A 62,682-nucleotide genomic window follows, 5' to 3' on the forward strand; every position below is an offset into this window, starting at 1 on the left:
TTACCAGGTTCTCAGGGTAAGTCTTTTAGATAGTGCATCCCCACGCAGATTTGTCTATGGCTCTCATGTAGGGTAGACAACCAGACAAGAATTCTGGGCCAAAGCCTGCTGTAGTGCATCCTTGCCTTTCAAAAGTGTGCCACAAATTACTGAAGAGGAAAGAAGGATGTTTATTTTGACAGTTAAAAAATAATAAATTTTATACCAAATTTTGTTTTTGGTTTTGTTTTTTAATACAAGCATCACTGAGAGAGTGGGATAACATCTATGAGCTGGCCTAGAAGTCTCGTTCTGAGTGCTGCCCAAGTCTTTGGTTGGTTTTATGTCAACCAACCACCAACCTTTGAGTGTTTGCTGCCACTTGGTGGCTACAGCAAATAGTGCCCGATGTTTCCTCACTGTTTGCTCTTTGGGTCTGTTGGTGCCCTGAGTTTTGCAGTATTCAGGCAGTCCTGATAAGCCCCAGTTAGGCACCTGCAGCACACCTCCTCCCAGGGTGGCACTGGCAGCTGTTCGGTGAGACTGTCGATGTTCAGTCATGGGATAAACAGATCTTGCTATCTGTAACGAAGCAGTGAACTTTATTTATTTATTTATTTTGGCATCTCGTGGTGCGAAACATCGAGCTTTCTGGATTTATTGTTACTTGTGATCCTGTAGCAACAAAAAGGTACTTGGCATGGCAAAAAACGAAGAGAGTGTCTCCCCTGAAGACTTTTCTGTAAGTCTAGCGAGGGTGCAGATGATGCATGGGGTTGGAAAAATAGGGGATGAGGTTGAAGCGGCAGCAGTGCTGAGCACTAGTTTTGAGTTGCACAGTTCACTTCGCTGTGTTGTATTTGACTTGTGTGGTAACTGAACTGTTAAGGTTAATTGGGCCTGGCTGGGATAGAGTTAGCTTTCTTTGTGAAGTCCATGTAGTGCCATTTTGGGGGTTCGTGACTGAAGCTGTTGGAAACACACCGATATTTTGGCCGTCGCCAAGCAGTGCTTACACAGCATCAAGACTCTGCCCCTCTGCCATTGTGGGTGAGCAGCTCTGAGGGGACACAGCCAGGACAAGGGGCATTCCCTACCCATTAATACCACGTTGAACAATAAAAACTGAGGTACATAAAGAAGAAACGGGTGGCTTTGGGGCTCCCCGTGCATCACTTGAGAGAGAGCGCTCTGCCTGAGGGGGCCATTTCGCTTCTTTATTTCCATTTCTACCCTTTCCTTACCCCCCTCACCCTACCCCCCGACTCCTCCCTTAGTCGTGCTCCCCTTCCCAGCCCCCTGAGGAGCACGGAGGGGCTGCCATGAGGGCTGAGGGCAGCACCGCGCCGGGCTGCGGCCACCCCTAAGATGGCGGCGCGGCGCTGCCGCCCCGCCCCCGCGGCGCCATGCCCTCCATGGGCCGGCCGCCGCCGCCGCCTCCGGTGCCTGCTGCCTGCCGCCGCCTGTCGCCGTGTGATGAGAGCATCAGCCCTCACTCCCTGCCACGTCTCCCCGGGCAGCTGCGGGGCCGAGCCGAGCCGAGCCGAGCCGGGCCGCCCAGCCTCCCTTCTTCCCTTCCTTCCCTCCTTCTTCCCTTCCTTCCCTTCCCTTCCCTTCCCCGCGAGGTGGGGCCGCACGGCGGCAGGAGGGGCGAGCCCGCGGGGTGCCCCCCGCTGCCGCCTCCTCCTCGTCCTCCTCCTCCTCCTCCTTCTCCTCTTCCTCTTCTTCTTCTTCATCCCCCCTCGGCGGCCCGGGGCGCCGCGGGTGAGGGGGCAGCGCCGCCGGGCCGCCGCTGCCGGCCGATGTCCGAGCCGTGCTTGGATGTGTGAGTACCCCGCAGGTGAAGCCCCTCCGTGGGGTGGGGGTGTGATGAAGGGTTTTTATGTCTGTTTTGCCTCTCTCTGATGAAAAGTTGAGGTGGTTGGAGCCGGGGTGTGCCTTTTTAGACGTTTCCCGAGGCCTCGGCGGTGTGTCTGGGCTCCCAAGCGGGGTCTTGGGTGTGTTGTGGGGACAGGGGTCTCCTGTGGGGTTGCTGTGGGGTTTTAGAGGGTTGCTGTGAAGCGAGCAGCCCCGAGAGGGCTGTGTGACACAGCAGCGCCCCGTGGGAGGCCAGGCACCGAGGCCAAGCACCGAGGCCATCCCCTCTGAGGTCTGAGGAAGCGTAAGCGGCCGCAGGAGAGCCGTCGTGCCCAGGGCGACCATCTGTGCCTGCTTCTGTCGCCGGTCCTGCTTGCACGGTGAAGAAAACACATCCTCCACTTCGTAGGGTGGGAGCTAGGCCTTGTTACGTGAGATAGCTCTTTCACCATTCCCTTTAATACATCAGTATCTAGCTGAAACGCAGGTAGTTCTGTTTGCGGTGTATGATCACTCCTGTGTGTGCTTTTTGGCGGCGATTAACAGGTACCCAGCATCACTGGCATCTGTCACAGCTGTAAGTGAAAGATTAAGATGTCTGGACTCCACAGCGGTGAGTTGTAAAGCTTTCGGAGGCAAGGCATCCTCTCCGTAACCAGCTCGAGTCTGTTAACTAGCTGTGAGCAGGAAGGATTTTCTCTGAGAGGGACAAAGTGGTATGGGACTGGAATGGCTCGGCTCTGGTTTCGCCAGATGTTGAGGGCAGAGCAGGACACCAGCCCTTTAACCCATAGTCTGCCCCTTTGCTTACCTTGTGGCACTTCTGGTTCTGGCATGACTTTGTTTCTGATGCTTCTTTCTCCTTCCAGCCGCCTCCCTGGAGTGCAGACTCCTTCAGCTGGGGCGCGTGGCATCGCACTTGAGGATGCTCTGCTGGTAAAACCTGGGCCCAGTGACGCCGAAGTGGTGGTCAGGCAGCGCCAACCTCTCTGTGAGCTGTGCTGAACCTCCTTGTTGCACCTTCTCAGACAGGGACTTCAGGCGGGGATGCAGCCACTCTTTGTTTCTGTTCTCAACCATCTTTGACTCTGGTTTTGCGGTGCAAACCAGCGCGTAGGGCAGGAATGCTATCCAGGTCTGACTTATTTGGAGGGACGGAGGTGCTCAGGTAATGTAACTTGGCCAGTTAGCTGCGTCCACTGTAATGTGTACTCCACATTTTAAGACCACAGAGTGTCTGTGTACCTCCTGTACACAGACTCATTCTGGCTGTCTCTTGGCAGACCTACTCACACTCATTGGAGACCCGATTATCAGAAGGTCTGGGAATTTAGGTGTTAGAGCTCCTGAAGATGGATATGGGGCAAAGCAACAAGATAGTACTGAGTCTGAGACCATACAACTCCTCAGTCTCAGTGCTTTCTGTGTGCCTCAGTATAATTAAATCCTGGGAAAAGGGGTTTTGTTTGTTTGTTTTCTTTATTTTCTTTCCTCCTGACAGTTAACATTACAAGTATGTGGTTCAGTTTTAGTTTTCAGTTTTTGTCAATACAAAGAGGAATGTGTTTTCAGCACTTGTGAAAACCATTTCATCTCTGTTTAGAGAGTTAATTGAATTTGTTTGCTATTAGAAAACTAAGTTTTACAAATTTTACTGACTTCCAACTGTTCTTTTGTTTGTTCGTTATGAAATTTAGGTCCTGGTGTGTTTATAGACAGAGAAATACAGAGGAGGACTGAATGTGGTTTGCAGAATCTACTGAAATGCTTGGGATCGTTAGACTTTGTATTACTTGATCTGTCCTACTTAGCTATATTCTGCTATTTAATATATGTTTTCCTTTTTGAGGCCCAACTTTTGTTCTCCTGGCACTGCCATTCAGTTGGAGAGCTGATACAGTTTAGCAACAACACTGTGGTGCTGTTTTATGCATAAGAAACTGTAAGTAAGATACAAAATTATGACAGTGAGCCTTCCTTTTCATTCAGCGATCCCTTTTCTTTGCTATCTCAGTATTCTGAATGCTGGCGCATTCCTGGCTGCAGAGTTTGGCTTTTCATGGTAAGCGGTGGTGTCATGAAGTTAGCACTCTTCTCTTCGTTGTTACCTAACCACAGTGGGTCTCTTGTGGTGACGGAAACTTTATTTCATTTTTTTCTAGCCATATCACAATCAGATAAGCAGGAGAATTTCTAGCAGGTGCTGTTTTAAAACCAGAGGTAAACCTCTAGTTGCTGTGTGACTTGGCCAAATCATTCATGAGCTGTCACGAACTTGCCTGAAAGTTTTCCTGCCGTTCTTTTTGGGGTGTGTTCGTATGAGGGTCATTTCCAACATTATTTTTTTTTTTTTGACTTTTTGGACTGAGCATGTTGCAAGCGGAAAACGAGACTTCTGGTGGGAAGTGAATATTATGCAACCTGGTCAGAAAAGCTCTGCTGGCTAACGTGGTGCAGCAGCATCCACGTGTGCTGACTGGTTTGAAACGTCTGGTTTAAGGCAAAATTATCAATAGACTTCTGCAGCCCAGTAATGCTTCGAAGGGGGTGTGCATGCAAATTCAGACTGCTATATGGGTCTTGGCGTAATTAATTATATCAGGGGTTAATGTATCCTATTTTATTTTCCTGGTTTGCTAGATGAGTTGCTCTGCAAATGGTCATATGATGTTCTGAGTGCTGCCTACCACTCTAATGGAAATTGAATTGAATATCCAAATATCCTTACTGTTCTGTGGGGAAATTGCATGACCGGGCCGTCTGAAACGGCTCAAATATTCCCTGTACGTGTTATTTCAGATGGAAGCAGAGGGGAGTTGATGTGTCGTACGTTTTATTTGCAGAATTATGATTTGTGCGAATTATGGTTTATGCAGAATTCCGCTTCTCCACGGTGTCAGGGACGTATTAAGGCCTTTTTGTCCGCTGATACTTTCCAGTAGGAATTCCAGTCTGACGACTTGGGGTAAGGCTCAAGAAATGCCCAGCTGATTTGAATGCAGAGAGGAGCCCCTGGGCCTCCGTGGGATCTGCTAGCTGAATGTTGATGGGGTATAGGGAGGCACGCCTGTACATAGTACCAGTAAAAGTAACGTTAGATGCTGTTAGGAAAAAAAAAAAAAACGTGAAATGAGTTTGCAGAGTGTTTCTTTCTTGTGTTCTACTCCATATCTTCAAACTCCTTGCTACGGGTGGCAGATGCCTGCCTTATTTTTAGCTGTGTGAGGACAAAATAGAAAAATCCTAGTGACTCCCCGTGGCTCGTCATCGTGGCTGATCTCCATTAAATTAAACATAGGGGCTGGCAGCGAAGCAAAACCAGCAGGAAAGCTGCTTCTGTTTGTTTAAAAAAAAGCTTGTCAAAAGTTCTAAAATAATACTATAAAAATATATTCACTACTACATACAGAGACCCCCTGGGAGGAGAAATACTTGCCCGAGTGTTTATCCCTTTCGGGATAAGGAAATGAGGCCTGAACCAGTAAAAACAACTTCCCTGCAAGTCAGTTGAAGAGAAGAGATTAAAAAGCAGAGTTCCCGGCTTGAAACCCTGTGCTTGTGCCATTAGACCATGTGTACACATTGAGGATTTGGAAGAAAATGCAGATTTTTGATGGCTTGCTTGGCTGAACATTAAAAAGTGGGTTCTTAAGGCAAAAGTTGGTTCACCCACCCACCCTCCTCCCCCAGGGTTGTCTGTTTGGCTGGGTGTTTGTCCAGATCAGCTAGAAAAGAAAATCTCCATGCCCAAAAGCCAAAATCGCCAAAATTTTCCCAGTTGCTTTGTGTGGCACTGCATAACAGAGGGCAGTGTCTTGGTAGTGCTGCGCCGGCGTGTGGTGCTTGGCGAAGGAATTTGGTGCAAGAAGTGCCTAAGAGTGGGTGCTGATGGGTTGTATTACCAGACAGCCTTCGTGGCGTTGCCTGGGGTGTCTCCAAAACCTCATCCTCGCTGTTTGGTGATTCCCAGGCTTTGAAATCACCAAAGCAGCATCCCTTGTCCTGCAGTGGTAATCGGGCTCAAAGCTGGCCGTATATTAATCTGCCTCCCCACCAGTGATGCACGAAGTGCCTAAATACCTGGTAAGCCCATTGATCTTCCAGTAGTTGGTTTGTTATGGGGGAAAAAATACAGGAAACGGGTTTCTAAAGTGAGCTTTAGTTTCTATCTGTGCTAGGCATGTGGAACTGGAGCTTAAACATGTGGTGTTACATGCTCAAACCCTGTTTTGGATCTGAAGCTTAAACTCTCTGGAGCTTTCAGATGACAATGCAAAGTTGCCTTTGAGAACCATATGTCTAGCTTAGCAACTCCTGCCAGCTCTGTATGAGATGGGAATCGCTGTCCTTTTCCCCATACAATTGAGAAGCATGGGAACTGTGAGACCGAAATAGACCATGATCCAACTCGTCAGGACTGCATTTCCAGCTGGCGCTGGAAAATATCAACTTTGAAATTCTGCCGTGCTTTCGTATAAGAAGCAAATGCTTTCTTTATTCCAAAATCCAGTGTTGGGCTGGGATTATTGCCGCATACATCAAAGGAGGCCAAAGAAAAGATCTCGCTAACTGTGCGATACAGTTGTCCTGCTGAGAAGTGTATTATTTGCCACTTGTTTGATCAGCCCTGAGGACCACGGTGGTTTTTTGTTGTTGTTGTTGGTTGTTTTGAATGTTACTCCACTTGTCTTCATTCATAAAATTATTGTAGTCTTTCATTAAGGTCTTAGTAAGCTGTTTGCTTTGACATCCTGCAGCACTTAATTGCACGGGGTAATTACATGGTTATGAGGTATTATTTTATTACTGCATGAATCGCAGCTTTGTTCTTGCTCCCTTGTAGCCAGCGGTTCATTGAGGGCGCTTAGCGTGTGTGTCTTCTTTCGTCCAATTTGCAAGGATTTCGAGTTCATCTATATTTGGAGTAGGACTTGTCTCCTGCATGCCTCTGGAAATCTCCCTCCCGCCCCATGAAGTAAGGTATTTGAGGGGATTTCTAAGGAATGTAGCGTTTGGGTTGGAGATCCCTGGCCATTTTTTAAAATTGCCTTTTCAATCTCTAGGGTAATTCTCTTGGTCTAGACTACTAAGGGCTTAAATCCACCTTCCATTCTTGAAGAGTAGGTCCACAAAGCGATCTAAACTGAGCATGCTGCACAAACTCCCTGGAAAACTTTTCTTTCCCGCTCCTGTTTTTCTCAGTGAGTATTTGAAGCACTGTGACTGCTGCAAGAGGCGAGTGCTACCTTCACCTTGTCTTTCTGCCTAGCTGTAGCCTGCGTCGCTGAGGATGCCTGAAGCCAGTCACTGCAGTACACGTGCAGATTGCGAAATCATTCCTTTTTCTTGCTGCTTCTACCCGTCATTTTTGGCGTGCGTGTGGAGGACTGATGGATGGATCTTCTTCATCCTTTCCAGCCAGAGCTCTGCTGCATCAAAAAAGCCCACGCTCACTCGATCGCGCCGGTCGGTTTTGTTATTACAAGGGCGGCTCTTGGTTCTTAGTCACTGAGCAAAAATGAGCCTCGCTCCTGCATCACCTGACGGCGCTGATTCACAGCTCTGCTCACTGCTTCCGGGGCCTGACCCTTGCCTCTGCTTTAGGGGCTTTCTGTGTCCGTCTGTCCCGAGTCTCCTCCTTAATCTGCTGCTCCCAGGTGCTGGCTGCAGCGTGAGGGCACGGAAAATGTGCTGACTTGGGAGACCTTGCTCCTAACCGGTTTGGCCTCCCTGCTCCGGGCCAGCTGGCAGGTGTGCGCCTCCCCAGCCAGCCCCGGTTGAAAGGTTCTGTTTGCCTAGCGCTGGGGGGCCTCGGCACAAGCCAAATATTTGGCTTTCCATCTGATAACTTATCGGTTATTTCCTCCTGAAATCGTCACGACAACCAAATGCTTTTTCATGCCTGAACCTGGCCGGTGCTGCCACAGAAGTTTTGCAGCATCTCCCCTTCAGCCGCGTCACATCTGCCACACCGACAAGGTGGCCTCGTGATCAAAGCGTGGGCATCACCGTTCCCGTTCTTGATTTTTATTTATTTATTGACTGATTTATTGATCGATTGCGGTGCATTGGGCGAATAGGCTGCCAGCTCTAAGTTTTTCCATCTGTCGCGACGGTTTTATTTAAAAACTAGAAGGAAATAAAATTGTCGCACCAAGAAGGTGTAAACTTGAGCCATAATAACTAGGACTCGTGGCAATTCCAAAGAAAACTTGAATGTAGTGTGAATTCAGTAATAATTTGCGAAGGCATTAGGATTGTTGGACGAATGCAAGTTTGGGATTAGGTTAACCAGGCCCAGCTACTTGAAGAAGGGGGATCTCTGTAACCCAAGAGACCTTTTTACATGTGTTGTTTCAGCTTTGGAGACTGGCTGGAGAGGAGAAAGAGCTATTTGTCTGCTAACTAAGAGTCACGATTGTTACGGTATGCATTCAGCCCTAGTGCTTAGAGAATCCTGTCCCCTTTTCCTCCTCCCATCCTTTCACAAATGGTTTCACCAGGGGCTAGCAACTGTCTCTGCAGCCTCGCGGGCAAGCTTTTATAAATAACTCCCTGTGTCCCAGACAGTGGCTTGTTGTTACCTGTGGGTGGCTTATGGCCACCGGTAGCCTCCAAAGTTTACAGTGCTGGCCGTGCTGCTCTGCAGCAGTGCAGGGACAAAGGCTTTCAAGCAGATCGTGGTGAGCCAGGAGCCTAAATGATCCTGTGCCTTCGTAGGCTAGAAGCGAGCCCTGCAGCTCGTTCAGGCCGTCCTTTGGTTTCGTTTTCAGGACAGGCGCCTCTGAAGAGGAACGAGGCAGAAGTCGGTGCTCCCAGTGGTGCCGTTTGCCATGGGGAGGGAGCTCCAGCAGCGATGCTGAAAGCCTTCCTCCCTCACAGCCGCAGGGGCGATGGGGTGCCTCACCCCACGGTGTAACCTGCTTCTTTAGGCAGGGTGCAGGCCGCTTGGATCAAGGTGGAGAGTTGCAACGAGAGACCCGTGGTGGTCTCAGGCTGCATCACTTCGAGCGAGGGTGGCCACGTTTCCCTTCCTGCTCATGAGAGCATCTGGTTGTAGGACTTCTGGAGCCAAGGAAAGCTTCTTGAGTGTGGTGGTTTTTATTTTTTGTTTTTTTTGAAGCTCTGACAGTTCTCAGGCCTCGGTACAGCAAGCTTCCCGAGAGGATTGGAGGCTGGGAGTTCTCTCCAATTAAAAAGCATTAACGCCATCGAAATAACCGGCTACGTGTCGCAGCGTTTCCAGCAGAGAGACGGGGAGCAAGGCAGATTTTTCGTTCTGATGAGTCACTGGCTCTCTTCTGGTTTGTCCCTTGGAAGTAGTGTTTAGACAGCTGCTGATGGAGGAATGCGACCGAGTGATGGGCCCTGGGGAGCGGGGAGGGCTGCGTGCTCTTTCACCTCCAAACTGCTGGATAACTCGTCTGCCTGGCTCTTCGTTAGTATGGCTTGAAGGGAGCAGTCCCTCTAGGACTCCAAGCCTCCCATACCCGTTTTCTTTCCACCTACGTGGACAGGCCTGCTAGCTTCTGCCAAATTTTCCCCCAAATCTTTCATGTGCCCTTTCATGATGCCCATATCTGCCCTAGAGAGATCTCGGGAGCAGGGCAGTTCCTGTCCTGGTGATGCTGAGGATGAAGGCACTGCAAATACATGAGATCATTCGAAGGGAAATTAAGGTGAACTGGGAAGAACCACGCGGAATCAAATCGATGGACTAAAGAGTCTTGACAGGAAAAGCTTTTATCTACTGCCACTCACTCTCTGTGCCTGAAACTGTGCATAAAGTGAGTGCAGATGGGTAGCTGCAGGATGGGGACCCTACAAGCAGAGAAAGGAGTCTTGTAGGTGCGTGGGTCTTTATGAGAACTTGTAATGACTTCGGTGCACGCAGGAATCTGATCTAATGGAGTAAAAGGTCACGGACGCTTCATGCATAAATTTTACAATCGAATCATGCCTTGATTTAATAATTGAGAACTATAAAAACTTCTTTTCCCCGTGTCTTCCCTCCTCGAAAAGGATTGGTTCAAAGCCACAAACACAGGCTTGGAGGCAAACCCATCTCTAATCTTAACTTGTTGTTTAACTTGGTCTAGGGAGCTTTGGTTTTGTGTGCCTAGTTTTACAAAACAAAAACGAAAAAAGAAAGGTTCCTTGGGCAGGTTTTGCTCTAACAGACACCCTCCTAAATTGATCAGACCCTAGCAAAGTCAAGCTTTTTGAAGCGTGGCTCGAGTAACTGCACTCAGGCATTAGCCCAGTCCATATGGTAATGGATCAATGCGAAAGGAAGTATTCAAGGGCATTTAAGATGCGGTGCACTGACATTAAGGAGGGCCCTTTCCTACAGGCACTCATTTTTGCTGGTAGAAACTAGCATTTTACTGGTTTGCCAAACCAGCGGGTGGGAGTTCGATCCCTCGGTGTCCGAGTGTTTACGTTGGTAAGCATGTGAGGCATACTAATGGGGATGGTGTGAATGAGAGCTCTTGAATTATTTACGTGAATCGTTGAGCGTGGCATAAAATACCTTCCGCTAACTCTAATACCTCTGGTTCGAACACCGACTTCGGGCTATTGCATCCGTTATCATAAATATCCCGTAGGTTGGATTAGATCAATTGTTTCAGCTTCCTGTAATAGTTTTAATTTGCCTTCATATGGCTTTGAAAGTGGCTCCTTTTTTTTTTTTTTTTTCTTTCTTCTCCTTAGCCACTTACATAAAGTATCTGGATGCCCTAAATGAGTTCTTCGTTGTCTCTTGCTGCCCCTGCTCATCTTGTGCATGCAGGAGAATTTTCTTCTGTTTATATTTAATGCCTGAAATTAAAACTCTCTAACATCCTAGCGAAGGTCCTCTGTAAGCTTCAAATTATTGACTAGAAAGGTAAAGCAGTACTCAGTTCTCTGTTGTGTCTTCTTCGGAATTACAGCGAGAGTTTCAAAGCCTGGCAAAATACATTTTATCTTCCTTCAAACCTAAACCATCCAGTGTTTACCCTCCCCTTTCATGCAATTTCACAATGCCATTTTTTTTTCTCCAAAATCTCTGTTTTACTTTTTTTTTTCTTTGCAAGTGACCTTCACGTGGGTATGTGCAAAGCATTCATCTTTAGTAACGCCTTATCTGTTTTTTGATGCAACTTTGAGAATTGGCTGTTGGAGTAGAGATGAAGCCGGGGAAACTTGAAAACAAAAGCAAATTCTTTGGGGGGGAGGTGGGATTTTTTTGGATTGTTTGCTTTTTTTTTCCTTTCGGATAGTTCTGCACAGTGTTCATGGTGACAGTGATATGACTCAGTCCGCAAGCTTTCTGGCATTTCTGCCTGCCATGATTTCTCAAGATTTGAAAGGAGGTGATAACTGAATTTTAAGCAGAGGTTAGGTCCCACCTGTACATTTCAAAGCTGGATCCAGGGTTTCCCAGAAGGTGGGAATAGATCCTGGGTTGGCTCTGGCTACGATGTTTTGCCAAAAGGGCACCTGAGTAGTCTCCAGAAATGCAGACACAATGACGTCCTTGTCATGAGGTGCCCTCTCGGTCTTGATTCTGTGTGTCCAGCATGCTCACCAGGAATTACTTCCAGGATTTGTGCTCAAATTTAACTTGTCAGTCCCTTACCAGCCTGGTAGCCATCAGAAACTTAGGTAACTGCTGAAATCCCTGTAGTGCCATGTGTGAGATCAATGAAATAAATGCAAAAGTACATGGGAATTGGTTAAGTCTTTGTCAGACAATCCATCCTACTGATATTCTGAGTTGCCCAGTCTCTCTCATACAGTTCATTTTAAAGAACTGATGGATTTAAATGCTTCATTCAAAAGAAACAAATATTTACAGGCTTACTTTCTAATTAAAAAAATTTTAAAAGGCTGGGATATGTGGTTGCCTATCCATGTGTTTTAAGTGTACACATACAAACAAGTTTTGCTGCACTACTGCTAGCTGGAACTGCTTTTAAATGGCCCTCCTACTATCATGTCAGTCAGGCTTTCTTAGCACAAAAGGGAACCGAACCGTGCAATGAAATGCTTTGCAAAGCCTTCGTGGAGACCTATTAATGCTGGCTGTTTTGTGCTCCAGCAGAGAGGGTCCAAATTGCCTACCGGCATCACACCCTATCAAATGATCCGTTGGGTGGTCAGAACGACCTGCAAAGCTCCAGCAGCTCCTTAGAGCAGAGCAGAGAGAGGGTTCTTCCCATACTTGCTGCTGCGTGCCCTGGAGATGCTCGGTAGAGCTTCCCAGCCAACAGGAATTGCTACAGGGGGTTGATTTAAGCAGAAACTCTTTAACGACACGGTGTCAGTGGAGCCTGTTCTGAGCATGCAGGCACCGATCTGGTGCTGTAGAAATGCCAGAGTGCTTCGGAGTGGTGATGGGCGTCCCAGCTTTACAACAAGGTCCTGCCTCTGTGTGTGGCTTCCTTTTGCGTGAACTCGTTTGGCCGGGGTGTGAACCATGTCACCAGTAGCTTGCAGCTTTAGTGATGTTTCTGCTTCCTTTGCAGACCTGGGAAGGCGTCAGGATTGTCTGGGTCACGGGGCACAGCCTGCTGGAGGCACTGGAAGCGGACTGGTTCCTGGTCATGCCCGGTGGAAGGAGGGGACCCAGCCGGCAGCAGCTAAGCCGTTCAGCTTTGCCTTCTCTCCAGACTCTGGTCGGTGGGAGCTGTGGAAACGGTACCGGTTTGAGAAACAGGTGAGGACAGAGGTAGGATTGCCGAGACACCCGTGGCTGGGATGTTAAAAGCTGGGACCATCCCCTCTGAGCTCTGCTCGATGGTTAAAATCTGCCCTATGGGGAAGCTCGTGGAAGTGAGGCTGCGGTCGCACAGACCTTGTTTTGTCCTTCCTTGCAGCAGTTTGCAGAGCAGCGAATCCTAGCAGATTACGAGCCTTTTACTCATTTACTCTATTACTCGGTTGCCTGCAATACCACAGGAAATAACTGCGACATGTCAGAGCTCAGCTGTGAGTCCTCCTCTGCATGATAGAAAGAAAGGGCAGGAGGATGTCTTATACTCTGTTTTAGCACTGTTGCATCCACATGAAACGGTTGACAAAACTAATCTCCATGTGCTGGGGAAGTTGGGGCTTGAAAAAGGAACATGCAGCGACATTTATAGCTCTGCATTTAGCATAAGGTTAAAGGGCCCAGTGTTATTTCCTCTCCTACAGAAGTCAGCAGGCTAGAGAAACCACTTGCTGCATATTGAGGCCCTGATCTACGTGAGACAGGGTCATTCTTGCAGAGTAGAGAGATCGAAGCCATTTAGCTTTGGCATTTAGGACTTCTCAGTCAGTATGTGGACGGATGGCAGTCCGAGATATTTGAGGAAGAGGTGACTGTTGAGACCACGGCGTAAGTGCTGTAAGGTCCTAGGGGAGTGTTGCTTATCTCAGTTGCAGACAGCACAGTTTACATTTGATTTTTCTCCACCAGCATAGTCTGCAAGAGCTTTTAATTGTCCTAGCCTCCATCGAAGAATAGTTTAGAAGTGTGAAGGCACTTGAGAGGTCAGCCTCGAGGCAGTGGCTGAACTCCTCCATTCTGGTTTTAGTTACCTCTCTTTAAGAGAGGAGCTGTGCACAGAAAGGTGATGGGCACTTTGCAGTACTGGAGAAAGAGGCTGTGTGCTTCTGTCCTGGGGTGAACTGGATGCTGCTGCAGCATCTCATGGTTTTGCTTGAAGTTTTCTTCCTCATTGTACCTCTGGTCTTCCCTCTGCAACTCGCCTGAAATAGAGCTGGGCACCTCTGGTAGACCAATCTATCGGTTGTGTGCAGAAAACACTGGATAAGGGTTTTGTTTGTGTTAAGAGGAAGACAAAGCTCACCACCAGTCTTGCGCCAGTAGCATGAGTGCAAGACTGATACCGTCTGCGCTCCAGCAATGCCCAGTCCCCAAATCACAACCCTAAGCACTCCCTGTCCTGGAAAACAGTGGAGACAACGTAGAATGTTTACCGAGTGAGTGGTGTCTGTCTGCTCTAGGAATGGTAGTGCCATCAGCCTCTCCGCGCCTCCGATCACAGCGCTGATTACTCCAGAGCCTGTACGTCACTGCCGGATCCCTGAGCTACCTTTAGACGGGAGCCTGCTCTTTGAATTCCTGTTCTTCATCTACCTGCTGGTAGCCCTCTTCATTCAGTACATCAACATCTACAAGACTGTCTGGTGGTACCCGTACAATCACCCTGCGTCCTGCACCTCCCTGGTGAGTTCCCCAGCAAATGCCATCCTTCCCTTGTGCTTTGTCATTACACAGCTGTTTTTCATGCTTCTTCAGCTCAGGAGTCACCCAGCCTTTGATAGAAGGGGGTGAAAGGGACTTTGTACATGCTCAGATCAACCAGGCCCATGTCATCCCTCATTTTATAGGGGAAAAAATAGGTAGAAGGTGAGAGAAAGAGAGAGAGGTGTCAGCAGGGCTTCTTCAGTGGAAATTTCTTGCGGACACTTGCATGGCCAAGCTAGCTGCTAGGTTTTGAAATGGAGCTGAACCTACAGGAGTCTACGTGCTGCTGTGGGTGCCTCCTACCAGAGGAAACAACAGAGCTTAAGAGAAAGGATGAGGGAAGTTTGCATGAGTTATCTCCCAACGGGTCAACAGCAGAGGAGTTGGGGAGGGGGTCAGATCCTCACCTTACGTAGGCCATCCAGACTCCTTAGCTGCAGTCTTCCTGGCCCAATAAGCTGTGCAACCTGACAGTGAGCTGTACCCGAGTCAGCAAACCTTGTCTGCATGTTCTGAAACCTGTATGGTGTCCTTGAAGCATGAGGCAGTTCCTTGGGTAACTATACCAACAGGTGGTGCTGGTGTTCTAGTTATCCAGCTGTTAGCTGCAAATTCGGCTACCCAGTGCTGGGCACAGCTTTCTTTGAAGAAAAACCTTTCTGTTTTAGACTCCCCACCTGAAAACATATCAACTTATGCTTGTTCCTATAAGGTGAACATTCTCGTATACCCAAAATGTCCTTCAGGTTCCAGACAATATTCACTCTGCTGACCGTTCTAGCCAGAACACAGCTTCACTGAAAAAAAGAAATTAAGGGTTCCAGGAGCTGCATCTAACTTCATGCAGCCAGAGCCAACAATAACTTCCAGTACAGATCTATGGCCTGTGAAGACAGCATTTCCCCCATCAACTTGATCATCAGGAAGCACTGGTGGTCACTACAGCCTGTTTCAGAGACCAAAGGCTAAAGTGAGCTGGTATGCAGCACTCCAGACTTATGTTTGGTTGCCTTTTTGTGGCTGGTGACTTTTCCCTTGAGAACATGGAGATTGTTCTTCACAGTAGGATCCTGGTCCTAGAGTGCTCTTTGACCCCAGAAATACCTGCCTTGAAGGGTGGCTTTTTTTTTTTTTCCTTTTTTTTTTTTTTTTTAGTAGAAATTCCTCCATGGGAAGTGACCTACAACATGGGGGGAAGACCTTGATTGTGGAGATGTTTCTGTGTTACTCAGTTTTCTCCCTTCTCTCTCACCCCTGATAGAGAGATTTAGGGAAATGTGACCCTAATGCTCTCAGCAGCCAGCTTTCCAGTCCCACCCCAGCTGGGTGGTTTTGGGCTCCGTTCCCCTGGTGAAGACCTTTTCTCTTTCCTCCTTCAGAATTTCCACCTCATTGACTACCACCTGGCGGCGTTCATCACAGTGATGCTGGCGCGGAGGCTGGTGTGGGCCCTCATCTCTGAGGTAACCTTTCAGTGTTCCCTCCCCTGCCCATAGGGCTGATTGCAGAGCGTGACCATCCACAGTCCTAGGAAGTTCTGAGAGTTGGCTAGCTGGAGCTTTTCTCCCTCCAGAACAAGTCTGGGTGTGAAAGACTAAGATTTTGGGGGACTGGGGTCTTTTTTTTTGAGCCCATTCATGTCCTTCAGTATTGGGTAGCTCTGTCCTCTTTGCAGCTAGGAGATGAAATGATCCTGCTTGCTTCTCTATCCCTGCAAGTCAGGTAGGAGAAAGGCAACTAGGGAGGTTAGCCAAGCCTAGAAAAGTGAACAAGGAGATTAGAGGGGAAATGTCAGAAGGAGGATGTGTGCGTATACTAAAGTGAAATAGAAATAGCTGGTAGAACTGCTTTTCCTTGTCCTGGTTACCCAATAACTCTGCGTGAGCTTAGATTTTGAGACGCGCTCTATATTTGTGGGAGCAGAACCACACCAAGGATATGTTTGGGAAAAGTTCTTTGGAGGAAAAGGGAAGCTCCACTGAAACAGTTAATACTACTCCAGATCAAGCAACAAGTTTTAAGAACAAAAACTCCTAACAGTTAAGTACTGTTGAACGGGTGAATAAAGATGGATTCCCAGTTCGTTCATCTCTGATTCCTGCCATTTTCATTTTTGATTCCTACCATTTTCATTTTTACTCCATAAAACCTTCCACAGACTGAAACTGCTGCTTTGAAACCTTCCACGCGGGTTCTTGCACATCCCATCTATTGGCTATAATCACTGAGAATCTTTCCATAGTTCAGTTTGCCTTCTCCCCTTTGAAGACTGGACCAAGCTTCCTCGCTGTCCTTTTGAAGGTGGTGCCTCCTCACTAAACTGTAGCCTGTACATGCAGAAGAGGGAACGGTGGAAATCCTGGTTTGAGGATTGCCAAAGTGCACCGTCTCTTTGCTCAGCTGAGAATTGTGATAACCAGTTCTTTAGGAAAATGAATGCCGAGATCTGATCTTTGTAAAGGAAATAGCAGGAGGAAATGTGTTGCAGGCTATCTTGGAATATCATCAGAGCATTAAAGAACCTGAGTAAAAATATCTTTTACTTTACAGCTCTGGTTTTTAAAGGGCCCTGTTTTAACCATGCCCTAGAACTTGTGGTGTGTTTTTTTTTTGATCTTGTGGATTCTCCCAAACATGACATCAAGCAGTTTCACCTTTGTAAGAGTCAGTCTTCCTCTTCTAGGAGGAAGAGAGCAGTCCCCTCTTCCAGTGCTTCATGGCACTTTCTTCCTGCTCCCCTCCACAGGCACCCCGTGTGCTCACGTCCTAGCACTCGTGCCACGTGGCTGCTGAACGTTTCTTCTCTATTTGCAGGCCTCTCAGGTGGGTGCGACGTCAGTGATTCACTACATGGTGCGCCTGGTGCTGCTCACCCTCTGTGGATGGGTGCTCTGCTGGACTCTGGTCAACCTCTTCCGCAGCCATTCTGTGCTCAATCTTCTCTTCCTGGGCTACCCGTGAGTAGCAATACCTCTTATTTGTAGGGCAGGGGGGAGCATAGCTGCCTCGGGGTGGCACGAGCTGCTGTGGGAACCAGAGATGCTGGCTATAATCTGCCCCGAAGACACAGGCAGACAGAAAAAGCCGCCTTAAGAATAAAGGGGAAATGGGAACGGTTAGGGGAGGTGGTCCTGACCCTATGAAGCAAATTGCCTGCAGTGTGCTATTTGCTGTTTCCACTGGGATGACAAGTTCCACGGCTAGGATATCAAGAAACATCTCCGCAGCTTTCAAGGCTGCAGCGTCGAGCTGCTTAAGCGAAGAAGAGTTGCCCACTTCTTCTGGAGTGAAGGTTCCTGTGTGGTGTCCCTCTCATAAGGGCTAACACTTGTGGAGAAGGTGGACGCTGCTTCATGTCGGGTTGGCTGTCATTTTATCCCGTCTTTCTTCCTTTTTTCTCCTTGCAGGTTTGGCGTCTACGTTCCTCTGTGCTGCTTCCACCAGGACAGCAGAGCACAGCCCCTACCTGCGGACTGTGGTTACTTGGTACAGGATCAGATGGTGGACGATGGGGCTTCAGCTGTCAGCAGCCTGGTCAAACCCAAAGATTTCCTCTCGCTTCTGTGGGAATCCTTGAGAGAACAGTTCAATAATCCTACGTCTATCCCTACCCACAGCTGCCCCCTTTCCCCAGATCTCATCCGCAATGAGGTGGAGTGCCTAAAAGCAGACTTCAACCGCAGGATCAAGGAAGTTCTCTTCAACTCTCTCTTCAGTGCCTACTACGTGGCCTTCCTGCCACTGTGTTTTGTCAAGGTAGCTCTTGGCTGGTTCTCTCCGCGCCCCTGCCCGCCGCCTCCTTCTGAATGTTGTGTGAATTGCTGCCAGGCCGGATTCCTGGTTAATTCCCCTTTTCTCTGTCTCCCCTTTGGCAGCCCGGATAGCGGAGCATGGCTGCATCCGGAGGGCACTAGTACTGCTCCTGGTTGGCGGATAGGTATTGCCATAAATGTGATGCACCTCCAGTCCCATCACCCCACTTACTAACCCCCCTTCTCCCACCCCCTGTCCTAGGCAGATGAGTAGCTGTCGTCTTCCTAGAAAAAGGGCACGCGTTGTTGCTTGTCTCAGATCCAACGTCCTGGGTTTCGAGCGCTTGGATCAGAGGCTTTGGTGTTTAGCCTGTTAGAAAGCAGCCAACTAGGAATCTAAATCTGAGAACCCCGTGTCGGTGTGGGGGTCGTATTTTTTTGTCATATTCTAATGCGAACGAGCTCTAGTTGGTGTAGTGAACCGGGTAGGGCTCCACAATCCACGTAGCAGTCCTGGTGCTCCTGAGGCAGCTCTGTGGAAAGCAGCCCCTCCTGTTCCCTGCTGCCGGAGGAGGAGAGGCACCAAGCTGCAACATCATCAAACCCCCACCCTTTCTCCTTCGGGTCGAGGAGAAGGGAGCCTCGAGCATTTCCTAAGCTGTAACCCTCTGAAATCACCGGTCCAAAAGCGCATGCCTGTAATGTGTGGTGTGGGTCTGCTGGATGCACACGCAGTACGTCCCCTTGTCATCCCCTCCTCTGCCTAGTGACAGCAGCGTGCCAAGCTCTCGTCCGCTCTCTTTGCAGAGCACCCAGTACTACGACATGCGGTGGTCTTGTGAGCACCTCATCATGGTGTGGATCAACGCCTTCGTCATGCTCACCACTCAGCTGCTGCCTCCCAAGTATTGCGACCTGCTCCACAGATCGGCTGCCCACCTCGGCAAGTGGCAGAAGCTAGAACACGGCTCCTACAGCAACGCTCCACAGCACATGTAAGTGTGGGGATGGGAAGCGAGGGGATGAGACGTTCCAGTAGATACAGCACTGCTGATATTTATCTACTTAGCAAGCTTTTCCACTCCCCATAGTGCCAGGGATTGCAGACACAGCTCTGCCGATCTTTCTGTTCCCAAGAAACAGAAATGTCTGCTCTAGAAAGCTGTCCAAGCTCCTGGTCAAGTGCTGGTTCCTTCCCAGAAACTAATGCTGTAATAATTCCTCTGGGGCACCGCAGCAGTAGCTTTAACAGAGGCAGAGGTGTTCCCCTCCAATGTAGTAGGCCAGGTTCTTGCATGGGGAGCCATTTCTTCACTGCTCAGTCTGAGTTCTGGTGAGCTTGTGATACCCTCACCTCCGTGTTGTTCCGACGGAAGCTGGGGCACACCCCTATAGCAGAAATTTGGGCATTTTTCAAGATGCTCACCCTTCCTTTGAACCCCTCTTCAGTGAGCTGAGCATTTCCTCCTTGGTGCTGTCCCTCTGATGCTAACGCTCTGGCACTCTTTCCCCGCAGCTGGTCAGAGAACACAATATGGCCACAAGGAGTACTGGTGCGACGTAGCCGATGCCTGTATAAAGCAGTTGGGCCTTACAATGTAGCAGTGCCTTCAGACGTGTCCCATGCCCGCTTTTATGCAAGTATCTCTCCTCTCGGCGTGTCGTGGCGGTGGGAGGGAGGAGAGGCTTAAACCTAGCTGCAGCAGAACAGAGTTTGAGGCCGGGCTGCCTGTTTGAGCTGCCTGTTGCCTGTTCTCAGCAGAAGTTTTCCCATTGCAGCATCAGAAGGGAAGTAATGGCTGCCTCGTCAGTGCTTTTCTCAGTGTGGTGATGCAGCTCTCTCATCAGGCATAAGCATATTTTTAAGAGGTTCTACTTAACAGAGCATCCTCTGGGGAAATGGGAAAGCATCTCAGCTGGTTATTTCACCAGTCCTCTCCTTCTCAAGGAAAAGGACACTTTACATTCCTCCTGTCTTATGCTGCTTTCCCTAAGTAGCAGCTAGTGGTGCTTGGAGTACAAACATCCCTTCTGTCTAGCTCAGCGGCACCAGACAGTATTACACACGCACCCCTCCCCACTAACATCGCAAAAAACTTACAGAAATCCGTGCTTTTTTTACCTGTTTCCCCGCAGTTCCTTTTTCACCGTCCATTACGGCTGCTCAACCTGCTGATCCTCATCGAAGGCAGCGTGGTCTGCTACCAGCTCTACTCACTGCTGCGCTCCGAGAAGTGGAACCATACCCTCTCCATGGCCCTCATCCTTTTCTGCAATTATTATGTCTTATTTAAGCTCCTCCGGGACCGGATAGTATTAGGCAGGGCATATTCCTATCCACTTAACAACTATGGACTGAAGGCACACTAGGCCTGCCCAACGTGTACCCTTTCCCCTTCCCGTGCCCCTGGGCGGGGAGGGAACCTCAGAAAAAAATATTTTCGTACAGTTCTATTTTTTTCTTGCGGCGTTTATAAATATTTAAAATATTTTATATTTTGTATACTGTTGTTTTTGTGGGGTGGGAAGGGAACTGGTGGCAATTAAATGTCGCTTTATAAACAAGGTGTTATTTTATATATATATATATATATAAAAAAAATCAGTGTGTATATACCGTATATCTATACCCATACATATATCTATGTGAAGCAACAGGACTGTTTGTGTGTGTGGTCACTGTGTCTGCTTTGCTCACACGATTTCCTTGCTATTGCACACCGTGGGGACAGAGCTGCTGTTAATTAGGAACTGGTCTCCTCTAAAACTTCAGTAAGTGAAGAGCTAGGGGAAAAAGGAAACGGGCCTTTCACCAGTATGAGCAGTTTACCTAGAAACCTCACTACCAGGGAAGACTTGCACCAGTTAAACCAATTTAGAGAAAGGGAAGAAGCAATGTGCTGAAAAAACAGACTAAATTATTGACAGTCAGCAAAAGCTTTCACTTCCCTTTTCTTCACAGAGCTAGCAGGATACAGGTTTTTTGTTGTTTGTATTTTTAAATAAACCCTTTGCTTTAGCTCCTGTCCCTCTATCTAGCAACTTAAGCTTCCTCATTCCTCCCAGAAAATGAACTAATTCTTGGAATTTTAATTTTGAGGTAGTGTATAAGTTAGAAAGGGATTTGAAATAGCTTAATTTAGCAGGATTATAATTTAATATATATTTTTGTTACCACTATCTCTTTGCCCTTGAGTAACTGCATTAAATTAGGGAAGATTCAGACACTTCCTTCAATGTTCCTGGAAGAAATTTCTTCTTGTCAGACACTTACCAAGTCCCCTATTGCCACACGATGCATTGCAGCAGTGTTTCACTCTCAGGTTTTTAGAGCATTTAATAAGTTATTAATAGTAGAGGAAATATTTTTCTTTTAAACACCGTTCTTCATAAAGTTGAACTACAGTAGGCTCTAATAACAGTTGTGGTAATATCACAAAGGACTTGAAGATAAAATTATCAACCATGTCATTAATTTAACTGTGGACGCTGCTAACAGCTGATCTTGCTGCTTTGACTCAAGTATTTAAGGTTATGCAACATTCCTCCACTCAGGTGTTATCTGACTGGACCCTTTAGCCATTAGTAAAGTGCTAGCTCTGTTTAAAGAGTGGATATGTATATTAACTAAAAAAAACAACTGTAATGAGGTTGGGAGAAACTGCAACTACTTTCTGGTTCCTTCTTTCCTTCCAAGCTAAGAATCTACTGCTTTTCTGTTCCTGTCTGTAAGAACTCCCAGAACCTGATCACAAGCAAAGGTGTTTTTCTTCTCTGATAGTCAATGAGGTTGACAACAGGAGATGCCTCGGAGTATTAACCTGGAGGTATTCCAAAACTAACCTAAATGTTTAGCTTTAGTTACTTATAGGTCTTCTCTTTGATGTGGCCATGGTGGTGCAAGCAGGACATGGGTACTTGGGCCTGTCAGTGAAACTACTGTGGCTTTTGGGACAACTCTTGAATAAGTAGAGCCTTCTCCAGCTTTTCCTGCTGTGGTGTCATGCAATCTCATCTTTTTTCTATCTTATTTCTGGAAGTACAGTTTGGGATGAGTTGGCTTCTTACCTAGAGCAGGCTCTGTGCTGCATGTGGCTTTGTGCAACACCTTTCCTGTGCCCTGAGTACTGAATAGCGAGCTACTCTCACCATAGCTCAGTAGCACTTCTGCTCTTAGTGCCACTTACATTTCACCCTCTCAGCACCTCTCTCAGCTGTTTCACAGCATTCCTGGGTTGCTTTTTGCAGTGGGACACCTGAATGGCAGTAGGCTTACACTTAAGTAACCAGCGGGAGAGAAAAGGCTCTCCAAGTCGTAGCTTGGGGAACAGACACGTTTGTCAGCGGTGCAACAGGATGCCAGAATCCTGAACCAGGGCTTCAGGGCAGAGATAATGAGTTTCCATGCTCTGCTTTTTCCTCCCCTTGCACTTAAGGGTTGAAGGTAGGTGGGATTGCAGTGAGCTCTGCAGAACAGGCTGACCTTACACTAAAGGTTCACAGTGCCTTCTTTTCTGCTCTAAGGGGCTAGCTTAAGTAAGGGGCTTACCCCACTCTTCCTAACTGCAGCTGTGTTAATATCTTCCTCATTCCAAAGGAGCTTAGCTGTTAAGGGAAGCTGCCTCTCCTTCTTAAAACAGTGCTTTTGTTATATCCTGGAGCAGGAGGCGTTCTGTGAGGCCTAGAGGCTGTGGCTTTCCCCACTATCACTATCACCTGCTCACTCAGTGCCATAGCCACAGCTGTCTTCCATCTTTACGTAGGACCCTGACATGGAAAGAAGTTGCAGAAGATATTTGTAACTTCCCCCGTTGGCAAAAACACAGCGAGGAACTAGCGAGCACAGTTTGTCTCCCCAGTACGAACTGGGCAATCCAGTGCTGAACAGGGAGCAGAACTGATGTCTACTCAGCATCAGCGCCTGCTCCAGTCAGTGCTTCTCCCCATTCCTCAGCTGAGCCTGCCACTAAACCTCATTCAGATGAGCACTGAAAACAAGTCCACGTAGTACTTGGCCAGGTCAAAACTACAGGGGTGGGAAGGGGTTGGGGGGGGTAAAGACTTATTCCCCATCTCGGTCACTCCATCATGCGAGGATGTCATAATAAATGGATGGTTTCTTGGTCTGGTTACGAAATTGCTCTAGCTTCAGGCCAATCCTCAGAAGAACAGCTTCATCCCACCATTTTCCCATGACCTGGAAGATGAGAGAGACAGAAAGAAGAGCAGCACCGTCACACACAGTGATTGAAAGCCCAGGAAAACACAGCTAAAACTATTTCCCAACAGCACCAAAAGGATATGTTTCTCACTTTTACCCCAGCAAATAGGGCATCACTGTATTTGGGAAAAAGGCAGCTCAGTGACTTAATTAAGATGTAAAGAACTTTCTTTTACACGGGACCCGTTTTAAAAGAAGAGCAAGAAAGGACTTAAACTATAGAACTGAGAGGGAAAGAGAGGAAAGAAACGATAAATAATGGGTACAGATGCAAGTGGACAGGGAAAAAGATAAATCTTTGTCCACAACCCTGAAGAGTCCATCTGGCATTCAGAAGTGAGTTACAGAAGTTAAAAATTCCTCCCTAGTACCTGGCAACTCCTCAATTGTGCTGTGTGGAACAGGATGAACCTGGTTGTAGTGGCTCGGGACAGAGCCACCTGGGGATTTTGTGACCCAGCATTCACAAAGAGCCAATGCTTACCTGGAGGCTGATAGGAAGCCCAGCAGTGGAATAACCAACGGGGACCACGAGGCCTGGAATCCCAGTCAAGTTAGCAAGCTGCATGAACCTGGGAGAAAAGCTGTCATTAACATTCCTGCCTTGGGGCAGCAGTAAAGTTGCCCTTTGCGGTGGGAGCAGAGAGAATTGATCCGTCCTGACCTCTGAGAGTTAGTGCACCCAGTGCCCATCTGTTCACAAGTTTCCATTTTCACAGTGCAAACAGCAACTCTTCTTACCTCATGGACTGAACTATGAATGAAGTGTCGTTGCTGCCAGTCAGGAGGTCAGATTCGTGGATTCTCGGGGCAGTGGAAGCAACAGCTGTGGAGGAATCACAGAATGGTTGAGGTTGGATCTCTGGAGGGCATCTTGTCCGACTCCAGCTCAGCTAGAGCAAGCTGCCCAGGATCACATCGGAGGGTGGAGATTCCACAGCCTTTCTAGGCAACCTGATCCAGTGCTCAAATTGCAAAGGAAGAGTCAGGCTGTGGGCAATCTCCAAGGAGCAGCTCAGTTCCTTAATGCCATGTTTGATCTAGATTAGTAATGCAAACTCCCTCCCCCAGAACACAATGAGGTTGTTGGGATTTATGAACTGAGCAGTCAGTTTTCTAGTTCTCCATACACAAGTATGATGTCTAAGTCCCTCCTGTGCAACTCTGCTGGTTCTGCACCTCATGATCCAACTACCAAAAGGGAGTTTTCTGACTGCCTTGGATACAGGCAGCAAGAACAGAAACGCACAGCAGTCATTCCAACCAGGCCCCGCGTTCTTCTGGAGGCCTGAGGCAGAGTCAAGTCTCTGCACAAAAATCTCGCTCTTAAAACTGGGGAGGAAGAGTTAACGGAGTGGCTGTTCTCAAAACGCACCACAACGGGCAGGGAGCAGCTCTTTGGCCAAGGCTGTCAATACCTGGTGTAAGGATGCAGTTCACGGTGGCGAAGATCTCTCGCAAAAACCTCATGCTGCGAGTTCTCTGTCGGTTTGCCTGCAAGCAGAGAGACCACTGTCTGACCAGGCCCTCTTGGTTCACGAGGCCAAAGTTTGATGATGACTGCCTCTGCCCATCAGAGCCCACGGCTTTGCAAAAGAGAACATCCTTCCCTCATTTTGGAATCAACCTGCAGCATGCCAGTCCAGGTGCCCCACTATTTTGCATGTTTTCCCTGCAGAGGAGTACAGCTGGCTGGTATCTTTCCACTTGTATGGGGAGGCTAAGAGAACTACCTACCCCACCTTTGCAATTTCACTAGATGCCTCCCCTTCATGCCTGCACCACAGTTTGTTCCTCACCGTAATGTAATCCAGAGCTGTAAACTGGGAAGCCAAGGCTAGGGTAGCCCGCGTCTCCAAGTTCTGAAAGAGAAAACATCAGTCATTGGCTCTCCTTGCAACAGGATTGCTAATCACATCTTCTTGCCTTAGGCAAGTATGAAGAAAGACAGAATCTTCCAGACTTCCTCTTTTCTCCCCACCTTTCCCACCTTAGTCAGTCTGCTGTCAAGCTTAAGTGTCTTCCTAGGAACTGCAGTTCAGATGTCTGTGTGCTTTAATACTCTTCCATGTTGACAGGAAGAGTTTTACCATGGCCATAACAGTTTGAGGGGATGCGGATGTGTTTAATCAACAACAGCAAGAAACTGAGTGTGATACCCAGGAGTTTTCTTCCAGGTCTACTCTCCTGTATCAGCAGTCATCTCACAGGTGGATTGTTGTAGAAAAAGCAGGAGAGCCCCAAGTTTCTCACTGCCATGAGACCCTTGTTCTGCATCAGCCATGGTAACTCCTGCCATTGATCCAAGCTGCTGCTACGTACCATTTCCTGGAAATGTTTGTTGAAGTCAGGCTGCAGCATGTCCCTCATCTCACTCAGAATGCAGATCACATGCGCTATTTTCACTTCCTCCATCTCTGGAAGAGACACTTCCACCACGCTGGCTCCCAAACTCTTCAGGTACTCCACAGCTGAGCACAGAACAGGTGAAGCACAAACAACATTCATTAGACTTCACAGAAGGAACGAGAATCTCCTTGAGAAGTCAGAGACCCTACTGGCCATTACAAGGCAAGCATCTTCAGAGCATCACGCTGCACACAGATTGCTGTGCCAGGTAAGTCTTAGCCCTAATCAGATCTCACTGCTCCAACAGGGCAGAGGTAGGGGTTTGTAGATTGGTTCCTAACTTACCAACTACATTTTTGGCAAGTTCCTCTCCTCCCTTTAGCCCGCAATTAACCCAGACAGTAAAGAGGGACTGATAACACTTCTGTGACCTATCTCAGCCCCACTGCACAGGAGGCTTGCTGTTATGACGGACATTGTCATTTGTTCCCCCCACATCACCCAGTTCAGTTTTCCTCAGTCTGCAATCTAACAAAGCCACGCTGAAGGCACCATTTGGCTGATTTCAGAGGACTGGATACATCATAAAATCCCAGCCCTGTCTTTCCCACTGAATATAACTTTGTGAAACAAGTCCCTCCCTTAAGTCTTTTACCACGAAAGCTCGCAGAGTAACTATTACTGAGCACAGGATCTGCTTTTATACAGAGACAGAGGCTTAGCACACTGAACTGCATTCTTCCATTGTAACCTGACAAGCCTACAACTGTTGAGCTTTTTAACCCTCAGCAGTCAGGGGGGCTTCCCCAATACAAAGCTACCACTGTCTGTACAGCCAGACCTCTTCAAACATCTGCCTTCAAGGACTTTAGGACAGATCTCTTTAATGCCTCACACAGAGGGAACACACAACTTCATGCAGATTAAGAGATTTTTTGCTCTTTACCTTTCTCACAGATGGTCAGGACTTCTGCATCACATGCCTAGAGAACAAGAGGAAAGAACTGAGCAGACTTTAGTCACCTCCCTCCTCTCCTTGGTGGGCACCCTCACGGGACTTTGGTTCTCGTGGAGCTTTCCAGGACCACCTTTGGCTACATGCTCCAAGAGGACAGCTTGCAAGGCGTGCCCTAAGGAGAAGGAAAGGTCTCCTTTTCTAAAGGAGAAGATGTTCCTCCTCAACACTGGGGCAAAGCCATCCTTGTTTTCCTCTAGGGAAGAAATCTTGGGCATATTTATGAAGCTGCATTATGATTGCCAAGCGGTATTAGCTTGCAAGCCCAGTTTCTACATTGGGATGACAAAACACTACTCAACGGCTACACCACTGTCACCAAATGGATATGCTGATTTTCCTCGTTTGGTTTTAAACCAATTGCCTTTTGGAAACAATTCAGAAGCATCCCTTTCAATAGAAACAGCAGCATGAGGAAGCATATGGCGGCCATGAACTATACCTCCAACAGACTTTTACTCAAAAGGCTGCCTTAGGAAAAAGTTATTCCAGAGGGTGTTTTTACCTAAACCATATTCCCCTCAAACTACAGAGCTAAATACAAGAAGTTCATGTGAGGAAAGGTAAGAGAACATTGAATGCACTGAATCCCTTCCAAATTCCATTTTGCAAAGCATCAGGAAGAAAGAGACAGAAAAGGCACCTTAAAAAACGTCCAGTCCACTCCCAGTTTTAAGCCTTTCAGGTCGGGAGCACACATATCTGACAGGGTTGCTTTGGGTTGCTTTAGTCCTGCAGGGAGCAAGCGAGAGTTCCTCCTTTTAGCTAGGATGCCTGCAGGAAGGCAGAGCACCTGGGTTCAGGGAGGAGAGCGCTCACGTACCGTACGGATAGAGTGGATCTGGTTCAGCAAGGATACTGTAAACAATGGCTGCATCTGCCACTGAGGTACAGATGGGGCCTTTAAAAGAGAAATCGGTTAAGAAAACGTGACAGGGAGTAAATAGGACCCTCCTCCCGAGGTCCTACGTAGGTCCAGACTGCCTCCCCAGCGACAACACCACACAGCGAGGTCCCTGGAGGGGGGCATGAGTCCTCTTACCTGCACTGACTGTGGAGTAGGAGAGTGGGTAGCTGCCGTGACAGCTGATCCGCCCAAACGTACCTGGAGAAAAAAGAAAAGGGCAGGTAGTTAGACACGAGCAGTCACTGGGAATATCTGAATCTGAGAGCTCTGCCCCACCCCACCGAGTCAGTCAGCAACACGCCCCTGCCAGATGCTTTTCTGCCAGCGGTTTCACAGCCTAGTCACCAATCTTTCACTACCCTGTTCTTCAGGAGCAAGGTTACCAAGAGAATGGCTACGTGCTGGTTTGACACAAGCCCATTACCGGGTCTAACTTACCAGATACAAATCAGAGCAGCGTCAACCCCTCCATATAATCAAGGTAACGGGAATCCATCTTGGGTGAAGCTGCTTTCTCTAGCTCACTACAGATACCCAGCTACGCCACGAGCACCTCCCAGCAGAGGAGGGAGACAGAAGAGGGATAAGTGGGTAGGAAGAGAAGCAGTGCACGGGTTTTGTCTAGCATTTGAGTCACACACACAAGCTATTTTTTTTCTGAACATCTCTTCAATGGTCAGCACTGAGAACACTTTCACTCTGCCACTCCAGCCTGCGTGGCTCTCAGGGTGTTACAGTCCAGAGCTTCTCCAGTTGGGTTTTATACGGCAGGAATTGATGGATTGTGCCCGACTTGTTTGTGGCATCCTACCTGACGCAGTAAAGACATGCACGCACAGATTAAAGGGCACTACCTTTCAGCCCCACCACGCCACAGAACGAAGCAGGAATCCTCACAGAGCCGCCTCCATCTGTGCCAATACCCACGGGGCAGAGACCTACAAAATACACACATGGGGCCACGATCAGAGACACGTTGTGCTGCCCCGTCCATTCTACCAGCAGCTGTAGCCAAGACAGCACAGAGAGCTCTCTGTTCAGCCACAAATTCCCTCCAGCCTCTAAACCCTTCGTGAAATCTGAATGCCTGAGGCTCAGGACTTGCCTCCCACCATCCCCAAGCTCAAGTTAGAGCCACCTACCTGCTGCTACAGCTGCTGCTGACCCACTGGAGCTCCCACCTGTGAAGTGGTTGGGCTTGTAGGGATTCCTGGGGATCTTGTGGTACCTGAGGTAGACAAATAGTATTGAATCTTTTCCTAGGAAGGATTAAGTGTGTTACAGGGCGGGAAGAGATCTAGAAACAGCGCAGGGATTCAGATCTCTTACTAAAGAGACACCAGTCCACCTCAGATAGTGCTACGCTTGCTATAGCTGGAAAATTCGCAGAAGTAAGTAACAGTGGGCTTGTTTTAGCTAGGAAATAAAAACGCTATGTTCTCCTGAGCTGATTGTACCTTTTCTCATTGTTCTTGGCCATTAGCCATTTTTGTGACTGCTCATTAGATTGCTGGTTACTTGTTTTATGTCACTGCTTTTGTCTGCTGCTCATCCTGTAAACATTTACACCTCCATGCACACAAGGCTTTGGAAAGACAACTCTTTACTCAGCAGACGTGACTTGAATCCTCTCTTACCTTTGGTTTCCTCTTACCTTTCTACAGGTAGATGAAAACATCTACTCTGTTTTCATACCCCCACGGTTCTCCCTGCACGGGGTGTTTCAGTCAGTTTTATTCTTACATGTCTGCCCTGTTTTTGTACCCTTCCCTGGCAGTTCTGGACAAACTTTTAGGTCTGAGGAGAGAGGGAGAGAGAGAAGGAAGGGAATTTTACCTATTAGGGTTGCATCCAGTCGTTCCAGTCCCTAGTTCATGCATGTTTGAAACCCCAATAATGATAGCTCCAGCCTCTCGCAGCTTCTTGGCCACAGTAGCATCTTCTGTTTCAGGCTCAGTCCCGAGATACACTGTTCCCACTCGGTGATGGTACGGTACCTTAGCAAGAAGACACCTTATTATTCATCCTAAAACCTTGGTATGGCAGGCAGGAATGCATGCATGCTTCACATGCACACTTCACCCCCACAACAGATCTCAGACATCACTGAAGTAAGTCAGAGCTAGGAAGTCTCAATCTTCATCTTTTCCTGTGTTGGTTCCTGTTGCAAGGGACTCTTAACCCTTCAATATTGGCTTCCTCTCACATTCTATGGAAGGAGCTGCAGCGTTTCAACCCTGCAGTGCTTTGAAGCAAGGAACCGACATTACATGGATGCCAAAAGACCAGATGAACTCATTTTCAGGGTGTGCTAAGTACTCTTCAACACTTATGTGCTGAGTCCAGGACAGCTTGACGGCATCTCCAGGAGTTATTTAGTAGTAACTGCTGCTAAGCTGCAAGCACAACCCTGCTGTGGGTGAGGACTTTCAGAGTAACTTTCATATTTCTGATACAAGTGTGTCCTTGAAGGTAAGGAGAGAGGGTTGCTTTGCCAACGGAGCAGAGGGAGTGACTGAGAAATCCGGCCAGTTACGCCCACTGCTACAGGTGTTTTTGAATATTCTCATCTTGTCAGCAGAGGGACTGTTTCCCACCCTCTGCTCCTTGTGGATTGAAGAGATCAGTCCATGATATGGAAAACATCTGCCATGCCTGAGATCTGTCATCAAATGGCAAAACTCGTTAATCCTACTCATTACAAACCCATATACTGACCCTTATTACAAAAGCATTCACGGGCTTATGCTGAGGAGTTGGCCTTAAAACCTCCTTGCAGCAAGCTGTCCAGGTTGACCACTCGCTGCATCACCTGACAGCTAGACAAGGAAACTCACCACTTTGAACTCTTCTTTCAAGCACACTGGGATGCCGTCTAGGTGAGACAGGGTACATTTATTCCTGTAACGAGCAGTGGAGGCCTCAGCCATCTGCACAGCGGGGAAAAAAAATGAAAAAAAGTTGTATGTTAGATCAGTAGGCAGAGAGAGTTGAACTGAAAGTCATTACCCATATCAGAACAGATACCACAAATGGCTTTGTCAGGCTGCTCGCAAGCCAAATGATAAAGGTTTCTTTTTTCTTCCACGGCATGCAGATGGGGGAAGCATTTACTGCTTGGAAGCGACAAGGCCGCAGAAGCACACAAATCCTGGTTTAAAAATAGGAGCCCAGTAGCAAACAGATTGCCTTAATGCTAACTCGCTTTGCAGGAAGGGAAGCAAACTTTTTTTTTAGTCCCCAACACAAGAAAGAAGCAAAAAAACATGTGTTTTTTTTTCTGTGCAACGTATCAGAAGAAGAGCCTCTGTCCTTTCTAATGGGTGCTACCACTCTTGGGGTGGCAGAGGCCCCTTTGCTACCCGAGGAGGACGTTACCAGCATTATCTGTTCCCGGTCCCATTGCACTATCGCTCTGAGTGGGGGCGTGGATTTGTCGCAATCCTCCAGCGTGGCAATGATGTTCTTTGCCACCTGAGACGGGGTCAGCTTCCCGCTCCTACAGGACAGAAGTTGGGATCTTCGTTACCAGGCCCCCCACACCACACCCACGCGCAGGGTTTGTCTGTCAGGCAGCAAGGCAGCACCTGTCCCGGCCTTAACCAGCAACTAGATAAGAATCTGCGTGCGGTGATGATTTCTACACAGTTGACACCATCACGAGAGGAGACACCCTTCCCTCGGAGGAGAGCTTCCTCCACAACACCCTTCCCACCCTCAGAGTAGGGGCAGGAGCTGGGAGACTTGCTCGGATGTTCTTGAAACACAAGATGAGCAGGAAAGGACTTTATGGAGAGCCTTCAAGCTCTTCAAAGCCCAACGTTATGAAACTGCCAGTACCATGAGCTTAAACATGAACAGATGGGTCTCTGGCTGGCACTGAAGCCTCCCAGTCAGGATTCAGCTTTAACACCAGGCTGCAGCGTCAGCCCTTTGCTCCAAGGCCACAGCCGACTGGCAGGGCTGGCCCCTGAGGAACACGTGGCAGGAGCGCAGCAGGATTTATCTGAGCACTTCAGATCTGGCGCACGTCCCAAAGGCAACCAGGAGGTACTGAGCAGCCAACAAGCTCACGGAACCTCAGAGTCAAGGATGGGCTTCCAGCTGCTCCCGAGCTGGACACAAGGACTGGGAGAACGCAGCCAAACTGCTCACAGGAACACAAGCAGTTGGGGAGTCAAGGGGTTCTTCAGAGACCCACAGTATGTGCAGCTTGCATCATCCATACAAACCTTCCTCACCGTGTCACTCACTTGTTTAGGCAAACAAGGTATGGAGAAATCTCTCCCAGAGGAGACCAGCGATAAGCCAAGACAAACAGTACTTAAATATCCTTGCAGCGCTTGTAAGAGCTGTGCCAGCTCTCCCAGTTGGCTTTCCTTTGTTATTCTAGTAGAGGGAAAGGACTGGAAAGGATGATGCCAAACAGCAGTACCTTAAGGACAATTTTAACAGGGAGATGGCTGCGAGCTTGTGGTGCAGTAGCAGCCCACGGCAGAGGAACAAGTGAGACAGTTGTTCCTTCACCTACCGGTAGCAGTCCAGGTAGTCTTTGATCTCTTTGAAGCTGAACCCGCTGCTGGCAGAATCGGGCCTGCAAAAAAAAAAAGGATTGAAAAAGCAACTGTGAACTATCAGAGCCACCTCTGTTTACACCTGCAGAATCCAGCAGAAGTTGGGAATTGCCAGCTTCCAGGTCATCATTGGGACTGGTTTTCTAAGGATTTTAGCTCGCACTGTCAGACTCCTTGGAACTGAGCATTTTTCCGTGCTCTAGCTTAAGAACTCAAGCGGGAAGCAAGCTCAGTGTTACTAAAAGCTCAAATATATCCAGAGAATCTACTCTGAGATGCTGATGAAGCACAGCTCATAGACATCTTCAGTAACTCCTAGACAGGCCCACAGCTAAGAACAAAACCAGATGGGGAGAGCATTCATAGCAGTCCAGCTGCCCCCATCTCAGCATCAGACCTCAGTGTGACACGTGAGCCTCAGTAACATTTCATCCCTAATCTGGTGAGATTTAATCAAGCACAGGCCACAGTGAAGAAGCTAAACAGGCTTTCCCTAGGTAACAAAGAGTAATTTCTTGTGGGTTGTTTGCTTTGTACCCTGTGTTTCTTTTCTCCTCCCAGCAACTGCTGTTTTCTGTTTGAGATTCCTTGCAGGCAAGAAGCAGCACACCTGCAAATTCACTTAAGGGATGTATGCACTGACTGGCCAACCACTAAATATATCCACTCTCATAGTGCAAGCAGAGCCAAGCAGGCTTCCTGAAGCTAGCAGAAGCTTCACATTGCATGCAACTATTGGTGATTTGTAAGTTACAAACGAAGAGGTGGCTGGCAGCGCTATTTGTTTTGTAAAGTACCGTGACATGGAAAGAATTTTTAATCCAGATTACTGACACTTTCTGACTAATATTATGACAACACATGTGTTCTTCCACTCCACTCTTAAACATCACGTACTCACCTTGCGTCTATCAGCTGTTTCACAATATCCGAAGTGCTCTTAGCCTCAGATTTGTCTTCTGTAACCTCCGCAGCAACCTCCGGGATAAACGTGGGATCTTCACAAATGTCAAGAGAACGCATTAGAGACAAGTTGTGCATCCTGAAAGAGAGAGAGAGCTGCTGCTAGAGTTTGCAAGCTCCACCATGACTAATTTCTCCAGACTGTTCAAAGTGAACTTTACCCAAGAACATTTTGTTGTAGCAGTCTGCTCCCACAGCAGGGAGTTGCAACAGTTAGAAGATAATCTTTCACACCTTTCTAAACCCTTGCTGAAGACAGCTCCCAATCTATTCTGCTTGCTTAATAGAGCCTCCTACCTCTTGACGTAAGGCCAGCCAGCCTCCATAAACCCAAGCTGGGAAAGAAACAGTGAAAGTTTTCCCATTTGCTCTAATTAGATGCATCACCCACAGACCAAAAAAGACAGAAACGGAGAGAAAAAGATATAAAATAAGGTAGTCTGCATCATACATTCAAACATTACCCTGTTAAAACCAGTGCCTCTTCAGAGTTTTCCGTGACCTGCATCAACATAGCTTGTTTGCAACCAAATGTGACAGGGGTTGAATCTGCATGAGTTCAGGGCTTGGAGTACACGTGAGTGAAGCATAGAAACCCAGACCATGTCACAGATACCAAGGAATGATCTACTGCATAACAGCAGTGACACTTGTCTGGGTTTGCTTTACTTAAAAGGCTCAGACCCAAAGTAAAAATTCAGGGAGTACCAAGTGCATTCAACACATTTCTCAAAGCCCTGGGATCTGCACAGATGACCTAGCAAATTATATATGTAAGCCAAGGGAGGGCGTGAGATTCCTGACTACTGGCTTGTAGTGCAAAGTACACTTGCAAGCACAGTTTCTAAATAAAAACATACGTGAGAGGAAAGAATAAAAGGTTACTCAGGAACAATGAATGTCTTTAAAAAGAACATATTAAAAACTCTGAACTTCATGTTCGACTTCATTTTCTCACTACTATTATTTTCCCACTGCTGCTGGTACACACTACAGATTTGCAAAACCACAAGCTTTGAAAGACAGACTGCTCTTTAGCAAGAGCTTAGAAAGGCAAAGAGACAATCTGGTGAATTCAGTTCCCATGCACCTGCCTGAATGTGAAAAGGGGATAATTTCTTCACGTAGAGGGTCACCCAAATCAGAGCAGTTAAAAAAAATAATAAAAATCTAGCAAACCAGATCTGTGAAACAATCTTACTCATTCTTCACTCAAATTATGCTGCTTCTCTCTTTGAAAAGGTAATCTCAGGTAACCTATAATATGTATGCAATGAAAGTGCCTTAAAAAAATAAATAAATAAATAAAGAAGCACAGTAGGAGATAAAACCCCCCACTTACCTTATTAATAACGGCAATAACAAGAACTGTCCAAAAGCCTAGAAGAAATGTAAGCAGAAACATTGGTTGGCCACAGCTTTGACCTGAGCATCCTCCCCACGAGACAATGAACGCTGAATATGCTCACAATTGCTGCAGAACACCCTAGAGCATGCACTCGTATTTCAGGCCATAAACTCGGTCCGAAATGCTTTCCATCCTCCTCTGACACTTACAGGATTGTAAGGACTGTATTCTCCTGGCTCTCCTGCATCTCTGCAGGGACATGCATTTGTCCTTCCCCAACTCAGCCCCAGAAAGCCTGCACCTGCAGGCTGCAGCACTGTTAAAAGGCACCTATATAGCTCCCAACAGTTACTTTCTTCATGCTCTGGGCATACAAACGTTGGATAGGGAAGAAGCTTATCATTATTTCATTTATTCCCCTTGTCAGCATCTTTCCTGTCACCATACGTACTCAGCTGCCCTGTAGAAGACACTTGGTCAGCTCCTGCAGTAAACAAACTGGAAAAGCATGAGAAATGTAGAGGCTCCATGGTAGCAGGCAGCTGGAAACACTCTCTGAATACCTCACTTCCCAATATAGCCATGCCAGCAGCCCCAGGGTTATCAGCCTTGTTCTAGAGTGCCTTAATAGCTGAAGAATGGACTTCCAAAACACTCGAAAGGAGAGTGGCTCTGGTACTCAGTGCAAGTCTGAAGCAAGGTACACATTCCTACATCCACGAAGTGACATATTGCTTCACAAATTGTGTAGAAATTACAGCCTCTTTTTGGAAAGGCATCGCTCCTAAACCTACATCTGCTGTAATCCGCAACAGTAAGCACCTGTATGAGGAGGTGGGGAACGTATGTTTCTCCCCCCTCCAAGGGGTGTATGTCAGGAAAGGAAACCAGCCCAGGGTCACACAGCAGATACGGCCACAAAGCAAAAGATCGGAAGATATTCTGGTTAGCGTATCCTGGAACAAATTGCCCATGAGATAAGCCTGATATATTCTCAGCAATGAGGGCACAGCCTGCTGCTAGCGTTCAGTCCAGGCCCAACCTGCTGCCACGCTCTGGGACAAGTCACGCTACAGACACAGGACTTCTGCCTGTAACCCCGACACCGTCACGAAATTAAAAGCTGAGGAGCATCAGGGACAGCCAAACCCGGCCGTCCCAGAGAGGACAACGCCACCGGTCACTGCAGAAGCAAGGAGATATTTCTCTTCAGAGAAAAAGAATTTCTCTTCAGAGAGCAGCTCCGCGCACACAGGACCCCACCACCCCTAGGGGCCACGAGGCACCCCAAAACGCGCAGAGATAAGCGTCCCTGTAAGGAATCCCTTACAAAACGCGTTTCTATCCTTACACCCAGCCCTCCCCGTGCTGTCACAGCCCCGCTACCCCAGCCGGGCGGCGGCGGACATTTTGTGCCCCGGCGGCCGTGCCCGCGCCCCGACTCACCGTGTTGACCGCATGGCTGAAGAGGCGCAGCCAGAAGCCGCACAGCCGGGGAGCCCACTGCGGAGAGGAGGCGAGAAATCAGCTCCGGGACCCGCTTCCCCCACCGCTCACCCGCCCAGCCCCGGCTCTCCCCACACCCCCTCAGCTCACGGTGTCCCGCGGAGGGCTGCGGGCTGCCGGCCGCCCCGGCTCCCGGCGCTGCAGCACGGCGGCAGCGCTGCCCGTGTGCCGCCTCCCGCAGCATAGATACAGGGCAGCGGGCAGCACCGTGAGGGGAACCAAGATCAGCGGTAGCAGCGCCATCGCTGCCCTTCCCCGGCAGCCGGCTCCTTGCTGAAGCCGTGGGGCGGTGCTCGGGGCTCGTCCCGCCCGCAGCCGGCCCCCCGGGGCTCGCCCCGCCTGTGGGGTGCCGCCATGTCGCGGCTCTGCCCGGCGCCTCAGCGCCCTGACGGGGAGAGGGATGCGGGGCTCGGTGTGGAGGAGGAAAAGGAGGAGAAGAAAGAGGAGGAGGTTTATCGGTGGGGGCTCACAGGTCAGTGCGAGGGGCTCGGTGCCGGCATTCTTCTGCCGGATGGGTTTTCTGGTCCCCGAGGGCTGGTGAGTTATTCCTGCCCCTGCGCGCTCACCCTGCTCTTACATTTCCTCAGGGTAAAGCTGTGGTGCAGCATCGTTAACTTCAGTACTTAAGTCCATGTGTAAGAAAAAGGTCGTGAAGATTCCAATTTGACTCATTTTGTGTTTGTTTTGATACACCGTGCCCGGTAATAAGGCTTGCTCTGCAGTGGTGCTCGCCGCAGCCATCTGTGCTTGGGATCTGCCCTAGCTCAAGCTGGAAAGCACCGTGTTGAAATGGGATTATTATACTATTACTAGTTTGTTAACAAATATTTCCAAACTAGTAGCTTAAAGAGTGTCCCTGGAAGTAGCACTTGCATATTTAAAAAAAGTGGCCAGAGCTGAAAGTGAAGCTGCCTTCCAGGCATGCAGAGTGGCAGCTTAATTATCAGATTAGGTTCCTTGTGCAGGCCTGTCCAATGACTTTGGGGCATTTTTATGCGTACAAGTTCCTGAATATGGTTGAAATGAATGAATTTACTGTAACATCAGTGTTTCTGCTACGCTGCAGGAGAAAACAGCACCTGCCGAAAACTTGCATGCCTTTTTTATAAGGCAGTTAGTTGGCAGAAGGTCCAGTCTGTGCAGGACCTGTTTGTGGTGGCTTCAAGCTGTGACAGTGTATTGGATGGCTATGTAACCTTAACACGTTTCTTTTATTTCCAGGCATTAAGCTTCGTCCATATCAAATAGAAGGTGTAAATTGGCTGGTGCGATGCTACAAGGTCCAGCATGGCTGTATCCTTGGCGATGAGATGGGTCTTGGGAAGACTTGTCAGGTGTGTCACCTTCTTCTTCTGAAAAATGAGTTCTGCCCAACTTTTTAGCCGAGTGTTTCTGCACGATGAAGAAAAGCACCTAATGATTGGTCAGTTAAGCAGCCACATCCTGAAGTCCTTACACAAAAGTCAGAGCTCTTTCTTTTGTTCCCGAATCACTTAAAACCCCTATTAGGACCTGAGTAACACTCCAAAAAAGAACTTTGGGGAGGGTTGTAGAAAGATGAGTGGTCATTTTACACGGACATGTGTATGTATAATTCATAGTGTGTGCGGAATTAACAGGTAATACAGTCAGTATGGAGGCAATGATACAGTTTTGATGCACCTGCAGCAAGGTGATTTTTGAGTTTCTCAACAGGTGGATTAAAGTTGAGTACAGATAATTTTTTCAGAGTTTTTTTTTTTTTTTAATAAGTTTTTAAATGGGATTCAGTTTCATTGGAGAATGAGTGTGCTTTAGTTCAGCTGACGGTGTTCAACGAGTCTTTAGTAACAAACTGGTAGTTTCAGAAAGTGATATATAATAGATCTTCTCTGTGACTGTGGGAGAAAGGTCTTTGGAAAAAGGGTTCCAAATACTGAGGTCATGTTTTAGGCCCTAAGCTTTTATGGCATTGATGCTGGGTCTTGTTTGGTATTATCTTAGTTCCTTGCTAGTGACCCTGTAGGAATCGGCTACACAATTCAAGGAGGAGACAGTTTATGCATGTTCAGACATTTTCTTGTTAGTAAAAAAAAATGTGTTCCCTTGCCTTCTAGACTATTTCTCTACTTCTTTATTTGACAAAAAAAGTAACAAACAAAGAGAGATTTCTGATACTGTGTCCTCTGTCCGTTCTGAGCAACTGGAAGGAGGAACTGGAGAGGTAAGTTTCAGCAGTTGACCCACTCATATTCTTGCATGAAAAATTATAAAGACTCTTCAAATATGTTCAGTCTAAGAATTTCTTTTCTTTCAAAAGGAATAAAAGTAGAAAGGGAAGCTACCAAAACAATAAATCAATGCAAACACCGCTTGTATTTGATGCATTGCCCTTATGATGCTGTGATGTACATGAATTCATCCATCCTAAAGCATTGGATGACTTGCAGTACAAATGCCACCACTAGCTGCTTGTTTTTTGTTTTCTAACCCAATCCCCCCATGCTCAGCCTCTCTTAGGCAAAATCTGCTGAAGACAGCCAGGATTCTGTATGATGAAAGGTAAGACCCCTGCTGAATAGTGTTTCTTGGCATGCTCACATGCATCTAAAATACATTACATCTGTGCATGTAACCCATCTTCGCTGAGGTACAGTGTCTGGGCTGATGGCACATTTGCTGTGCCCAGAATCTGTATGTTTTAAGCTGGAGCCTTAACATTGCTTTTAAGAAGAGGTGCTGAAAGTTAAATATCAGAACACATGCATTTCTGCATGGTTGTTGAGAAATGCTGTGTCAGAATCTGAACTCATTGAGGTTAAATTTTGAACTGAGCTCGCCTCATTTGGGTAGACTTGCAGCTGGAACAGTTGGGGAAAAACGTATCACTTAATGTGATGTACATCAACGGTGAACAGCTATCCAGGAAAAACACTAGGCAGGTATTAGTGGTGTGATTAAGTGAGGAAGAATTTTACGGACCCAACTCATCTTCCATAGGATTGGTTTTATCTTCTTTTTCACTACGAGGGATAGATTTTTTTGAGGTCCTGACTTGGGATTACTTGCTGCAGACACTGTTTGCCTTTCTTTTAACTGCCCTTGGGTCAATTATGTGGTTCCAGCTGGAGAAACTGTTCGTTCACCTGCTTTTCACAAGGTTTTTCAGTTCAGAATAGCAGATATACCATGAGACTGGTTTTCCATCATCTGTGCTGAACATTGAGAGCTAGGAGAAAGCAGTTTATATGGGACTTGTCCAAACCAAACCAGCAGCTGAGGTTCCAAGCTGAGATTCAAGTTAATCAGGAAGGGGGGAGGTTCAAGAGCTGAGATCCGGCCATGTATCACAGGAGGGTAAGGTGTTTGAATAGCAGGTTCTCATTATCTCTGCGCTATCCAAGTTTGATAATGGGGTCCAGGATCTTAAACATGAAATAATTAGTTTGTCTCACTTTTTTTTTTTGCTATCTTTCTCTTGACAACAGGTTTGCTCCAGGTCTCTCCTTCGTGACGTATGTAGGCAACAAGGAGGAACGACCCAAGCTGCAGCAGAATCTGAAAGAGCAATCTCACTTCCATGCGCTCTTAACAACATACGAGGTACACGGTGTCTTTGTCACTTGAAAGGAGGGCTCAGGCTTTTCCTTGCCTTTTCCATTCCATTGTACAGCTCAGCTCTTGTTCTCTATACTCATCTCTGATCTTCCTCAGTGATTCTCTACTCTGTAACCCACTTCCTCCACTTAGATAAGTTGCTGCAGTTTTCATGTCCCTAAGATAACCTAATTTAACCCCAGCTGTATCACAGCTTGAGTAAAGAAAACAGAAACACCCTTAACTATTGCTATGTGGCAGTTGCGTTGCCTTCCTATGTTTCCTTACAGACCTTCAGTATTTAATGGAAATGTACACATGTGATATTTATTAAGATTCTATTAATCAGGCAACACAGGAACACTTTGAAAGAGCTTGCCTGTGTTCGTACCCTCTTCAGCATGCCCTCCTCAGATAAAATTCATTCTTGGACTGTAAAATGATAAGGTTTCTATTATAATTGACAGAGCTTTGGGCTGAATCTGGTCAGGACTCTGGTGAAGGCCCTGTCCTGATCTAGACTGACCCAGTAGGGTTGCTTCCTTGTTCACTGCTTTAGACTCTGCATGGCCTGGTGCTCCGTTGTGTGAAGTGGGGAAAAAAGCTTAACTTTTCTCTGATGGATCAGTCCCATTCAGGTGTTACTTCATATCAGTACTTTGATTTTGCTTTAGAAGTCTCTTAACAAACACACCAACCAACTAGAAATTAAATGAAAAAGCATCTTACAGATTCTTCTTCCCCTCTGATCTCCTTTTCCCTTTGACTTCTCACTTACCCTCTCCAAGTATTTTACCATTTTCTTTCTCTGGGAGCTGTGACCTGTGCTGATCGCTCTCAGCCTGCCTCTGTTTTCACGCTGCACAAGCAGGACTGCAGTGATAAAGTCCTGAATGTGATAAGTGGAGGTGCTCGTACTCAACCAAGCCTGACAAAATGATCAACTATATGGCGATATTCATTAGCTAGTGTTTTTCTCATCTCTGTTGTTCTGATGATAAAATTCTGTGCTTTTAAAAGGTTTTACTTAATTGACGCGATTTCTCTTCCTCTTTGAATCTGAAGTTGGGCAAACAATTTGAGCATTTAAGGATATTAGCAGGTCAGATTAATCCTCTGAAGCATGTGTTTGCTTAGAGTTAGAAAGATTGTAATGCTGAAGGTGCACAGTGTTTTCTTAGAGTGAGAAGGACATGAACAAACTTTACAGACTTGAAGAATGTTTATGAAGTCTGTAAATTTCCATTAATTCTCTGAGGTTTTACTGCTGATACTTTGCCAGAGAAGCTTTAAAATGTAGGGTCACAACAGCTTGCGGTTACAAAAGCTGTCATGTTACTTTCCTTAGGTAGTAACTGACTTCATTCCACTCTGCTGTATTTCGCCATAGTTCACAAGTAGACATAAAAGATGATCTGTTGTAACTGATGTGTTAACTTAAGTCATAAGTAACAATTCATTTCCTTTTGTTGCAGATTTGTCTGAAAGATGCAGCATTTCTCAAACTGTGAGTCTGGTTTTAATTATTTTTCAAATTTAATTCTGCAAGTCTGTCAGATTTCTGAAGCGAATGTTTATTTGTGTGCGAGATCCTACGCTTGTACCATGAGATCCAAAGATGCTCTTGAGTTATGATTAGAGCTTTGCCTGTACCACGTTTCAGTGAAGGATCCTTAATGTCAGTTAAGATGTGTCTGAACTTCTGCCAAGGACAATTCTCAAGCCAGTTAACTCAGAATAACATGATATATAGCAGCTTATAGCAGGATATTAAATATCAGTCCAGAAGATAGGCGTTTAGAGCAGAGGCAATCTTCAAAAGCTTCAGATTATAAAGGCATTAGATGAAAATTTATTTAAATTGACCTGCATTATACCGTGGTACTTGTGCTAATACCATATCCTGAAATTTATTGCCTCTTGCCACCAGTCAGAGCTGCGGAGGGCTTACAGAGCATTGTGCTTTCTAGCAAGACTCATTCTACAGCTTACATTCAGCCTGTAGGAAGCACTGTCATGGTCATGCAGGATTTTACAGGCACATGAAATGGGGAGGAATGTTCATATTTTTTATAATGGCATAAATGCCTTGTGATAGTGGTACGTGCTGTGACAAAAGCTGGGGGCAGTCAGATACCACGAATAACTCGGGATCTTTGTAGGAGCAGAAATCCAGCAGCCCCCACAACACAATTTTGGATCTCAGCAGTAGCCAGGCCCACTGAGGGCAGCTTGTTGTTTTTCTGCAGAGCACCTGCCTTGGCCATTGCTGGAAACAGGAGGTTGTGCTGGGTGAACACATGGTAGAAGCTGCAATTTACAGAATTTACAAAATCCAGTGCAATTTACAGGTTTCAAGGCTAGCACATAATGTCAAAGCGGTGTCACTCAGCATTTTTTTTCCTTCTATTATTCCTTCTGAAAAAGGTAGCTGCTAATAAGCTGTGCCTTGTCCTGTGTAGGTCTTGGAACGCATTGTAAAGGTGGGTCAGAGTTAGACCCTATGGCCACCGCTCCTTACAAGCAGAATAACAATAAAAATAAGTGGAGCAAAAGCCCTACTCTAATGTAATACATGGAGGGGTCAGACTGCACCTGAACTTCTGCCATGCTTCACACTGCAACATCCTCTCTGTGCTTCAGTTGCTGAGCCTGTAGGGACATTTGACTCTCCTGGCAGTGGAGATCCACCCTTAAATAGCAAAAAGGAGAATCAAGGGGAAAAAAAAAGAGCTATGGGGATCTTGTGTTTATATCATTTCCCACAGAAATGGAGGGTGGAGAGAGAAACAACAAATTCAAGTGAATTTACTCCAGTTATGATTTCAGGAAAACTCATCCAGGCTAGAGCTAAGAAGCTGTGTTGGCTCTTGAAAAGCTGTGAATTCTTTCCACCCTCCCACCCCTCTTGTGATTCTTGCATGTGGTTCATGGTGTGAGAGCATCTTGAGTTCAGCCAAGTAGAGGCACCACTTATTTCAGTCTTTTTGCACTGACAGTAGTGATTTGTTTGCACCTAACTGAAGATGCTGCTTTGTTTGTTCACAGTTTTAACTGGGCTGCCTTGGTTGTAGACGAAGCTCACAGACTGAAAAATCAGAGCTCTCTGCTTTACAAGACACTTTCCGAGGTAAAATAACTCATCCATCTTTTAGCATCTGAAGATTTTTCTCTTCACAATAGGATACATATTCTCCATTTGTTCCTCTGTGTATTTTATTAAGCTCTGGGCCACAACCATTTTCCATCAGAACTGGTGAACAGATTCCCATATTTAGTGGCAGACAGACAAGGGCCTATCGTGTTGGCCCTGTGTGGACATGGGCAGTATTTGGAGCTTGTCTCTTATTCTGACTCATGTTTGCGCTTGACAAGTTGGAGCAATTTGAGAGACCACAAAATGTAAAGAAACCACGTGTAGCACTGAACCACAGCTGTGCTACTGAAGCAATAGAAGTCTGACTGAGATAGGACAGTATAAAATGACAAAGAGGATATCTCCAACCTTGTCTAGTTGGTAGGACCCTGAGTCATGACCTGCTGACTTCCATTGTCTCACTTTATGGAGCCACCATTGTTTATTGAAATTAGTAGAAATGCTCTAACTTCCCTTGGGCCGTCCCAGGTGAGAAAGCACCCCTGCTTTCTCATGAATGAAATGGATGTCTCTGTGAAGGATTCTTGTCATGGCAGTGAAGCATGGACGTTAGGTCTGGACTGGCAGCAGCAGCAATGAAATACAATACTTTCATAAATATTTTTTAAAATTAGATTCCTGAAAGTCTTATCTTCTGAATGTATTTTTCATGATGGCTGTATTTCAGGAGTTTTGGTTGTAGTTGAAAAGAAGTAGAAGTGATTCACCTGAGCTCTCCTAATGTATTTTCTATTACTAAACTTGAGAAAAGACTTGCATTTTTTCAAAGGCAACCATATTCCCCAATTACCTTTACAAAGGCTACCATGAGCAGCATGGACCAGATAATGACTCTGTGATTGTCAGAATTAGTCAGAAAATACAAATGGATGTGATCTTCTGCAGTTTCATTTCACTGTCCTATTCTGGCAGCATTTTCTAGTCAACTCTAATTACTTAACACTGAGTATGCAGTATTTGACTGTAGGAAGCATGGATGTGGGAATTTTAATGATGTCGCTTTTGCACTTTGTTCTTGTTTTGCTGTGCCATTTTCCTTGCATTGATGCTATCCTACTCAGTTTGGTGGAGCTGTTTTACCATACCATATGTTGGATGGGTTTGGCAGAAGTTTGCAGCGTTCTACAGGCATTTATGTGCCACCTCTCATCTTGAGGTCAAGCTTAAAAGTGGTGTGGGTGGAGTTGCACATTAAGTAACTTCTCATTTTCAGATACCATCTCCTAATCATTTTGTTTTGCTCCTGGTTCTTTCAGTTCTCTGTAGGCTTCAGCGTGCTACTCACGGGCACACCAATCCAGAACAGCCTCCAAGAACTGTACGCCTTACTCAGCTTTATTGAACCTGACGTTTTTCCTAGGGAAGAAGTGAAAGCATTTGTGGAGTATTACCAGGCAATTGAAAAGGAGAGTGAGACAGGTAATTAATAAGCAATGCTGTACTTGAATCAGAACCAGCCGTTATCTTGACTGGGAGGCAAGCATGTTGTATCCCCTTTATTTGCATTTTTTTTAAGGCTGGCTAGCTTTAAAATGAAGCAAATAAAAGTAACGGTTGCTTACCTTCATGTAGTTCTTAAATACATCAGGTGTGCAGCTGTCTTTTGCTTTGTCTGTAAAATCAGGCTTAAACCATTTCATTAATAGATATAAGGTTCCTTTGTACATTTATTTTGGAAGTGTAGTTGTGAAGGTACTGCATAAATTACTTATGCTTAATTCAGTAATCTCTTTTTTTCCCTGTTTCTGAATAGCCAAAGAATTACACAATCTTCTGCAGCCATTTTTGCTTCGAAGAGTCAAGTCTGAGGTGGCTGCAGAGCTTCCGAAAAAGGTGGAAGTGGTTCTGTACCATGGCATGTCAGCTCTGCAGAGGAAGTACTACAAAGCTATTTTGATGAAAGATCTAGGTAAATGAGGGTTTTGTACCCTATCACTTGATTTGGGGGCTGTTTGATTCATCACAAGTTAAAACCATGAAATAGGAGACATATGGATCCAGAGATGGTTTTTGGCAGGACTAGGGAGGGTTAGCTTCAGGATTCTGCTTTGGGTCAGCGTATAATTAAAAACGTTATTACCAGGTAAGCCTGTTCCTGCCTCTTGTTTTTGTGTTCAAACAAAAAGGTTATGTAGGACATTTTAGATCTGTGGATCTCTACAGATTTTCCAATAGTAATACAGATGCCATATGGCATATTGAAAACTACTGGATGTAGATTTGAGTTTCTTAGGAAAACGTGATGCAGCCACAGACCCTTACCATAACAGCTGGCTCCTTGGCACTTGGTATACAAACTAGCTGTAACGAAGCAACCTGAGGTATGAGAGCAAAGGTTATTTGCTTGTCTCTGAAATCCTCCTCTTTCATCAATGCATACTACATCATATGGTTTGCTGGTCCTTTTGTGCTGTATGGAAAATATAACTGGTGGGATGGAGAGCCTTTGTTCTTCTAGGGCTAGTGCCTGGTGCTGCAAGGAGCCACCATGCAAGCTCAATCTTCTTCTAAAGTCAGCCTATGTGCTCATAGTCTTCACTGTGCTGTATTACTTTGTTGTTGGAAAATTCAAATGAACTGCACCAAATCACTTTCACTATTTCTGATTATTTCTATATCTATAATGTACTTTTAGAACAATGTCCAATGTCACTGACCCTTTCCAGGGAGTCCAAAAAGATCCAGGGATTTTGACAAGGTGGAGGAGTTTTCATCAGGGTCTTATTTCTAAAGGCTTGCTCAAAAAAAAAAAAGTGAGGAAAATGTCATTTGGCTCATGAAAACAAGTATGTTAATCTTGAGATGGAAATCCAAATGCAAAAGTTCTGCACAGCATTACTTCAGTGCTGAAGCAGCGTAGAGCAGTGTTCAGGTGTTCTCAGTCACACAATGGTGACGTGTGGGTTTTCCTGCTCTCTTCTTTTTTCTGTGTTTTTTTGTTTCAGATGCATTTGAAAGTGAAACAGGCAAGAAAGTAACACTTCAGAATGTCTTAAGTCAGCTTCGGAAGTGTGTCGCCCACCCGTATCTTTTCAACGGTAAGAAAACACTCTTCTCTCTTTTGAAATAGAAAGAAATCCAATATTTTTTTTTGTGTACACATTGGTTTTCTATAATTGCTTGGCAATGTGTTAGAAGGAAGTAGTAAACAACATTGTACTTGGACCAGAACCAGCTGTGAGTTTGTGACCAGTTCCAACACATGACAGCTCATCAGCGACGAGGAATAAAGAAGGGGCCTGTGAAACCTCTTTTTTTTTTTTTTTTTTTTTTTTACTTTAGTTCTCCACTTGATTTCTTGCATCTAAACAACGAAATCATATTTAATTTTATCAAGTACTTCCTAAAGTATCAAGGGCGTTTTTTATAGACAAAGACCATTCAATTTTCAAACAAACATCCTGGGGGTCTCCTTGGCAGCAGTTGGCAGTGCAGACAGTTAGAGCTTGACCACTGAGTTGATACTTATAGGGTATTAGGTCTACCTCTGAAACTCCTTTCTGTTCCAGGTGTCGAGCCAGAGCCCTTTGAGATTGGAGACCACATTGTTGAAGCCAGTGGCAAGCTGTGTCTGTTGGATAAACTCCTTTCCTTCTTGTATGCTGGGTATGTCATGCTGGGGTGAGGAAGGTGGGATTGAAACAGGGAGAAAAGGTAAACGAAGAATGGTTTTAGGTAGCCATAGATCGTGCAGACTATTCACCACAACTCAAGCACTGCCCTGTTTCATGCGTGCTGCTGAGTACCACAAGGAAGTCATTTCCTTATAAAGAGCTGCATTTCGGACTGTAGAGGAATCTCAAAGATTTTTGTATCTACCCTTTAAGTATTTCTCGGAACATTTCACTCTCTCTCTATTGCACGTTCTCATATAATGCCAAATTTATCCTGGGAACGTGGGAGAATATACATCTGACATGGTTTTCAGCATATATTGTTTGACTGGGTTTCCTGAGAGTAACTTCCAGTGCAGCATCAGTTCTGTTCCTTTGCACTACCTTGCCTCTATTAGCCCAGAAGGCAGAATGCGTAGTGAGCATGAGAAGAAAATTTAAGTGGACTGAAACCCAAGAATAAGCTGAAATTTCAGCTTTGAGAACAGTATTCAGAACTTCTGATCTTTACCTCTGGTGACTTCAGAACCTGGAACCCAAAGACATTGGGTATTTCCCTCCAGCTCTCAGACGGGAGACAAATCAAACCACAGTCTGTGTTCTTGTGAAGTCTGTGAATTGGTGCCTCCTGCACGATACACAGATTCTATCTGCTCTCGTAATTGGGCTGCAGTTTCCCTCTCACTACTCCCTAAAGCACAGGGCTTCAACAGACCCTACAAAGCTCTGATGTGGGAGTGGAGGGCATGCTGTGAGTAGATGCCTCTCTCCCTTGGCCACGCAGACAGCCCTGTGCAACTTTGGACTTGAAAACGTCCGTGTTCTGTTCGACTGCAACCTAATTTAAACACAGCACTCTTTTATCACCATCTGAGGCCCAGAGCTGGAAGGTATGAGGGTTGATTTCCCACTTAAATGCTGTCTGCAGTTGTGTGTAATCTTTGAGGGTCATAGATGGAGGAGTAAATGCTGTGGTGTCACAGAGATGCCGATACCATATTTTTCCAGCATTTAAGATACTTGGGGTATGCCATTTGAGAACAGTCTGGTGTGGCGGGTCATGTGGTGAGGAAGACCTCATGTTGAAGCTGAGGATCCTTTTAGACAGGATTCTTTGGGCCCTCACCGGGCTGTATTCAGCCATGGCAAGTGAGGCTGACTGGTTACATCTGGATGTGGGGCCGAAAACGTGGTGAGGGAATTGGCAGTGACTCTGTGAGCCTTGGCGTGCAGTGGTGGCGAGTCCTTGCTGTGTAACAGTGGCTGGTTAAGCTTTTGTAGCCCCTCTGCTGCTCTGTGAAATGCTGTCGCAGTACGTTGAAGCCCGTGACGTCTCACATTCTTTTTCCAGTGGCCATCGTGTCTTGCTGTTTTCTCAGATGACTCAACTGCTTGACATTCTGCAGGACTACATGGATTATAGAGGTACGGTCTGTGCACTTTGGCAGCAGAGGGCTTACCTGAATGATCTCTGCCATACACTGTTCCTCTGGGCTGACCTGCCTGGGGTGGAGAAGGGGCTGTGATGGGGATTTATTGCTTCTTAGTAGATATCCTAAGTTACATCCACAGTTTGTGAGTTGGAAGGAGCTGAGTTTCACTCTTTGCTGTGCTACCTGCCTGTAATGAACTTGCATTTCAGTGTTGTTCTTCAAAGTAGCTTCAGCTTTGGTTCCTTGATAAAATGGAGCTAAGAGATGGCAGGGTAGCCAAGTTTCATTACATACCTATCTTCAATTATATACCTGAATCCTGAAGTATTTACACTAAAGGCAGTAACTCTCGGTTCAGTTTGTCCAGTACAGAACACAAAATGTGCCACATTCATACCAGGAAATTAGTTTTTGATTAAAACAGTTGTTGGCAGTGGGGCCCCAACGTGCCTGCTTTGGCAAGGTTACCAAAGTGTTCTTGGGACCTTTTCTTTTGTTTCAGTCCACATGGCTCCATGCCTACTTGGATTTCCCATGAAAGAGGCTTTTGTTTGGTGTTTATGGTTTTGGACAGCTAATCATGCAATAGAAAGCCAAGTCTAAGGCCATATCCCATACTGCTTGCTCACAGGAAAGCACACACTGAAGGCAGGAGGGAGTTTGTTTAAGGAAGATCTGATGGTTGTTGGCCTGTATTGTGGGGCCAACAGCCAGCACAACAAAGTCTGAAATAGGACTTTGTGCTAATGTTCTTTTAATTTGCCTTTTGAATTTTCCCATCTAGTTTCCACACAGTAAATCAACTGCTAAGAATTTCTGCTTCAGATTGACTGTTGACAAAGAGTAATTTAGCTGAATATGGAAGCCAGGGTCACTACTTCAGTTTATACAAGGTTTAACTGGAAAAGAACAAAGGGGTTGAAGCGAATAAAATTCAAATCAAGGCAAGAGGATTTAGCGTAAAAACTCAGTGAGCCTATGGAGAATGAGCTAAGCAAATGAGAGCGTAGACAGAATTTCAGAAACATAAATTTTGCTTGTTTTGGTAAGGCTACAGCTACGAGAGGCTGGACGGGTCTGTCAGGGGTGAAGAGAGACACCTTGCCATCAAGAACTTTGGTCAACAGCCCATCTTTGTCTTCCTGCTGAGCACCAGAGCTGGTAAGTAGGGAAGGAAGAGACAACCCCTGTCTTGCTCCTGCACTCTTCTTTTGTTCTTTCTGGCAAGAATTCAGGGTGTTCTGAGTCCTGCAGCCCCTGTTCATATGGGGGATTTTTGAGGGAGACTTGGCACATCCTGAACTTGGGTTTCTCACCTAGGACATCTGGTTTTTGTGCTTTCCTTTCAGCAGCTGATGCCAAGATACTTTTCACGTTGCACTCGTTTGAGTTACTTTTTTATTCTAAGCCCTATGCCTGTTTCTGTGCCAGGCTAAGCTCAGGGATTCTCACCAGAATTTTATTTCTGCAAGTGCCAGACTTTAGGCAGGAATAGACTTCCTTTAGGTAAGCTGGTGGAATTGCTTCTTGGGTTTCCTGAACATGGATGTGCTCTCTAGCTGTCAGACAGGCTCAACTGAGAGCCTTTTACCATCCAGAGACTGCAAAGAACGCCATGGGACTGCCATCTGTGCAGTTCTTCAGGCAGATCCAGATCTTCTACACAGTTTCAGGCCTCCCTGTATCGATTCAGACAAGCACCCTCATCCCGAGAGAGGATCAACAGTGCTTGAGCTCAAACGTCAGACTCAGTCTAGGTTAAGTTGCTTCTTACTGCACAGCGCTGTGGCCAAGGCATCTTGTATCCAGCTGGAAACTGCTGTGCCAGCAGTATTTCCAGCCTCGTTATGTTATGGGCAGAGATCTTCAGGTGCACAACTGTCTCCACTTGCAGGGATATTCTGATTATTGTGAACTCCTTGGCATGAGCAGGAAGGAATGTACTTCAACAGGTTTCCCCTCTTTGGCTATGGTATGCTAAATACTATAGTCAGATATTAAAAACAAACAAAAACAACAACAAAAAACTGTGTTTTCTTTTCCTTTCATTCCACAAGAGCCCAAATTCTAACCTCAAAAACTTTTTAAGTCATGTAAATACCTAGGCCCTGGTTATCATGTAGTTGGGCATGGTGTTTTTCACGGTTTCAGCTGTCAGTTTTGCCAGTAGCCTCTATGCTGCAGCCAAGTAATGACTTGGGCAGTCTTTTGTAGCCTCAGTGAAGGGAGTCCTTGCTGCAGAAGTTTTCCTGCCAGCTGAATAATGTTTGTGGTCATTAGTCTTAACAACCAATCTCCTTTGCATTGGTTCACTTGCATCCTATCTTCTCCTCTCCTCCTCCTCTTTTCTTTTTTTTTTCCCTTTACAATGCACAATACTATTTTTTTTTAATTTTATTTTTTTTTTGCAGAAAGCTGGAATCACAGCTAAGTATAGAAATATTAGGTTTATCCATCTCTGGATTACTCTGAGACTCTGGCTTGGGGTTGAGAGATGGATCCAATTTGATGTAATTGATCAGATCTGACAGAACCTTGCACAGCGTAAATTCTCCAGGGGCACCTTTATTTTCTGCTGGTGACATATTTTGTGATCTTCTTTGTTCATAGGTGGAGTTGGCATGAACCTGACAGCGGCAGATACCGTTATTTTTGCTGACAGTGATTTTAACCCACAAAACGACTTGCAAGCAATAGCAAGAGCTCACCGGATTGGGCAGCACAAGTGAGAAACGTTGCTACTTCTTGTGTGGTTGCTGAATCTCTCGGTCTTTCAGTAATTCTTTTCCTATCCATTAGAAAGGAGGCTTAAAGGACAATAGATTAAATGTCAGAGAAAGATCAGAGAATATCTCATGTCTTTGCTTTTTTCATGCAGTCTTGTCCTTGTCACGTGTCTAGGGTGCAAGCTTTGTAGATTTGAAGGAGGGGAGGGAATGTGGAGCATTTCCTGTGCTCTTGCAGTGAGCACTGGTCTTGTGTCAAGAAGTGGTTGTTTCAGCATTAAATTTCTTCTGACTGCCTTTGTTCATTTTGCTCTTGCCTTTTTGTCCCTAACAAAAGATTGGGTTAGACAGAGTTCCATGCAAGCAAAGAGCTTAACAGCTTTAGTGCACCTCAAAAAAAAAAAAAAAAAAAAAAAAAAGAAAATAATAAGAATTTTCTTGAACTTTTGAAGGCCTGTAAAAATTATCCGCTTGATTGGGCGAGATACCGTTGAAGAAATAATCTACCGAAGAGCTGCTTCCAAGCTTCGGCTGACAAATGCCATTGTAGAAGGAGGCCAGTTTGCTCTGGGAGTACCCAAGCCTCAAGGAGCAGCAGATTTACAGGTAAAATAGAACAATAACCCTCAGTTTGACTCCAGTAATGTCTGGAAATGCCAGGGTGTTTCTTGAATTTTGTATGATATGAACCTGTTAAAGCACTTATATTTTGGGGGAGATTTGTGTTGACGTGACAGATGTGTTCAAGGAACCAAAATTATATTCTAGGTCCAGACATGATTTGAGATTTGAAGACAGTTCTTAGAATTTTGAGGTGCGTCCATTGTGTAAAAGGCGTGTGTTTTCTTGGTGAAGAGGGGAAGGCAGAACCTCTCTTGTACTACTTGTATATTTTTAATCATAACGGGTATAAAGTGGAAGCTGACTCATTGTTTCTAGGAACGTATCCGTCTCTGTTGCTTCTCTCTCAAAAACAGAGCTGATAATGAGCACTTTGTCAGCTTTTGGTTGCTAGTCTGAAACTTGCTCAACCTTCTGTTGACCTCTTGGCAAATAAAATGTCTCAGGAGTCAGGGCGTGATTTATAATTCTGACCTGAAAGCTGAGGTTTGGGCTGAGAACTTGGGTTGAAAACATCAAGCAAAGTGAGATCAGGGGGAATGTATTCCCCTGTATGCAGCTTAACCTAGGAAAGGTTTGGAATTAGTGTATCTTTTCTCCCCGCCACCCTCTACCCCTCCATCAGCATCTCGGCAATTACAATTTCCATGGGAGAAGTGGAACTGAGCCAATAGGAAATTCCACGCTGATATTTTTCCCTCCGTTAATTTTTGTGGGATATAAATTCTTCCCCTCCCCGCAGCCAACAGGCCTGGACCTTTTGGCTCTGAGGAAAAGCTGCTTGAATGCCATCAGCATAATGCTGTTTTATTGTTTAGCCTGCGGAGAAAAATGACCTTTCGAGCCTGGCTGAGAATGTTTGAGGGAGATATGCCATAGAGGCCTGTCTCATCAGGTATTAGGAGAACTAAGCGTGTTAAAACTTAAGTATTTGGACAGGTAACACAAAGGATTAGATTCTTCCACTCTTACAACCTTTGTATTTCTGTCTCAGAAGCTCAAAACACTGGGATTGGCATGGAATTAGGATATTTTAATAATGGACTTCCCTTCTCTTTGTTAAAGCTGAGTGAAATCCTGAAATTTGGCTTGGATAAATTGCTGTCCTCTGAAGGGAGCACTATTCAAGATGTGGAGCTAGAAAACATCCTTGGAGAGACAAAGGAAGGGAAGTGGATAACGGATGTTGTCCTGCCATGCGAGGAAGAGAATGAAGAGGAGGATACAGAGAGTAAGTTAAGAATCTAAATACCTATATAATGAGTGACACTTGAATGCTAGTAGAGAACATCCACTAGGCTGGAGTTGCATTTTTGAGGTAACAAGAAGAAAAGTGGACTTGTAATTAAACAAGTGACCTGGATTTTGTTTGTGGCTTATCCGTGGTCTTTATTTTTGAGCTTTTATTTGTCTTTCTTATTATGTCCTTGTTTGCCTATCTGTAAGATAATGGTTACAATACTCTACCCAGTTTAGTGGCTGGGGGGGGCTGAATTCCTTACTGTGATTCAAATATTTTGAGACCTCAGAAGAGGGAAAGTATTCAAATTACAACTGCTGTTATTCCCCCAGAGAGCCATTATGACAGAATTACAGTTTTAGAGACACAACAGTAACTTAAGGAAAGACCATATAGCATGTCTCTGTACAAAAGATTACTGGCCATGAAAATCACAAGTTTAAGTGACCTTAAAGAGTTCCAAAATAAGAGATAAGAAATGCAGAGCCATGGAGTCTAAACAACTAGAACAAACCTATTTTGTCTTTAGAACTCTACCTTCCAATCCAAATGTCACATAACTGTGATCACTTCTCCATGACCCCATATTACACGAGAATAAATTCTAAGGAAACTTTCCCTCTTGTGTCATAATGAGACAGGCTGACTTTGTTTTGAGTACACGGTAGCACAGATCTGTGACCAAAGCAGAAATGTGGCCCTGCAGGATAGGTATTGTCCATTCTGTAGCAGTTGCCAGCAACAAGCAATTCTCTGAGAGTTAGCTAAGAGTGGTATTTTCTGTTGGTACTTAAAGAAGAGCAGTGGTACCACCCTGTGTAATAGTTACTGGGAAAACAGCTCACCCGATGAGCAGTAACTCTGGATTGCCAGTTCTGTGCTTTTATTTTGTTTGCAAACTCTAAAGGAGAAGTTTGCAATCCGTTTACGTGAGTTGTAAAGCTAAACAGATTCACTGCTGGTAGAGGTGGAGTGACCAAAGAGAACAGCGATGGAGCAACAACTTTAAACAGTTAATTGGCTGAAATAGGAAAAAATGAGTTAACTGGAAAGCTCTTGTCTGAGGACGTAAGTCTAGATTCAACATGATGCTGACACTGACTATACAAAAAAAGTAATGATGACAGTAACTGTCTTTTTTCTACTGAGGGTAGAATAGTGTCACAGAGAAGCCTGTTTTCTTTTGATCTCACTATATGTATTCAGATGTTAGTGGCTTTCCTTTCCTTTTTATGTTTTTTCATGATTTTTAAAGATCACATGTATGTATATGAAGGCAAAGATTATTCAAAGGAACCCAGCAGAGAAGACAAAAAAGCATTTGATCAGCTTTTGGATCTTCAGAAAGCCTTGACCGAAGAGACCACTATGGAGGGGAGAGCTCTCCGCAACAAAACAAACGTAAGGCAAAAGACATGACAGGGCATATGATGCTCTTAATTGTGGAAAATGAGGCTGGTGGTTTCAACTCTTTATCTACAGCTTGCAGAAAACATGTTAAAAGGTTTGGATGCCAATGTAGTAAGGCTCTTGAATCAGAAGGTTGGACAATTCATCAGTTCTGAAGATGGATCAGAGATATAATGTTCAGGGCACTAATATAAATTTATGTCACAAAACCGTGTATTTACGTGACTGCTGGGATTTGATGGTTAAGACCTGTGGGCAGGTAGACAAATGGGAAAGGAGTATGTAACCAGACATGGGTTTGAGGTTAACATTCTTTTTGTGTGATACTTTCTCCAGGCCCTTCTATCAGGCCTCCGGGAGCAGTCGACCAGGAGGAAACATTTGTTGAGCACGGAGGAGCTGGAGGCTAGGAGGAAGAAGCGCCAAGAAGCAGCAGCAAAGAGAGCAAGGCTTATGGAGGAAAGAAGGAAGGCAAAAGCAGAGGCAGAACACATGAAAAAGTATGGCTTGCACTGCATCAGCTACTTTTAATCTGGTGTCTATGCTCTGGAAAAGTGTATCTGATTGCCCAAAACAAAATCGTGGTCTGCATCCACTCTGGCAGGTGGGGATGACAATATGGGAAGGAGATGATTACGAAATGGACACAGACCACCCTCATGAGAGGGTGACCTTGGTTCCTGTCTAAAATAGAGGAGGGCAGCAGAGGGAATACTAGTTGGTGTCTCCTGTGTTTTGCTGCAATCTTTTAAAACAAGGAGTTAACCACCTGCCTTTGAATTTTTTTTTCATTGAACATGGTCTTCTCTTGTTTTGTTATAGGATGGCCTGGTGGGAGTCAAATCATTACACATCTTCCTGTCTCCCTTCAGAGGAAAGCGATTCTGAAGAAGAGTCTGAAGAAGGAGAGTCTGGGCTGAATGTGGATTTAGATTACAGAGATGTGGACCTAAACTGTATCAAGTATGTCATGGGAGATGTCACCCACCCCAAAGCAGAAGAGGAGGATGCCATCATTGTCCACTGCCTAGGTGGGACTTATGACAATAGAAATGCACAGGACCTCTGTTAAGACACTAAAGCTGAGGAAAAAAATCAGGTTAGAGTTCCTCCTGAATCAGTATCAGAGCAGCTCTTTGACCAGGGCTATAGCAGAACATTATAAGCTGCTTTGGCTTCTGTTAAAATTAGCACAAAAACTCGTGTTTAAAGCGGAAATGCCAACTGAAAATAAAAGCCCACAAATGACAAGCGTCTATTTGTGGAAAGCCCAAGGCACAAGTCTGGGGACATATCCAGGGAGAGCATGCATCTGTTATGAGGGTACTGATAGTTCTGTATGCCCACTACCATGATCATTGCTTGGTTAAGCATCTGTAGCGGGCAGTAAGAAGGAATTATCCCTGTAAAATTTTTCAGGGTACTGTGATGAGTTTATTTTTCCTCGATGCTTAAGGTTTATTCTCTAGGATGGTCCTTTGTGCTCTATTCACGTGTGACTTCAGTTCATGTGTGGTTCCCATAGCTGTTTTTGATGGGCATTTGTTGCATTTGGCCAGAGCAGGTCCCTTTCCTGCAAGGGTGCTCTTCGCTTCAGTTTCTAAAAGGAGCCTAACTTGTCATTGCATTCTAGATGACTCCGGCCGCTGGGGAAGGGGTGGTTTGTTTACAGCTCTGGAGACTCGTTCTGATCAGCCAAGAAAAGTATACGAGATGGCAGGAAAGATGAAAGGTAAGATTAAAACATGACCTTAGGCCAAGATACTTAAGAGTTTAAATCCCACTGATGTTGCAGGAGTGAGGAGGCTGAATACCTTGACGGTCATATTTTTTCCTCTTTTTCTAAATCTTTACCTCTGAAAGTAGTAACGCAGAGGGTGTTTTGACTTGTCTTGGGAGCGTGAGAACTCTGCACAGGGGTTGGTCATTCTGATCCATTCGGCAAATTATCAAAAAACCAGAATCACTAAACAACTCGTTCATTATCCAGGGGATGTTTTTCACAATATGAGGCAGAGCCCCATGTTTTCTGTCAAAATGCTTTTAAGTAGGATGAAAGCCATCTCAGTCAGTATCCAGTGAGGCCTTTTGTTCCCTCTAAACATTAATCTTCTCCCGAGCATGTATTAGCAGTTTTGAGCTACCTGCAGCTGGTGAAGAATGCACATCTTGCTGTAGGGGGATCTGCTGTTTTTTATAATTTCCCAGTAGATGCTTTATTCTTGTTCCAGTGTTTGTCTTTCCATTTGTGGTCTTTGAGCAGGGAGTGTGTCTGCGTGTGTTGGGGCAGGTAATATCTGCCTTGCTTCTGTGGGCACTTAAAGTGACTGACAGACTGCTGAAACCAGCATGAGGAGATAAAGCAAAGAAGAGTAACGCAGGACATGACAGTGAAATATTTGTCTGCTGCATTCACTTACCATTGACTTTTCAGGGCTGATTTTTTTTTTCTTGTTGTTCTGTTCTTGTTTTCTGGACAGACCTGCATTTAGGAGGAACCTTGTTATTCCCCATTGATGATAAAAAATCCAGGGAAAAAGGACAGGACTTGGTGAGAATGAGAAGCTCCTTTTTGTGTTGTTCTGTCCATATTTCGAAGTTGTGTGTAATGAACTTGGGTCTTTTTCCCAATAATAGTGGCACTGAATACTAAACATGACTCAGTGGCAGTTAAACGTTAGAGAAGATGAGATTTTTTTGAGTTTATGAAAGCTAATAATTAATAATGCAGCTTTCCAGCAGCTATCACTTTATCTCATACGACTGCGTATAGACTCCATTTCAGTTTTTGTGTCTTTTCTCCTTAGTTGGCCTTGATCGTAGCTCAGCATCGAGATCGATCCAACAATTTGTCTGGCATTAAGCTGTCTGCTCTGGAAAAGGGCCTGAAGAAGATTTATTTTGCAGCTAAGAAAAGGAATGGTAAGTGTTCGTGTGGTAGAATAGTGAATCCTCCTTTACACGTGTGATTGCACCTAGAGAAGATGACCAGTTTCCACCTCTCCTGTGTTACTTTTTCTGAAGTGAAGGAAAAGTGAGATCTCCACGAATAGGTTGTATTCCAAAATATGCCTTCTATTCTTGTTGGGCAGCTTGAACTCTTTATCTAGACTGCTTTCTGTGAGTGTATCTTTTCCTAATAGACCGTGCCCTCTCTTCACTCCTCAGCATCAGTACATCTTCCACGTATTGGGTATGCGACAAGAGGTTTCAACTGGTATGGTACCGAGCGCCTCATCCGGAAATATTTGGCAGCACGGGGCATCCCCACTCTCATGTATCCTTTTGGAGTGTGCTTTATTGGTTCAAAATCTAATATTGGAATGATCCCCTAACTATCTTCGTGAGGATAAGGAAAACATGCTGCAGTCCAGCTAAAAACTTGGTTTATCTGACTTTGCTGTCATTCAGGTACTCATTACACAGTAAGGACTTACTGTCTGAGGTGATAGTGATCGATTAATGTACGTCTGACAGAACTTTCTGGAAACAGATGCTCATATTCTGTTGGCAGCCATCAACGTAACTCTATATGCCACATCCGTGGAGGAGATGACTGAAACTTCAGAATAACAGAAGTGACTCAAAGTAGAAAAACTAAGGATGTGGGGGGAAAAAACCAACATTACATGTTCCAAGCAAGTTACCACTTGCTTCCTTGGTGAAACATGGGAGCTGGTGTGTGTTGGGACAAGCTCTCGTAACAAAATAGCTTTCACCTTCCAGGAAAGGAATTAGGCAGTTACAAGGAGGTTCTGTTTTGTCATTTCTCTGGGGAGACATGCGTTTCTGTAGTGCCACTGTCAGCAATGCTGTGACATCAAAAATCTGACAGAAAAACAACAGTACATAGGGCCTTCTGCCTTTTTGCTTGGTGAATCTCTTGGTGGACATGTCTGGCATTCCACAGCATTTCCTTGACACTTTTTATTAGATACTACTTCCCTAGGAATAAAGGGTTTTCCTCTGCTTCACAACCATCTTCATCTTCAACAACAGTCTCAAAGCCATGAAGAGGCAATAATTTTATTGAGAAACGTGCACAAAAAATGAGGATCTTTTTAACATCGTGTATGCATCCACTTCAGAAGCGTGGCTTGCGCAGTTATTTGTCTCTGTCTCTCTTATTTTATTGGTCAGAACATTTATATACTGTCCTTGGCTCTGGATTGGAATCAGACTAGTTCAGAGAGTATTTGGATGAGGATGTTGGCTTAATCCTAGATCTGTTTTGGAGATGGAAAATTAAACTTTCATCGGTGGTCAGTTGTTATCCCTTACATTAAAGTTCTGGCTATGACTTGGAATAATATCCCTTTAACTGCTTTTTTTTTCTCCCTTTCAGATTTCATCCCCTGTCACATTATACTTTTGTTCAGTCAGCTTTTAATGATTTCCTGGGACAGTGTACATGCACACATAAATGTCTTGATGTAAAGAAGTTGTCTGTATTAACGATGTCGCATGACACCTGTGCAGTATAAACTGTTTATATTGTCCCAGCTCCCCAGAAACCCAATTAATTTGCATTTGTTCAAGCATAAAAATTTAGCCACGTAATGATGTGCTTACAGTCTAGCAGAATCTTGACCAGAATTCTTGTCAAAGGCATGCAAGGCTGCCAAAACTTGAGGAGGGTTTTATGAATGACACCCTTCCTCCTCCCACAACTCCTTTTTCATTATGCAGTTCTTTGACTGTTGCAGCTGTTGGGCAAAACCAGTTCCTTAATGCAGCCGAAAAAGCTGTTTGAAAGCTTCCCTGACCCTTTGATTCAATTTAAAGAAATCTTAATGCAAAGTTTTTGACGTTGGCTTTATTCTGTTGCAACAGAACTTTCCTGGGTCTCGTGTTGCTGGTGCAATTTATTGGCTTTAGCATGTAGGGTACAGCCAGGCAACAGTAGCTCTCCTAGTAAGTGCCTTGACCAGAAGGAAAAAGAGAGACAGGGAGGTGCCAAACTTGATTCATCAGTAAGTTGAGCTTCCAAAAGGAAATAATCCCACAAGTGATGGAAAGTATGTCTTTAAATAGCCAATTGCCAACACGCTTTTCATCCACAATCTCGTTACTTTAACATTATCACGCCTGATTTTTGATACAGATGATCATGCTGACTGGCATGCTCCATGCTAGAAGCCTTTCTGAATTGGATAATCTCTCATTCCCTCTTAGCTCCTCTAGAAAACCCCAACTGATTCGTTATCTCCTTTAACCCTGCTGAAGCTTTTGTAAGGTAGCGCTGCGTTGGCCCTCTGTGGGTAAGACCTTTCAGCTTCTCCGAGGATTTATGCTTCTTCTGTGGATTTGGCAAAGGGCTTGCAGGATCAGAGGCTGACTGTGAAGACTTTCTGGGGTGAAAGGTGGTGAGTAGCTATACATTACCTCGTTTTCCTTGTTAGGTGAACTGGCACTCTTCCAGCTGGCCGGCTGGTGGCACTGTTAATCAGCAGCAGCAGTACAAGTTGCTCTTCATCCTGCTTTCAGAGAGCAGGGCAGTGATCTCCAGCCTGGAAAAATATTACCTTTTTGCCAGAATTAAAGGATCAGTTGTGCTTCTCTTTGTCAGCCTCACTGAACACTTAACGTGTAATTTCAGTCTGAAGACTTGAGGCTCTGTTCCTTCACCTCTTCTTTTCCTTTATATTTCTTGCCCTTCTATAAAAGGTTTAATTCTCAAGTGTCTCAGTGTGAAGGCTTGTTTCTCAGCCACACACACCTATGGGCAAATCCCAGCCCATCTACAAATTCTCTGGCCACTATGCACTTGCAGATGGAGTCCTCATCTCACCTCATGGCTGAGGTCCCCCAGAATATAATGAAGCTCCTTTATAAGTGCTGAATCTGCCACCACGTTTCTCAGGTATTCCTATTTGAGGCTTTCCTCTGTTTCTATGAGAGGATGAGGCTCTGCCCCTGTCCTGTGTGCCCCACTGCCACATCAGACTAGAGTTGTAATGGACAGAGGGGATTGATTACCGGCCTGCTACTGTCCCTTACCCTTTAAGATAAGGTCCACAGAGGGCTGCAAGTTTCCTGGCACGTGCAGAGGAAAGAGGAAAGGTCATGGTACACAGTGGACTCTAGCCCTCTAAATTAGGGGCAAATCAGGCAAAAGATGTTCTCTTTCTTTGCTTCTACTCCTCTTTGCCTGTACTGATGAAATCTACCTTATTTTTTTCCCTTTTAAATTTACTTAGGCTATGCTTCTGGTGTGGTGTTTTTTTTTTTTTATTCATTTTTAAACAATATTCTTTAAGTCTACTGAATCCAAAGAAAAGTCTTGCCACTATCTGCCTTGAAATAGAAGTGAGATGTCAGCTGAGTCCTGAACTGATTTTTGCAGGATCTCTGCCAAGTCAAGTTTTCGTAGTGTTTGCTACCCTCCACCATTTCACTTTATTTGGGCAGAAATCTCATCTTTTGGATAATTAATTCCATAAAGGGCTCAGTAGCTTTTATGCAAGTTGCTATGCAAAATAATTGTGTCATGCTGTTTTTTCAGCTGTGCAGTACTACACATTTTCCCTTTTTAAGCAGCAACTACCCCGAAAGGGAAGGAAGGTGTTCTTTTGTAGCCATGTCCTTCTGGCTTTCCTTTTCCTCTAAATAAGATTTTCTATGGCATCAAGAGATGAAATGTGGCTCCTTGTACATGTCTATCGTTGCACATTTACTTAAAACTTCGGATGTATGCTGCTTGATTGAGGTCAGTGGCACGGAGTAAGATCATGCACAGTTCAAATTGGCTGTTTGAGATGTTTCATCAGAAAGGATCATTGAAGGGGGCATCCAGTCTCTCAGTGAAAAAACTTTCTATCCCATGCTGGAGGCTTCTGCTGATGCCATATAAAAGTGAGCAGTAACTCATTAATGTTTGTGCTTGTGCTGGCTCAGCCCACGCTTATGTTCTCTCAGACACATGATTAGATTATTACTTTTTTGTTATATTTTGGTGGCCCTCTGGGGACCTGGGAGTCGGACTCGATGATCCTTGTGGGTCCTTTCCAACTTGAATATTGTATGATTCTATGTTTCTTACTGGGATGAGGCACTGCCTCTGATTCTCAAAGCATTGTGCAGACAAATTCTGGTTTAGGTGACGAAACTAGGGCCTATAACTTAACTATGATCTTTTCATCTTACTCAGTAAGCAGTAAGAAACTGCAGAAAAAAAAAAAAAAAAAAAAAAAACAGGTTTTATGGATGGGTGTAGATCTGTGATTGTTTTGTCACTGAATACCTATCTGTGTCCTGGGGAAGAGTTTGGATTTTGGGAAGGGAAAAAGGAAGAGTAGTTTCCAAGGTGACAGAAAATTGAGGCAGAAGCTGCTCTAGATATCTTAACAGAAGTATTGCATGGGTCTCCAAACAAGGCAGAATTTGGCTCACAAAAATGATTAGTGGAAAAGTAGTAGGGTAAATAATTGGACTCATTTAAAAATAAGTGAAACTGAAGGTTGTGAAATTAAAAAGAAGAACAAACCATGAGGAAAGATATGACTTAAAAGCATAACCTGATGCTTAAAGTTGTGTAAAAACTCCCTCCACTTTACAATAGATGCTTTTAGAAGAGAGAGTGGATGTTTATTAAGCTAATTTGATTGGATAGCTGGCTGGTCATGAACTGTGCTCAGCAAATCAAGATGTAAGACAATGATTCAAAACACTAAGGGATTTGTTATAAAAAGGGATAACGTCCACATTCCAGAAAGTGCCTCCTGTAGCAGATCCAAGATCGCTTGTGTTCCGCATGAATATGACCAAAAATACATCTCTCCCCGGTTTTCTGTTTGACACATGCTTTTCAGAGTGAAAGATACAAGCCTGAGGAATGCAGTAGCAGGATTAGTAGAATTACAAATGAGTATTTCCTCTAAACAAGCAGATCTCTATATCGTTTTGAGTTCCCTGCATGATTAAGTCAGTGTGTTTTACGTGCTGGACTCTGTTATCCGCCCATCTCAGCCTTGGTCAGATGGTAATTGCATTTGTGGGAAGAAATATAGAACAATCTGAAAACTTGATGAGGACAAAAATCATCCAGATCCTCATCTTTCAAACTGAATGTTCTTGCTTGTACTAACTGGCATTTTTCTGAGTGTCTCTTCAAAGTTATGGATAGAAACAGTCTCCTCAAGGATCTATATGAAATGAGAACATGAGTCATGTTCCTGTTGGGAAAAGAATTGAAACGACTGTTAGGGAAGCCAGTAGCTGCTTCTTGTATGACTCAAAAACGTGTCAGTTTTTACTGAGCAATTATCTATTTACTGAAGTAAATGAAAGGCATCTACTATCCTTCTTCCCCTGTTTCAATGAACTTGAGGTTGTAGCACTGGCATTCATGTGGTAAGGCTTTTTTTTTTTTCTTTTTTATTCTTTTTTTTTTTTTTTTTTTAAATGGGAGAAGACAGGCAAATTTGGAGCAAATCAAGAGGTGTTTGTGATCTCATGGAAGCCAGCTGCAGAAAGGGATGAAAAATCTGAGATCATATCCTTCATCTGTGTGCCACATCATGAAACAGGCCAAGTGTGAGCCTGGCTTCACGTGCGTGTCTTAACTCTTTATCTGCTTGTTCTGCATATGCATCTGTAAACGTTCTTCAAAGCAGTGTGAGTCCATACACTTGACCACATGCAGATCTTTCCTAAAACATTCCCTGGCCACTATGCTAGCAGGAATGTGAAAAGGTCAGAATAGATGGGATCTAAACAGTGCTGGTTTCTTGCATTGCATGCAGACAGCGTACACCCTGGGCCAAAGACCATGTTTGTTTGATATGGATGTCCTGGAGTGAGCCTGGCTTAGGTCCACTAAAATAATTAAAGGACTGGAGCATCTGACACACCAGGAGAGGCTGGGAGAGCTGGGATTTTCCAGCCTTGAAAAGAGAGGTTTCAGAGGGGAATCAGTGTGTATAAATGTGTATTGATGTGTATAAATACTTGATGCGAATAAAGAAGATGGATCCAGATTCTTCTCAGTGGAACCCCGTGAAAGGAAAAGAAGGAACAGTCACAGATGGAAATACATGGAATTCCATTTAAACATAAAACATTTTTACTAGTTCATTTCATCGGTTGCATGTTTTACTGTTCAAACCCTGGAATAGCTTGCACGGGGGGGCTGTGGACTCCCCATCCTTGGAGATACTCAAACCCTGACTTGGCACAGCCCAGCCCTGAG

General features: G+C 45.5%; 3 protein-coding genes across 5 annotated transcripts; 2 read left to right on the forward strand and 1 right to left on the reverse strand.

Annotated features, from left to right (window-relative positions):
* Positions 1 to 499: 499 nt before the first annotated feature.
* TMEM39A (transmembrane protein 39A) lies at positions 500 to 20,492 on the forward strand. Of its 2 annotated transcripts, none has more exons than XM_082762787.1 (9): positions 500 to 721; positions 12,351 to 12,541; positions 13,837 to 14,059; positions 15,460 to 15,543; positions 16,895 to 17,037; positions 17,488 to 17,836; positions 18,640 to 18,827; positions 19,349 to 19,469; positions 19,969 to 20,492. In XM_082762787.1, exons 1-9 carry the CDS (start codon positions 680 to 682, stop codon positions 20,200 to 20,202), a joined length of 1,575 nt encoding a protein of 524 aa, XP_082618913.1. In that variant the 5' UTR covers positions 500 to 679; the 3' UTR covers positions 20,203 to 20,492. The 2 variants fall into 2 exon arrangements, with proteins under 2 accessions (XP_082618913.1, XP_082618914.1); XM_082762788.1 differs by lacking the exon at positions 500 to 721 and adding an exon at positions 1,457 to 1,804.
* A 659-nt stretch (positions 20,493 to 21,151) lies between these two features.
* On the reverse strand, positions 21,152 to 35,969 carry LOC309879240 (uncharacterized protein). Its single transcript, XM_082762777.1, has 20 exons — positions 35,806 to 35,969; positions 35,656 to 35,712; positions 34,204 to 34,241; positions 32,800 to 32,940; positions 31,856 to 31,918; positions 30,703 to 30,823; positions 30,162 to 30,254; positions 29,161 to 29,321; positions 28,467 to 28,552; positions 28,179 to 28,262; positions 27,460 to 27,522; positions 27,241 to 27,318; positions 27,061 to 27,149; positions 26,349 to 26,385; positions 25,376 to 25,524; positions 24,853 to 24,915; positions 24,472 to 24,547; positions 23,795 to 23,879; positions 23,538 to 23,625; positions 21,152 to 23,029 (listed from the first exon to the last, which is right to left on the reverse strand). The coding sequence occupies exons 1-20, from the start codon at positions 35,956 to 35,958 to the stop codon at positions 22,919 to 22,921; spliced, it is 1,836 nt and encodes a 611-aa protein (XP_082618903.1). The 5' UTR covers positions 35,959 to 35,969; the 3' UTR covers positions 21,152 to 22,918.
* A 970-nt stretch (positions 35,970 to 36,939) lies between these two features.
* CHD1L (chromodomain helicase DNA binding protein 1 like) lies at positions 36,940 to 57,796 on the forward strand. Of its 2 annotated transcripts, XM_082751506.1 has the most exons (22): positions 36,940 to 37,049; positions 37,812 to 37,918; positions 39,183 to 39,297; positions 40,767 to 40,798; positions 42,340 to 42,421; positions 43,705 to 43,867; positions 44,202 to 44,357; positions 45,394 to 45,486; positions 45,958 to 46,054; positions 47,414 to 47,487; positions 48,546 to 48,656; positions 50,106 to 50,220; positions 50,674 to 50,827; positions 51,908 to 52,073; positions 53,338 to 53,483; positions 53,829 to 53,992; positions 54,315 to 54,523; positions 55,126 to 55,224; positions 55,973 to 56,043; positions 56,300 to 56,414; positions 56,661 to 56,769; positions 57,427 to 57,796. In XM_082751506.1, exons 1-22 carry the CDS (start codon positions 37,026 to 37,028, stop codon positions 57,503 to 57,505), a joined length of 2,481 nt encoding a protein of 826 aa, XP_082607632.1. In that variant the 5' UTR covers positions 36,940 to 37,025; the 3' UTR covers positions 57,506 to 57,796. The 2 variants fall into 2 exon arrangements, with proteins under 2 accessions (XP_082607632.1, XP_082607633.1); XM_082751507.1 differs by lacking the exons at positions 55,973 to 56,043; positions 56,300 to 56,414; positions 56,661 to 56,769; positions 57,427 to 57,796 and having other exon boundaries at positions 54,315 to 54,591.
* The last annotated feature ends 4,886 nt before the right edge of the window (positions 57,797 to 62,682 follow it).

Source organism: Aythya marila (assembly GCF_965140915.1).
Source record: "Aythya marila genome assembly, chromosome: 1".
Taxonomy (NCBI): Eukaryota; Metazoa; Chordata; class Aves; order Anseriformes; family Anatidae; genus Aythya; species Aythya marila.

Excerpts from the sequence above, each read along its gene's own strand:
- CHD1L (XM_082751506.1), top strand. The coding sequence starts at position 37,026 with ATGGGTCTTGGGAAGACTTGTCAG. Across the intron at positions 37,919-39,182 it reads TGGAAGGAGGAACTGGAGAG|GTTTGCTCCAGGTCTCTCCT; the intron begins GTAAGTTTCAGC and ends TCTTGACAACAG. Across the intron at positions 39,298-40,766 it reads CGCTCTTAACAACATACGAG|ATTTGTCTGAAAGATGCAGC; the intron begins GTACACGGTGTC and ends CTTTTGTTGCAG.
- LOC309879240 (XM_082762777.1), bottom strand. The coding sequence starts at position 35,958 with ATGGCGCTGCTACCGCTGATCTTGGTTCCCCTCACGGTGCTGCCCGCT. Across the intron at positions 31,919-32,799 it reads AAACAGCTGATAGACGCAAG|GCCCGATTCTGCCAGCAGCG; the intron begins GTGAGTACGTGA and ends TTTTTTTTGCAG. Across the intron at positions 23,626-23,794 it reads TTCATAGTTCAGTCCATGAG|GTTCATGCAGCTTGCTAACT; the intron begins GTAAGAAGAGTT and ends CTTTTCTCCCAG.
- TMEM39A (XM_082762787.1), top strand. The coding sequence starts at position 680 with ATGGCAAAAAACGAAGAGAGTGTCTCCCCTGAAGACTTTTCT. Across the intron at positions 17,038-17,487 it reads CTTCTCTTCCTGGGCTACCC|GTTTGGCGTCTACGTTCCTC; the intron begins GTGAGTAGCAAT and ends TTCTCCTTGCAG. Across the intron at positions 19,470-19,968 it reads TGTCCCATGCCCGCTTTTAT|TTCCTTTTTCACCGTCCATT; the intron begins GCAAGTATCTCT and ends GTTTCCCCGCAG.